This window comes from Pinus tabuliformis, chromosome 5_2 (assembly GCF_031772625.1).
Source record: "Pinus tabuliformis cultivar Carrire ecotype Pingquan chromosome 5_2, CPIR1, whole genome shotgun sequence".
Lineage (NCBI taxonomy): Eukaryota > Viridiplantae > Streptophyta > Pinopsida > Pinales > Pinaceae > Pinus > Pinus tabuliformis.
Genome location: NC_142306.1, coordinates 3,259,734 through 3,331,822, shown reverse-complemented (window position 1 = coordinate 3,331,822; position 72,089 = coordinate 3,259,734). Strand labels below are relative to the sequence as shown.

The following is a 72,089-nucleotide window of genomic DNA, read 5'->3' as shown; positions in this document are numbered from 1 at the left end:
ATTCTGCATCATCAAACATAGGCTCCCCTTTTGAATTGAACATTTCTACAAACTCCTCATTTTCTTTCTCATATGCTCTAAGTCATTCAATTGGTGTCATTATTGCTGGCCTTTGGGTTCTCTCTTGTTTACCATTGAAAGTGGATGTTTCTCTTACGTAATGGTGTTCTTCTCGGAGGAATACCTTGGAGTATTCATACACTAGCTTTTGTAGGTGGTCAGACCACCTATCCTTTAGAGAATGTCCACAACATTTACATCCATGATACCCTCTTGTTACAAGCTCTGCAAAATTATTATATACAGGAAGACAGATTAGTGATGATGAAGATCATAAAAATTTCAATGAATTAAATTAAATATATATGAAATAATATTGTTACGTATATAAAAAAACAATAAAAATGTAATTTATTAGATCAAACTCCTAAGTCTGGACAATCATGTATGATCTAAGTACATATGCCATACAATGTAAAAGTCCTCTTTGTTACGATGGGTCTTGATACTTTGTACATATGTATCCCTTCCCATAATTCCTTCAATTCATCTACCAATGGTTATAAGTAGACACCCATACACTTCACTTTCTTCTACCAGGGACTATGAGAGCCAACATAATATGTTCATTCTTCATGGCCAGCTATATGGGGGGGCGGGGGGGGGGGGGGTGTATGTTATTTATCACACCTACATGAAAAATAGAATAGTTGGTGTTTTGGAGGGAATATGGGTTGATGCCATCTATAACTATGCTCAGTAATAGAATTCATACTTCATCCTTAAATTTTTTAGGCCATCTATCATCTATATTCTTCATGGCTATTGAATCTATTGGTATTCACATAACTCCTCACTCAACTCTATGTGAAGCATGCCATCCCTTCAACATAGATAATTCTTTGCAATGAAAGAGCCTTTGAATCCTTGGTATTATAGGCACGTGCCTCAATACCTTACGAGGAGGACCATGCGATTTACCCATTTTTTTAAATTACAATATCTTCCATGCGAACATTTCAAACATATCTCTTTGTCTACAAATTCTCCTCTATATAGGATACAATCATTCATACATGCATGATATGATATGTACCCAACACCCAACATTTTCAACAATTGTTTTTCCTCTTCGCAGCTACCTAGCAAGACATTACCACTCAAAAGTGCCTTATATTTGAATAACTTGGTGGGGAATATAATTGTACAATGTAAATATTTGACATTTGTAAACTCAACGATTTGTAATGACATTGATTGTGTGACAATATTTCTCAAAATATAAGGGAATTGATTGATCATGCAGGTGAATTACCTTAATATTCCTGAGAAACATGCATTTGACATGCAAATTTTTTCGTTAAAGTTATACACAAACGTCATTGTCCCTAATTAAGTAGAATTTGACTTATCGATAAGTTAAAAGAGACGGGTGGCGAAAAATATTTCAGGCTTTCGAATAATGTTTAATTGATATGAGCATCATCCCCTCACTCATTGTTTTGGAATGCATCAAACAAAATTTCTTCCATGGGAATCATATCTCATAACTAATCATCCGTATGAACCTCTATTTGATTTCCTCCATTGCCAACTTTTGACGAAGAACTACTATTGTTGTAGTCATTCCTAATTGGTGAATCTGGACATAGTGGGAATTGAATAGGTGGTTGATTCAACAATTCTTTGTATACCCCCTCTCTAATTATTGATATTAATGTAGTCTTCTCTCTAGTCGACATTGTAGCATCACTAGAATCCTAAGTTTAAAAAATATTGAACCCCATTAGTACAATAGAAATTATATTACTAAGCACATCAATGCAATTGGTTTGTTGAAATTACATTATACCAAATAATTATTACCATTTTTTATCCAGGATTGCAACTACAAGATGCCATGTTCCAATTGGTAGGGTGGAGAAGCTACCCATTTTCATTTACCAACTTCTTGTGATACGTTGCTCATGATAAGAGCTTTTGAGACTTTTGAAATGTAGGAATAATTTGTACTTTTAAACTGAATTTTGAAATAGGATCCTGCAAATTTTGATACACTTTTAATGAAATTTACATGGATATATATATATATATATATATATATATATATATATATATATATATATATATATATTAGATAATCAAAATATTTATAAAATATAAACTTACCAAAGATGGAAAGGGAGAACTTCGTGAAGGACTTCGATCAACAATATGGAATGAGTGGGAATTTGAGGAATTGGTTATATTATTGAGTTTTTGTCCCTACATTTGAGAAAAAGCAGAAATATAATTTTGTGTTTACATCTAAAATAAATGTCAAGAACCATATAACTACAATCTGAATTTGAATATAGTTTTCAAACCATTTTTCAATGGTAAGGAGACTTTAAGAGGAAAATGTATACTTTCAATTATTGTAATTCATGTGGATGCATCCTAAAGGATAATTTGAGATTAATATGTCGTTTTATCTCAAGATAAAATTTCAGATAGTTTTTAAAAAAAAATGGTACACTTATCAGAACAAAGTGCATAGATGCGCTTAAATAATACCATCACTTGGGTGTTTAAATAATACCAACATCGACTTCTAGAATTCTGAAAAAAATATGTTATCATATCAATGCTCTTGTACAAAAACGCATTGATGCTTTAAAAAAAAACAATATCAATACGTCCTTGTTTGAGTATTTTAGAAAATAAAAATAGATTCAACAAACTTAGTGCTCTTATAATGTATACTATGAACTAATGTAATTCATGTGGATATGTCCTAAAGTCTAATTTGATATTAATATGTCATTTTTTGTGAAAATAAAATTTTAGGTAGCTTTGAAACACTATTGATGTGTTTAAAAAATACCAGCACCAGGACATTCAAATAATACTCGCATTGTTTTTCGTCATTCCGAAAAAAAATGTTATGATATTGGTGATCATGTAAAGAAATGCACCGATGCGTTTCAAAAAAAATAAAAATTTACGCACCTATTTTCAGATTTTAGAAAGTAAAAAGGAATTCAACCAACTTGGTGCTCTTATAAAAATTAGAGAATTGAAGTTTTTAAATACAAACCACACTGTTACATTAAAAAAATTAATTGTAGAGTTTTGGGATTTCGAAAAAAAATAAAATAAATATGGTATCATGTCAAGGCATTGAAAAAAAATTGCGCCTCAACAATGTCAAGGCACCTTTCTTATAAACGCGTTGGTCTTCTTGACTATTTAACGCACCAATATTCAGACAAATTGAAAAAAAACTATTATTATTATTTTTTTAGTTTTTATTAAATAAAAAACAAGTAGTAATTGATTTTTTGAAATCTGATTTCATATTCTTTTAAATAGTAAAATGTTATTCACTATTTCATATTTTACCCAAAATTTCAAGGGACTGATTTTTAAAGAGATAAATAGTAGAAGCGCTATACAATAGCATAATAGTTTGGAGCGGAATTTTTTTTCAGAATATCAACAGCTGAAAGGTATGGTGATTCACTCAAAAACTTGCATGGTAAAAATTTTAATTTTTATTGTTTATTTTACTAACAATTTTTTTACAATTTATATTAGGGTTTAATGAAAACATATATCATTTGGAAGAGAGATATATTTTTTTTTTCTTCTGAGTAAGGCTAAATCTATTAAAAAAGAGGAAAATATTTACATCGGGACCGTAGTCAGTACAAAGCTCTGAAAAGAGCCAAAATTCCCAAGAAAGCAAATGTGAAACCAGTAGCAGAACCCACGCAGGGGATCATGATGAAGCTTATTTGGAGAACCACATGAACCCAAGCAAAAAACATAGGCAGACCTTTGCCTATCTACATCAGAACTATAGTCGACATGCTCAAAATAAACCATAACAAAAAACAAAAGACAAACCCATGTCAGCGAGAACAAACTAGTCAGCAGGCGTTTCCTCCACGATCTGGCACCAACCGAACTCTGGCATAGCATCAGCAGGAGCAACTACCTGATTGAAGGGTCTGGGATCTGCTGGCACCATCTCAGCATCCTGCGTGCTGCATCCTAGGGCTTCCTGAGCTTGCAGCGGCGCCACTCCAATGCCAAAGTGAATCGCAGAGGAGGGACCAGCAACCGCTCCCGAGCCCTTCGGATGGGAATCAGAACCTTCCAGCTGAGTAGTTTCATAGAAGAACACAGAAATGTGGGCAGTTATCCAAGGCCGATGTAGACAACTATTGAATGTGAAAATGGCTGAGCTTGTCAAGGATGGAGGCCCGCGATAATGGCTGGAAGTCTGCTGTCTCCCTCGCCCACTTCGGGTTCTCGGATAACGACCAGTGAAGAGTTCACTGGTGGGGGTGGGCGAGTCCGAGGAAGATCCAGTTGGAGCGCGCCGGTGTTGCCCTTTGCGACACCCCATTCTCTGACGTAGATGAGCCATTGAAGATGGGAAAATGGGAAGGTTGCAGTGTGCTTGGAGCTCAAAACAACTAAAACGCGGATTGCCTAGACCAATCTCCCTCCCTCCCAAATTGAAAACCAGACGGAAGGCGGAATTGAGGAACAGAGGGACGCAGACAGTAAAAGGATTACTCAGACTCATACCATGAGAGCTGGTGCCCAGGACAGGGAAAACAAAATAACAAACCAACTCGAGAATCTTCAGACTCAGACCCAGAGCCCTCCCATGGAAAGAAATGTACCAGAGGAGCTGCCCTTGAAGGGCCAGCCAGAGCTTCCTTGTCGAAGGCTCAGAAACTTCCAAGAGAACCGGAATTCGAACAGAGGCAATGGGATGATCCCAAACAAACCATTCGCAAGGAATGAGCTTGAGCGCAGGGCATTGCCCCTCCTTAAACTTGCCCAACCTGTCACGAACAACCACCTTCATAACTTCTTCATTGATTAACGTCGTCATCTCTTGCAAGTAGCAGCGTGCGGAGGGAGGATCCGTTGTAGTGGGCAGAGAGAATGAGCCCAAATCACCTGATGGGGAGATGGTATACACCTGCTCGCGCGCATGCCAGGTGTAACTCCTATCGCCAGTATTTAACACCTTGTACTGGGTGGGCAGGTGTTGAGCCGCCTCGCCCCACCCTAGTCCTATCAAGCTTAAGATCATTTCAATCACCCGCATCTGGGGTGGAAGAGAGACATATTGGGAAAACGGGGAGGAGAAAAATATTTTGGAACCACATAAATATCAAGATTTGAAAGGTATGGTGATTCACTGAACACTCTTGATAGCAAAAATTTTAAATTTTATTGTTAAATATTTTTACAATTTCTCTTAGATTTTCTCACAATTAAGAAAAAAAAAAAAAAAACCCCTTGTATGATAAAAATTTACTATATATTTTTATGAACTTTTTTCTTAGTTAACTTTAATTAAAATTCAAAAAAAAAAAAAAAACAAAAAGATTCAATACTTACGTTAAAGCATTGCTTCTTCTTGCAAAATTTCACTTTAGGGTTTAACTTCCTCTACCACTTCACAATTAGGGATTTCCATTTCAGGCATTTAAGATTTAATGGATTTGTTTAGTTATAATATACAGGGAATTTGACATGTAAAGTACGGAATCACTTATTGAATTAGATCTAAACCATGTCGGCCATGTCTTTTTTTTTTTAAGAATGTATATTTGTTCCACAATGTGTCCCATGTAATATAGCACACCAATATTCCCTATGTAATATAACACATCGATATATTATAACGTAGTTGTTTATGTCCAATATATTCATCATTTCCCTGAGTCTAATATAACAAAACGATCTTTCTCTTCCAAATAGCACCGTTAAATCATTGTGGAGTCTTTAGAATTACAAATTGTACCATCATAATTTAAACTTATTTTATTTTCCCTCATGGTGTCGAATAATTGAATGTTGAGTGTGTTTAATGGGATAAACACACAAGTGTGTTTATTCAGATAAATGCACTGGTTACCAGAGCTCTTTTTGGGTGAAAATTATTTGATTTGTTTGTGAAATATATTTAATGGCTTTTGTATTGGATTGTATAGGTTGTGTATTGATAAGAATGTCTCAGAAGTTGTCAAGTAACAAAAATATTGATCGACACAATGATAACACATAAAAAATGTAGAGAAGACAAGTTCTTTGTAAATTCTTTAAAAAATTAATATTTGAACTATATGTAAATTAAACTAATATGCATTGGCTAGTGTGTGTCATGTATAGCCACAAAATGAAGAAGCTTGATAAGGTTATTCTGGATATAAGTGAAAAACAATGTTAAATCCTCATAGAAAAATTGCATAAGGATGAATGAGGTGAATATAAAAAAACTATTCAATAAGAGTTTTTTTTTCTTGGATTTTCATTAATAATATACCTAAGAATTTTAAATAACATGTTTCAAACAATGTATTGATTCATATATATTTAATTTTCTACACGGAGCAACAATGAATGAAAAGATCAATGTTGTTCTGAGAAAATAAAAATGATAGAACATGTCAATGATATTGATGAATTGGTCCTTAGCCCATCTAGTGTGGTGCTGGAGGTTGATGAAAGAGAGGGGAAATTTTACAAAACTATGAGGGATCTAGTGGAACGAATGTATAGATGTAATTTCCACTTATAAAAATCAATCCAATGTTTCTAAGAAAAAATTAAAATATAAAATATAAGAAGAATTTCTAGAGCAATGATCAATGAGGCATGTTAGAGTGGCATTAACAAAAACATACAACAACAAAAAATAATCATTCAAAAGGTAATATTCCTAATTAAAATGATTTTCTAGAATTATATATATATATATATATATATATATATATATATTACTACAAACCATTAATTTATTAATATAAAGTTTATTATATTTAGTTTTGATATATCAATATAAAATTAATTTATTACTTTTCTGAAGAAGATTATGAAAATCTCAAATTATCAATGAACTTATATGTGAAACATGCTAGTAGGAATGTCCAAAAAGGTGTACAAGGAGATGGTCAAAGAATTGGAAATAATTGTATCACAGGAGGAGCCATTGATCTGGAATTATGTAGTAATGAAACATAATACAAACATAACCATAATCATAGAGATGCAGTAGAAATAAATATTCATTTCATTAATATCAAAGAAGTGAGTGATGCTTACATGGAATGCCTCGTGGAAATGTTTTGTTGGTATTCGATTCTGTGAGTTCACTGAGTTGTAGGGGGGTGACGCAGGACAAAAAACTTAGGTTACAAGTTGTTATAGAGGTTATTCTCCATGGAATGATGCAAAGGAGGGAGCTCCACTCCCTCCTACAAGCAGGCGGTGGCCAGTAAGGGCAAAAAATCAATGGAAAATGTTAGAGAACCTTCAGAAGGAAGGAAAATAAACAGTGAAGAGGAACATGAGGGAACTAAGTCAAGGGAGCATAATGGTGCAAAGGAAAATGAGGAAGAAGACACGGAGCAAGGAACTAAAGACAAAGCACACATGGGACCATGCAAACCCAAAGCGGCGGTAACACCCAGAGTCATTTTAAATGAGCCTGCATTGCAGGCGCATGGGGACCACATGCAAACATATGCTATCATTTGTAAATTCATGGGTTTATGGCCCACTAAAACCTTACAAACATGGATTAAATACCACTAGAAACCAAAAGGCAACATTGACCTAAATTTTGGGTCTAAGGATTTCTTCACTGTGGTATTTGCAAATATTGAAGATAAGGACAAAGTGCTTGAAGGAGGGCCCTACTTTTATGCTGCAATAGGCCTCTATATGCGACTTTGGATTATGAATTTTGTTCTGGAATGCAAAACTTTTACTTCGGTCCCGGTTTGGGTAAGACTTTACTCTCTACCTCTTGATTACTGGCAAATGGAATCTCTATCCGCCATAGGAAATAAATTAGGACGGTTTGTCAAAGCTTCTGAGGTCACTAGAAGGGGAAGTATGCTTCCTTTGCTAGAATATGTGTGGAGATGGATCTCTCTAGAGCCCTCCCGGATGAGGTTATCTTGGAAGTTTTTGATGAAGAATGGGTACAAATAGTAGATTATGAACATATTCCATTTAGATGTCACAAATTCCATGAGCATGGGCACCTGTTCGGAGACTGCCCTCTCAGTAAAATAGAGAATAAAGGCAAAATTGACACAATGAAGGATTCAGAAACCTTCTTCAAAGTGGCACATAAAGGAAAAGGAGGAAAGAGAGGGCCAAAGACACATAAATCAGTAGGGCAATAAGATAGCCAGAACAAGTTTCAAGTCCTCAAAGAGGTTGAAGGTATAATAGAAACAGATCAGGGAAAGGGAGAAAGTCCAGTGGAGGAGGGGAAAGCAGAAGATAGTGAACAAACACAAGACAATAACAAACAGAAGGAAACTATGATGAGTGATGCAGAATAGGAGATGGAACATGAAATGACCCAAAGTGAGATGGAAATGGAGGACCATGACCTTCAGGAAATTCTTGAGAAAGAGAAACTAGATTTGGAAGGTTTCTTGATCAAGGAACTAGAGAAGGGCTAGACTCGTTACCTACAGAGGAGTTCAATAGAGTCCAGCAATTGTTTTTATGGAAAACCCAAACTAAATGGGTGGAGAGACAAAGGAACAAAGATAGGCAGGGCAATGAAGGAGTGAAATGATGAAAAACACAGCAGGATTAGCACCTAGAAACCCAGGAAAAAAAAGAGGCAGAAAAAAGAAAAATGAGCTGTTGATGGAATGTGGAAAGCTAATGATAGATTCAGGTAAGATGAAAGACCTATCTAGTTACTCCTTTACTAATATTTAATTATGAAGTTCACTTCTTGGAATATCAGAGGTGTAGGTAGTAAAAGAAAACAAATAATACTAAGTAATAGAATGAAACAAGCGACTCGAGATGTGATTTTCATCCAGGAAACTAAGTGTTCCATTCAAAAGATAAGAGATATCCATAGTAAATGGCTGAATAGATTTGAGTTTTTGGAATTCAAAGAAGAGAATATAGTAGGAGGTATTCTCACTCTGTGGAACCCACAAAAAATTGGCTTAATAGATGCGGAGGCATCTACGAATTATTTATCAGTAGTCATTCAACCTGTGGGAGACAAGGAAACCTACTTGGTAAAAAATTTTATGGCCCTCAAAGAATGGATGATAAACTCAGACTTCTAAACTCTCTGGAGAATCTCAGAGATAGATATGCAGGAATACCCTGGATCTTGGCGGGTTATTTCAACATGATCAAATCACATACAGAAAAAAAGAGGGGGAAATAGAGTTCTAGGCAAAGACTCTTTGGCTTTTCAAACCTTCATCAATAAGATGAATCTTGTGGACATTGCAATGAGTAATGGTATCTTTACTTGGAACAATAAAAGAGGAGGAGAGTCTCAGGTGGCCTCAAAATTAGACAGATTCATAATCTCAGAGGATCTTATGCTCAATGAAAAGGAAATGGTAGCAAGAGTTCTCCCCTTTGGAGGCTCAGATCACTGGCTGGTACAACTGGAGGTTCATGGCATTGGTACCCCCAGAAACAGACCCTTTTGATTTGAAAACATTTGGCTCTCCCACCCATATTTCATTAGCAACATAGCCAAATGGTGGTCAAAAGATTTAAACTTTCAGGGTACCAGAATGTTCCTTCTTCAGAAAAGACTAAAACACATCAAGCTCCGGCTTAAAGATTGTAACAAGAATGAATATGGAAATATCTTTGTAGAGAAAAAAATTATTGAAGGTAAAATGCAGGAACTCAACCAAGCCCTTATCACGGAGGGCTATGATAAAATCATGAGTGATCAAGCTAGCAAATATCATCATAACTGGGAGAATTTATGAAAACAAGAGGAAATATTTTGGAGATAAAAATCTAGAGTTCAGTGGCTAAAATAAGGTGAACGTAATACTAGATTTTTCCACAAATCCACCATGGCGAACAAATCTCATAACAAAATTGCTTTGATTAAGGACAAGGGAGGAAATCTTCTCAGTTCTCATGAAGAAATAAAAGCAGTTCTAGTTCAGCACTTTCGAAACATTGCACAGGAAACCTGTTATGATAGAGAACACTCCATCCGGGACTTCACTGAGCATATTCCTAGGCTGGTGTCTAGAGAGGATAATGTCAACGTTTACCGGCCAGTGACTGAAGAGGAGGTTAGTGGGGTGCTCAAAGAAATGCAGAATGGTAAGGAACCAGGCCCAGATGGTTTCAATGTTGATTTCTTCAAAGCTTGCTAGAATATTGTCAAACAGGATATTTTACATGTAGCGGAAGACTCCAAAATGAACAGAACCATTTTGAAGGCTCTAAATACCTCTTTCATAGCCCTGATACCTAAACAGGAGTTGGCTCAAACCCTTGACAGGTTCAGACCTATAACTTTGTGCAATGTGGTTTACAAGATAATATCAAAAGTTGTAGCCAATAGACTCAAACCTCTCCTTCCTTCCCTAGTTTCAGGGGAACAATTGGGATATGTGGAAGGAAGAAAAATTCGTAATAACATCATTTAAGCACATGAAGTGGTGCACTCTCTTACTAGCAAAAGAAAGGCTGGAATGATCATGCAATTGGACATAGCCAAAGCTTATGATAAGCTGAATTGGATATATATCAGGAAATTTCTTATTGCTTTCGGGTTTGATCACAGTTGGGTGAGATGGATCCTGGCTCTAGTTACTTCTTCTAGTTTTCCAATTTTGGTAAATGGTTCTCCTTCGAAGACTTTCAATCCTTCTAGAGGCCTTAGGCAGGGGGACCCACTCTCTCCCTTTCTCTTCATCCTCATGATGGAAGGACTGGGTAGGTCTATCAAGCATGCAAAAGAAGTTGGTAAAATCAAAGGTCTCCAACTCTTTGACAATGGACATGCCTTGAATCATCAACAATTTGTTGATGATACCATGCTGCAAGGAATCCCCACAGTGAAAGAAGCTCTTGCGTATAAACAAATCCTCAGTGACTTTGCCATAGCCTTCAGGTATGCAAGTTAATCTCTCCAAATCTAAGATATTTTTCTTCAATACTAACATTGCTATTCAAAGGAACATATCTAGCATTCTGGGCTTTCAAAGAGATTCTCTCCCCTCAAAATACCTGGGAGTTCCTCTAACTACTAAATCGTTACACAAGAGCATCTCAGAGCCGGTGATTAATAAATTACAAGATAAAACTAGGAAATGGACAATGAGATCATTAAACTTGGATGGTAGGTTGGTCCTCACAAAAGCTGTTCTTCAATCAATGCCAGTCTTTGTGCTTTTAGCTCTCCTAGCTCCTAAATGAGTCCTGCATCAAATCAAAAACATACAAAGAGACTTTCTTTGGAGCAAGGCGGAAGAAAGGAAGAAATGGGCCTTAGTAGCCTGGGAAAAAATCTGCAAACCCAAAAACCATGAGGGTCTTGGATTGGATGATCCTGAGACTCTAAGAAAGGTTTTATGGGCAAAATTATGGTGGCGATGGATAAAAGAACCAGAGGCACAATGGGAAATCATTTGGAAAGAAAAATATGCTAGATCATGGCAAGAGAATGACCACATAAGGATGGAGGGTAATATAAAAGGATCACACATTTGGAATAAAGCCTGGGAAAACAAATGCTTAATTCAAGATAACAACTTCTAGGAAATTAGAGAGGGAGACTTAGCTTTTTGCTGGGAGGACAGATGGCAACAAGAACCTATCCTATTAAAGGAGGACTTGGAGGACCTCAAAGCAGAGACGGATACTAAGGGGCTTACCAAGGTTAATGAATTTTGGAATCAAAACAACAGTATAGGGAAATGGAGAAACTAGAGGAAATTTGATCTCAGAAATAATAGTCCCCTGAAAGCTAAGGCTGAGAGACTAATGAAAGTGTTAGAACAAAGGAAAATTCTAGTTTCAAGGCGGCATGACTAGCTGAGATGGGGTAACAATAATGAGGGCACCTTTAATATCAAGGAAGCTAAAATCATACTCCTTGAACTAGATTCCCATGCTCCAGATAGGATTTGGAAAAACCTATGGAGGCATCAAGGTTGGATGAAAATTAAACTTTTTATGTGGCTGGTTCTGGATGGAAAAATTTTGACCTGGGATAATATTCAGAAGACGGGTGTCCTGGGGCCTTCTAGATGCCAGCTCTATGAAGTTCAAGATGAAACAATGGAGCACCTTCTCAACAGCTACATTTTCACTTCCATATTACGGGATTCTTTTGCCTCTTTCTTCCAACAATTTGACAGAGACATTGGGAGTCTTTTCAATACCCTTATCAACTGGAGAAGGAACTTTTCGGATAATGAAGTTCTGAATTTAGCTTGGGCCCTTACACCGAGCTTCATTATTTGGAATGTCTGGAAAGAAAGGAACAATAGAATCTTCAAGAATGTTAAGAAATCTTCCCATTATCTTTATGATTTGATCATAAAATATATTAAGGAGACGGTTGGCACTATAGTTTGAAATCTCCCTTCGAATCCCCCTTCTGCAACAGATTTGAGGATTCTCTATCAGCTAGAGTTGCAGGGTCTTGTTCCTCAGGGCTTAGTCAGGAAAGTTTCAATTTTGGATCCTGAGCTAGATTTCTGGCATCCTCCCCCTAAGGGTTTTCTGAAATTCAACATTGATGGTGCTTGTAAAGGTAATCCGGGCATGGATGACCATGGAGGGGTGTTAAGGGATGAAAACAGAAGTATTTTGTTTATCTTCCATTGTCATTTAGGAAGAGCCACCAACAACATGGCAGAGTCAATGGCTATGGAGCAATGTCTAGAGTTCCTGGTTCAGGAAAACCGCCAAAATGTGATCATTGAAGCTGATTCTGAGTTAATTATTAACTCGGTCAAGAGAATCAACTGGGGCACCAAACCGAAAAAAGCCTCAAGAAATTAGAGGCTGATCTAGGTCTTTCAACGGATGCACAGTCACCTCCAGAGCCTGAGAACAGTCAGTTTTGCGCATGTGTGAAGAAAGGCCAATAAAATGGCAGATTTGCTTACCAATCATGGTGTGATATGCACATATAATAGTGTAGCGATGAACTGGCAAGAACTTCCTCAGAACAGATTAAAAGTGGAGTGTCAATACCAAGCCGAGGAAGATAAGACAGTTTTTTTGAAAGGAGCCATGGAGGCGGGTACTGATGACTAACATTTTTTTGTTTAAAGGTTTGCGCATAGTCGGGTCTCTTGAGAGCTACTTGTAGTGGTAAACATGCAACTCCCAGGCTTATATGTTCATTGTAGTTTCCAATTGCAACAACAAGGATGTTTTGGTTTTGTGGATAACAGGCAGGATGGCAGTGGCTTCAATTCACATCGGATTAGGAGGGGTAGACATGGTGGGTGGTCGACAACCGGGAGGTCGCAATACCAAGTTTTTTTCTGTTTGGTTCACTTTAACGCGGCCTGAGCGGTTTTCCAGTAATTGCAGCCCTAATAAGTGGGAAGCGGTTTTCCCTTTTCGGCAACGATTCCACTCAGCGTGCTCCACGTGGAGGTGGGGTCGGGAGGAATACCACCCTCATCGCATGCTATTGTTCATGAATGTAGGTGGGTGCGATATAATTCTCAACCGTCGGATCTCGCAATGCAGATCAACGAATGAGATGGATTGTGCAAGTTGGTGGGTCCTTAAGGTAAACAGTGTGCTGCTTATCATAGCGATATTAGCCACAGCCGTTGGATCGAGCGGTGAGGTTCAACCGTTGAGATTAAATAAGCAAGTTAGGAATTGGCAGGAAATGTTTTGTCCTTTGTGAGAAGAGGCTTTTCACTCTGGCCAATGATTCACGGGTTAAGGAGTTAGGAGGATGTGAAATCTTTTAATATTGACACTGTTGTTTCTTTTTGAGTCTGCATCCAGACTCTAGTATTTTTCTTGAGAGAGTTGTAAGGTTTTGTTGTAGGGGCGGGGATTTTCCCTTGGGCCCGGTTTCAAGTTTTGATGAGTTCTTTCCTTGGTCAATGACCCTGTGAAAATTGATGTAATTTATGTACTTTATTTGATGATTAGTGAACTGAAGGTCCAACTCTTGCATTAGCAAAAAAGAAATATGCTTACATGGAGAATGGAAATAAACTATCTTAGGCAATAGTAGGTTATTTCTAAGAAGAGAGGTGGTCGCTACAAGTCTGTGAATTGTGTTAAAAAGAGGATAAAGGGCCTTTTTATTATTGAATAACAAATGGAAACCCTAAACAACCAAAACCCTAACCCTAGGAGATGGGATGCCAAGAATTTGTGGGCCTCGTTGGGGTTAGTTTGGCAGCCAGCTTCTGATGGTTGTAACTTGGTCATATGACCTACATTTGGCGCATATGATACCTCGTTAGATAGGTATCTTCGAGTACTACAATATTTATGGTAGGAGCTTTCTTATAGCTATGGGCATGCTGCAGACGTAAAAAATACATTGTTTGGGAGGTCAAATAACTTTGGAAGTTTAGGATCTAAGAAACTGCTAAAAATAATAAATTATGCTATAATCAAGGAAACAGATGAATCCGATTCGAGATTTAGGTGGAATAGATAGGTGGCCACCAATATCCACCTAAATTAGTCCCCCCCCAAGAAGTAATGGCTTGCTAATTATGTAAAAATCCTCCATGAGGTCAGGAAATATCTGTTGAACCTAGTCCCTAGTGAGCCACTTTCCCTAGTGACGGATTTTATTTGCTTTGAAAAATCAATATAGTTGGATCCTCTTCTAGTGATTGTTCTTGCTATGTGTTTCCAATATCATATTAGTTGTGGCTTTCTTAATACCACTTAGGTTGAGGTCTCTTGGTGTCAGTTCCTCAACAATGTCAGATGTGTCTAGCAATGGGGGAAATTATGGCCACAGATGGTGCACATTGAATACTAGGTGCATACAAATAAACAGTGGAGTGGTGACCTCAAAAGAATTATCCCGTATAGCCTTAGTTATTGTGTAAGGCCCATATTAGAGTAGGTGAAGCTTGCAGTGGGCCCTCGTGAGGCGCTCCTTTTACCAAATGTAACCAAACTTTTTCACCCACCTGTAGGTTGTGTGGCTCCTAATGCTGATCATCACAATGTTTGTACTTAGAATTTTCTCTATCTAATATGTCATGGAACTAATGGTGGATGTGTTGAATGTGCTTAATGAAGTTTCTAAAACTATCATATTTGAACTGGATATGATTTGAATTTTCTTGAGTAGATGCAAGTGGTATGGCAACATCAATGGGACACAGTGGCTGGAATCCTAATCCCACCTTAAAGGGAATGTGGCAAGGTATGTTGTGGAGAGCTGTCTTTTAGTTGAGTTGGACATACAAGAGGCTTTCATCACATGTGCAAGGATGCTTCGAGTTGTACATGTTCAGGATGTGCACGATAATCCTATTGACAACCTTTGTCTGAACATTAGTTTGGGAGTGGAATATCATGGAATTAGTGAGCTTTATATCTAGAAATGACTAGAGGCATGACTAGATTATACTTAGGAGCCTGTTGTTTCAATATGAGATAATAGACTATGGGTTGCCAAAGTGTACCCATAGTCGTTCAAAGAAGTGTTTGACAATGGCTTCTACTATGATGCACTTCTTGCAGATCTCTAGAATGGCCATCTTAGAGAACCTATCAAAGACAATAATAACACAGTGATTGCCATGCTTAGTAGAATAAAGGCCTAACATGTAATCCATGGAGATGGATTCAGAGGGCCAACTAGGAGTAGGCATAGGAGTAGACAGACCTTGCTTCTCGATTATATGTTTGGAAATGCCATGAGCAGTACAAGATCTGATATACTTCCCAACATCTTGTCAAAGGCTTGGCGAACAAAAATACTTCTCCAGCACTACCACTGCCTTTTCTACCCAAAAATGTCTAATGAACCAATTGTAGTGTGTCTCCCAAATCATCTTGGCACACTCACTTGAAGGAACACATAGGTGTCCCAGGTGGCATAACTATGCATATTAGAGGTGAATGTTTGGAACTTGCTTACCTTCCAGGAGCATATGGTATGTGGTGATGAATTCTAGATCATTCTTTTAATGATGTGGTCATCCCAAATTATTCTATCCAAAAGAGTCCAGAACAATGGTCAATGCCATAACTGGAAGTTAGCTGAGGAAATATGAAACATTATTAGTGTTTCAATTCGTGTACTTAATGTTCAAATGGGATTTTTTGTAGATATGTGGACCATTTATGATGGCGATCATTCTACAAATTTCCTTATGTCTATATGAACTGAAAGGATCGATGTCCTGTTTGGATGATCATTCCTTCCATAGAGTGTATTGCTTCTATTTTCCATAGGCCTACACAATGGAATACATTTTTTTTCCATAGGTGGGATACTTTTAGGCTGTATCTGAATGTCTATGATTTTGATATGCCACTAGATGGCCCCACTGGGTAGGAACTGCACCAACAACATAGTGAGAGGCATATGCACGAATTTCAAATGGTTGTTGTAGGTCTGGTAATGTGAGCACTATTGTAGAGCAGAGGTGATGCTTCAACTCGATAAAAGCATTATGTTCGGATTTGGGAAAAAATATTTAATTTTTTGCTTTTTCCTTGGTGATTTGACTCAAAGGCCAAGTGATATGTGAGAATCCCATCACAAATCTAAACTCACTAGTACAAAATGACTAATTACTTACTAAAAAAATGACAAAAATTTGCATATAAATGACCATTTTTTAGTTGGCGACTGATAGTAGCTAGTTTGCATTATTTTATAATTCGACTAATGTTTAGTCATTTTTAGCTTAGTCATTAATTGGTTGTCTCAATTTTACCATCTAGTAATATATTTAGTCATAAATTTCGTCATGAATTTAGTCATTAATTGCCACAATTAATGACCAAATATACAACAAAATATATTACTATATGATCACTCATGAACATCAATTAATGACCAAAGAAATATGACTAAAATATTGGTCATTTTATAAGATACTCTAAATTAGCTACTAATAGTCATATATATTCAAATTTTAGTTATCATTTGAAACCAATTAATGACCAAAGAAATATGACTAAATTTTGGTCATGTTATAAGACTATAAATTAGCTACTAATGGTCGTATATATTCAAAATTTAATTATCATTTGTAATCACAAATTTAATCTCTTTTTTTTTTGCTGAGCAAGAGTAGGACCTTCGTTACCATTAATAATATACAAAATTTACAAAAATCCACTCAAAAGAGTGGCGAAGGAGAAGTGCCCCCCCAAGGAACCGAGAACAGGCCAAGGCAAAAGACTCGGCACCAAAAACCAACCTTACAACATAACAAAGCTCAACAGGAAAAAGCCAAAAAAGAACCAGAGTTATGGACGGACCAGAGCCAAAGATAAAGGGGCCCCACCGGTCCTCCAATACCTGGAGAGAACCGTTCCCGAAAGAAACGAAACAACAAAGAGGGGCCCATGCAAGACCTGCCGAAAAACAAATCTAGCACCAGAATCTGCAAAGAAGAACCATCGGGCCCTAACCAATGGATCCGAACAAAATATCAATATAAAGAAGCATGTCACTTAACTGGCAATACCTCCAACCTGCTTGACCAACCTGCTCGACCTATCGCTCCCACCTAGAAAGTCAGACAATAGCGAGCGAAGGGGCCCCAAAAAACTGCTCGAATGATCCCGAGCGTTGAATAACCTCGCCCCATCGAATGGCAGAGCCGAAAATCTCATGCCCGAAGTCAATAAACTTTAGGCACCGGGGAGAGTATTTTTTGGAATAGGCCCAGCACCACGTGTCAAGCACTCTATGGCATCGCTGCCAAAAAATTAAAACCACTTTTGACATAAAAGTGGTGCGATCGCTGCGAATCTGCTCCAATCTCCTCAAAAACCTTGCCAAAGGGTTTGTCCGATCGCCTGACCCCACCAACCTACCTACTCTTTGCCCACCGTTGATACGGGCTCCTAGATCCAACGGCCAGGAGTTATATCGCTCCCCCCCACTCCACCGAATTTTAAGCCACGATGAAGGGTGGTAAGAATAACCGTCCCACGCCACGTGTTGAATGTTCAATGGAATCACAGCCATAAAAATAAAACTTCTTACCAAGAAAGCAACATGCGATCAACTGAAAACCACCAAAGCGTGGCCCTCCACTCGAATCTAGCAAGGAAAATTGAATCGGTAACTGAAGGAACAAATCTCCCACCACTTCCACTCTAACGGAGGACACATAACTTGAGAATGATCTTTAGAGGCAAAAAACATCATCTCAAAACCATCTGCAAACCAATGGCACCCAAAGGGAAAATCAAGAGGCCGAGGGATCATTGGCTGGGGACACTTCACTTCTGCAAGAAACCCTTCCACTACGTCACACCCCCTCTATCTCCTCTACCACTTAGTTATAGCACAACACCTTTAAATTATTTTGGGGAAAATCCTGCCACTTCTTCACCATCCTGTAATCTTCATTGTTCACCCCTTGGTTGGCTAGAATGTCCGCAAGCTTGCTAGCATTTTTGCGCACATGATTGAAACTAATAGAACCCAAATGTTGAACGTGATATTGAATCCTTTGATAAACCTGGATTATTCTCCAATGATTTGATACTTTCTCCGATTTGGATCTCCAGCTAATTATTTTTACAGAGTTGATGGTGATTTCAGAGTCTGCCTCTATAATGACATTAGAGCTACTAATTTGAATCAGAATCTCTAGGCACTGCTTCAGCGCCATTAATTCCGCTATGTTATTGGTTGCTTTACCTAAATGGTTGTGGAAGATCAATATGATTCTTCCCTCTTCATTCCTTAAAACTCCTCCAAACCTAGTTATTCTGGGATTACCTTTGGAGGCTTCATCAATATTGAATTTCAGGTAGTTTTTCGAAGGAGGTTGCCAGCAATCTTTCTCTGTATTCTTTGTTGTTTTATTTTTTCCAAGCACTTGCAGAATGATATTTTGCAATCCCAGCAGTCTGAATGTTCTCAGCTCCATTTGTGAGGGAGGATTCTTTGGGATATTGCACACTGTGGTGCTGACTGTTTCCCTTATCTGCTTTAGAATCAAATCATATAGCTTCTGAGGGTTGGCTTTTTCTTCCTTAAAGATTCTCTTATTTCTTTCTTTCCAAACATTCCAGATAATGAATCCTGGTGTGAAAGCCCAGGCCCGATTAAGTGCTTCATTCTCCGAAAAGCTCCTCCTCCAATTATTAAGGGTATTTGTGATGCTCCCTCTGTCCCTGTCTGATTGTTGGAAAATGTTGGAAAAGGAATTCCACAACCAGGTGGTGTAAGAGCAACAGTTGAGGATGTGCTCCATAGTCTCCTCTTGCTCTTCACAAAGCTAACATTTACAAGGCCACAAGGCACCCCTTTTTCTAATATTGTCCCACGTCAAAATTTTCTTATGGCGCACCAGCCACATAAAGAGCTTGATCTTCATCCATCCTTGGTGAGACCAGAGTTTCCTCGAAGATTTTTCTGGAACACAAGACTCCAGCCCCAGGAGAATATACTTTGCCTCTTTGAGATTAAAGGTACCTTTGTTGTTATTACCCCATCTCAATTGATCCTTCCCCTCTATGACCATGATCATCCTCTATTTTAATATGCTTCTCAGTGCATTTGATTTTGTTGTTATGAGGCTATTATTTCTACAATCAATGTTACTCCAGTTTCTCCACTTGTCTTGACTCTAAGGGATGTTCCAGAAATCTTTAACTTTGTTTAATCCTTGGGAATCTATTTCCTGTTTCAGACTTATGAAGTCCTCCTTTAACAACACCGGTTCTTGTTGCCAACTGTCCTCCCAAAAGAGTGCTTTCTCACCATCTCCAATTTCCCAGAAACTGTGTTGTTGCACTATGTTTCTATTCTCCCAAGCCCTGTTCTAGATGAGAGAGCCCCTTATATCTCCCGACATTCTGATGAGATCATTAGTGTGCCAAGAGCTGACATATTTTTCTTTCCAGACCTTTGCCCAAAGGGCTCTTGGCTCTTGCACCCATCACCACCAAAGCTTGGCTCCTAACACTTTTCTAAGAATCCCTTGATCATCAAAGCCTAGAACCCCATGGATTTTGGGTTTGCAGATTTTTTCCCAGGAAACCAGGGCCCATTTCTTCCTGGTTTCCTCCTTACCCCACAGAAAATATCTTTGAATATTTCTAATTTGTTCTAAGACTCCTTTGGGAGTTGGAAGGGTTGATAACATGAAAACTGGGATGGATTGAAGAACTTCCTTTGTCAGAACCAATCTGATAGCTAAGTTTAGGGCTCTGAAGGTCCATTTTTTAACTTTATCTTGCAACTTATTTAGCACAGGTTCCCAAATATTTTTAAGCATTGGTCTGTCTGTGAGAGGTACTCCCAAATATTTTGAGGGGAGGGAGTCCCTTTGGAAGCCAAGGATTCTTGAGATATTCCTTTGAATAGCAATGTTAGTATTGAAGAACAAAATGTTTGATTTTGTGAGATTAGCTTCCATACCTATAGCCTTTGCAAAAGCATTGAGGATTTTCTTGTAGGCAGCTACTTCCTTGACTGTGGGAATACCTTGCAACATGGTATCATCTACAAATTGTTGGTGAGTAAGTGTCTATCCATTCTCTGTTACTTGAAGACCCTTAATTTTTGCCCATGTTTTTAGCCTGCTTGATGGCCCTACCAAGTCCTTCCATCATGAGGATAAAGAGAAAGGGAGAGAGCGGGTCTCCCTGTCTAAGGCCTCTAGAGGGAAAGAAGATAACTGAGGGAGAGCCATTAACCAAGATAGAGAAGTTGGAAGTAGTTACCAAGGCCATTACCCATCTTACCCAATTGTGATCAAACCCAAAGGCTGTGAGTATCTTTTTGATATAACCCCCAATTGACCTTATCAAACGATTTCGCAATATCTAGTTGCATGATCATCCCAGCCTAATTTTTGCTTCTGAGAGAGTGAACCACCTCATGATCTTGAACAATGTTATCCAAAATTTGCCAGCCCTCCACGTAACCAGATTGTTCCTCAGACACTGGTTTAGGGAGGATGGGTTTGAGTCTGTTAGCCACTACTTTGGATATTATCTTGTAAACTACATTGCATAAAGCTATGGGTCTAAACTTATCTGCTGTTTGAGCCGAGTCCTGTTTGGGAATCAGGGAGATGAAGGAGGTATTTAGGGATTTCAGGATAGTTTTATTAACCCTAGAATCCTCCACAACATTTAAAATATCCAGTTTTACTATATCCCAACAAGCTTTGAAGAAATCCACATTAAAACCATCGGGGCCTGGTGCTTTGCCATTCTGCATATCTTTGAGTACTTCTCTAACCTCCTCTTCAGTAACTGGTCTGTTTAGGTTGATATTGTCCTCTCTAGACACTAGCTTAGGGATATATCTTGTAATTTCCTTTATTGAATCCTCCCTGTCTGGATTGTTCTCTCGTGAAATGTCTTGAAAATGCTGAACAAGCACCTTTTCAATTTCCTTATGAGTGTTTTGAGTCTCTCCCTTTTTATCCTTTATTTCCGAGATTCTGTTGAATGCCCTATTGGCCATGGTGGATCTATGAAAAAAGCTCGTATTGCGCTCTCCTTCTTTGAGCCATTGCACTCTGGATTTTTGTCTCTAGAATATTTCCTCTTGTTTACATAGTTTTTCCCATTCATGGTGTAGTACATAGTTTTTCGCATTCATGGTGCAGTTTTTCAGACTGTTCATTTATGTCATAGTTAAAGCCTTCTTGGATCAGCTCCTAGTTGAGTTCCTGAATTTTACTTTCCACTGATTTCTTATTCCCAAAAATGTTTGCAAAATCCTTCGTATTCCAGTCTTTGAGTTTACTCTTAATATGCTTTAGTCTTTTATGAAGGAGAAACATTTTTGATCCCTAGATCTGTAAGTCCTCAATCCACCATTCTTTGATGTTACTCAAGAAGTCCGGGTGGGCGAGCCAAATGTTTTCAAATCTGAAGGGTTTGTTCGTTGGAGAATCCAAGCCCATAATTTCCAATTGTATCGGCCAGTGATCCGAGCCACCAAAGGGAAGAATTCGTGTTGTAATTTCACTATTTTTAAGCATAAGCTCTTATGATACCAAGAACCTATCTAACTTGGAGGCCACTTGGGCTTCCCCTCCTCTCTTGTTGTTCCAAGTAAAAAGGCCATTCTCTGAGTCCGAGTCAACCAATTTCAAGTTCTCTATGAATGCTTGAAATGCTAATGAGTCTTTGTTTAGCACTCTGGTTCCTCCTTTATTTTCCAAAAGAGATTTATCATATTAAAATCCCCTCCCAAAATCTAGGGGATGCCATTTTTTCTGTTCCTGAGATCAGTGAGGGATTCTAGCAATCTGAGTTTATCCTCTAATATTTGAGGACCATAAACATTAGTGACTAGGAAGTTTTCAGAAACCCCTACTGGTTGAATGACTACTGACAAGTAGTTTCTGGATGCGTCTGCATCTAAAATTCTAACATTTTGAGGGTTCCATAGAGTGAGAATGCCCCCCGATGTGTTATCTGCTTTAACTTCTAAAAACTCAAATCTGTGAAGCCATTTTCTATGGATTTCTTTTATTTTCTGAATGGAGCTCTTCATTTCCTGAATGAAGATCATATCCGGCGTGTCTTGTTCCATTCTAAAACTGAGCATTCTTTGCTTTCTTTTACTACCCAGACCTCTTATATTCCAAGATGTAAACTTCATAATTAAAGATTTGTGAAGGAGTAACTAGTCAGGTCTTTCATGTTACCTGAATCGATCATCAGCTTCCCACACTCCATTAGAAGCTCCTTCTGCTTCTTTCTTCCTCGTTTCTTGCCTGCATTTGTGGTTGCTAAACCTGGATTAGCTTTCATTATTTTCACACCTCTGTGTTCCTACTCATCGTTGTTTCTTCCTTTAACTGCCCCCTTTTCCTGGATTTTCCATAGAAACAACTGCTGTATTCTATTGCATTCATCTTGAGGTAATGAATCTATCCCCGTCCTGGTTCCCTGTTGTAGAAATCCTTCCAGATCTAGGTTTTCCTTATCTAGTATTTCCTGTAGTTCATGATCCTCCAGATCTATTTCACTCTGGGCCATTTCCTAGTCCATTTCTAGCTCTACTTCATTCATCATGGTTTCTTCCTCATCATTAATATTTAGGACTGGAGTGTAGTTTTCCCCGTTCTCCTTCTCCTTAGGGTCTTTCTCCGTAGACTGGTTTTCATTTGGCATATCTTCCATCTCAACCAGAGCTTGGAATTTATTTTGATTGGCCTTTTGTCCTTCTTTATGTTGTTGCTTTGGTTCATTTTTTACTTTCTTTTCCTCTGCTTGAAACTTTCTGAAAGTTTTCAGTGTCCTTCTTTTCTTTTAGTTTACTTTTATCTTCTTCTTTACTGAGAGGGCAGTCTCTGATCAAGTATCCATGTTCGTGGCATTTACGGCATCTGAATGGAATATGCTCATAGTCCACCATTTGCACCCATTCCTCATCAAATACTTCCAAGATAACTTCATTCGGAAGAGCTCCTAAAAGGTCCATCTCCACACAAATCCTTGCATAGGAAGTATATTTACCCCTTCTGGTGGCTTCCAAGGCTTTGATAAAATGACCTAGTTTATTTCCTATAGCCACAAGTGATTCATTTTGCCAATAATCCAGGGGTAGCGAAAAAAGCCTTACCCAAACAGGAATTGAGGTAAAAGTTTCCCTCTCTGGAACAAAGTTCATCACCCAAGGCCGCATATAGAGGCCTACTGCTGCAAAAAAGTAGGGCCCTCCTTCGAATATTCTATCCTTGTCTTCGATGTTTGTAAACACCACTGTGAAGAAACCCTTTGACCCAAGGTGAAGATCGATGCTGCCCTTAGGTTTCCAGTGATATTTGATCTAGGTTTGCAAAGATTTTTCAGTGGGCCATACTCCCATGAATTTGCATATGATGGCGTAAGTTTCCATATGTTCCCTATGCTACTACAGTACCAAATTATTTAAAACTACTCTCAGAGTGATGTTCGCTCTGGGTCTACACGGTCCCTTTTGATTAACGTCCTCTTTTTTACCTCCCTGGTTTTTGTCTTCTTCTTCCTTGTCCTTTGTGTTGCTCTTTTCCTTTGACTTTTCCCCATCTGTCTCCTTCTCCTTACTTCTGCTTTCTTCTTCCCCTATACCTCTGACATTACTCAGATGGGACTTGTCTCTACTGGCCATTGCATCTTTGTAGGAGGGAGTGGAGCTCCCTCCTTTGTGGACTGCCATTAGGGTCAGAAACTGCGTGTCTTAGAGATCTGCGCGAATTTCCATCTCCCGCCTTCGCACTTCCTCAGTGCAGTATTTCAACCCCTTATTGTTATTCCTGTAATCACAAATTTATCATTTGCAATAGTGAGTTATCTTTTTTTGGTAGCTCCATATTCATTATATAAATGACTAATTTAGTAGTTTATATTCATTTAATTTACTTTCATTAATAATAACTATAAATGACAAATTTAGTCGTATATTCATTTTATTTATGTTCATCAATTAATAAATATAAAATAATAATTTAGTACTTCTACATTGATTTTATGTGTTCATTATCAATCAACATAAATTAATTAGTATGATTTTGCGATTAAATAAAAAAAAATGTCATACAATGCGCATGTTCATCCAATATGAAAACGCAAAGTTACAAATGGTAATTACAATACTTAACAATATCAAGTGCAACTATAAATAATTTCAACCACATGAATTATATTATATGAAATTTCAAGTATTACAATATAAGTTTCCAACCTAATATTGGTTGGACTACAATTTATACATGAAATGTTGTTTCATCACATCAAAAAAATATCATTGTGTTGCCAAGACATTGCAGGTGAATTCACCAACTCTGAAGACTTCACCATCAATATCTATATGTGTGTCTTATGTGGGATATTGGATCTAAAGGTCGCACTAGACCAGTTCTTTTATCTCTTTCTTTTTCCATTTGTCACTCCAATGTCATTGTTCTCCTCTTTCTTCAATTCCTGCTTCTTACCATCATTACTAAGTTCCTTTTCTCAAAACAAAACAAGTTATTATGTAGAATGTAAGACATGAAAGATGATGAATACTAGAATATAAACTAAAGTAGACTATAAAGGATTTATATGACATATACCTCAACATCAACAATGTCAAAGCCATTTTTCCCCATAATAGTAAGAAACTCAAACAAGTTTTTTTTTTAGTTGGGTGATAGTGTCCACTATGGGGCAAGATGACCTGTATAAACAAAGGAAATAAAATTCCACCATAGAAAATAATGGCTTAGTAACTTAATATTCAACCTTTAGGGAAACATTAGGCACAATCATGCCAAATAAGTTACATGTTAAAAAGCTAAAGTTGTAGATAACTTGTGAAAACAAATAATCTGAGGTGTGATGTCTAATCCTTATCATTTTATTTACAACAACATTTAATTCTAGAGAGCATGAACTTTTTCAAGTATATAAACAACATGTGCTCAAATAACAACATGAAAGTAAGCTTTTGTAATAGCCATGATTTTTTTTTAACATAAAATAGTTAAAAGGATTTCAATCAATATCGTGTAATACTAATTTCATATTCAAGCTTTGGTAGTTGTTTAAATGGACATGAGACCATCAATTTAATAGTTAAAATACAACACAATAAATAAAAAGTTCAAAATACAATCAAACAATAAAGAGGTGAAAGAATCATATCCAAGACATGCTCTGCATTGTCTCCCCTTCCTTTTTCCATTCACATTTCCTGTAACCTACCCACACTAGTGTCAAGTAATAATCAAATGATGGCATTGATATTTGTTTTTCTATCTTTTATATCTTTAAACTTTGAATTTGATCTGTTTCAGGAACATATTAATTCATATTAGAAATTTTCTTATCATTAGAGGGTATCAATCAAGTAGGACATCAGAAAAATTGACCTCAATGATGTCCTAAAACAATTTCTACAATATCAATATTTTTCTTCTTGTGATATCTTGGGTAGAAAAAGAACATATCTACAAAAGAAAAACCATGTATTAATTATGTTGAAACTTTGTATGTGGTTTATTCTTAGGAAACTTTTTAAGATGTTCCTTTGTCTTTACCAAAGCAGGTTGTAGCTTGGTTAAACTCTATATCCTTTCATTCAACATCAATTTTTGCAAGATAAATGTCACACATTATTCTTTCCTATTTCTCAACATGCTACATATGATCAATTGAAAGTCACATAAAACTAAGAGAAAACCCTTTTCTAACCAAAAGAAACAAACAAACAATGTCTCTAATAAAATTTCATGCCTCATAAATTACTTTGCCACGTGCTTAAGTTAAAGGTGAGATTCTTTGAATCATATTTAGGTAATAATTAATGGGATATTCGTATGCTTACCGTGATCTCAATTTGGTGTTAAAAGCAATATATAAATTGAGGATATTCTTAGTGAAGTTCAAGTATAATTCATAAAAATAGCTTCATTGCAAGGTAGTGGAAAGAGAAACATCTTCATAATTAGGTGAGACTAAAGAGCATTGAAACACTAAGGCACAACTTCGGAGCCGACATGTGTGGTATGCCAAATGCAAAAATAGTACAAATAATTCCTGTAATTATTATACTATAAGGTAGATTATTTATGACCTAATTGTTGTATAATGTATATATTTCATGTACACAAATCAACCTAATATAAGAATTCATAATCTATTATTTGAAAATCATTTCAGTGTTGCCACACTTTAAACAGAAACTAAGTTATGGAAATTTATTTTTCTTACTTTCCACTTCCCTAGCAAGTTTGTCATTAATATCATAACTTTTTCTTCATTTAATATGATGTGTAATTTTATGTTGAACCATGCTATCCACGTAAAGGGACATAAATTACAATATTTTAACCATAATAAACACCCTTATAGCTTTCAATGGAATTCTCTAGTAAGCCTGTAGTTAAATATCTGAAGCTAGAAGAGTGGAGTTCGGAAAATATCTCTCGAATCCTTGGAGTATTTGGTGATCTAGTCATTGGGACAAGCTTCTTTATCTAGGGTGTGACAACTATATTTTTGAACTGTATATCAGTGTTTGGGAGGAGATTCTGAAACCTGATCCCAATTCCCACTTTAAGTCACATTTTGCTAAATGTTTTATTAACTATCTAGGTAAAGTATAAAATACAATGATTATTTCACCTTGTGGTTATTTTGAGCAAGAAAATGTTTTAGGAATGCAAAACAAGACATTTATATGCAAATTTTAGTCACTTTTTTAGTAACTAATTATCATCTACCTTAGACCTTGGAAATCTCAGGTCAACCATCATAAAAATGGGAGCCTCATCAAGTGGATGACCTCTAAAATGTTGACTTGTGATTCTAGGAGTACCATTTTTGCTTCCTTTAACATCATCTATGGCAATGTATTCATGAGTAATAATGGAAACAACATAGGTAAATCAAACATGCACTATAGAGACAAAACATTGAATTTATCTAGATATATAGAACAACATTGAGAACTTGAGCCTGTAGGGTGTAGACAAAAAACTCTAGATCCCTTGGAACAGTGATAGAGCCTCCAACAACTGGTTTAACTAACAGCTGTGATGCAGAGGGAACTATTAATAGAAAATAAGAATACACAAGGTACTCCAAAATCTTACAATAACTTCATAATTTCTCTAACAACAAAGATGAATGATCTAGCTTCTCATTTTAAATACCTTAGTCATTTCATGTTTCCACTCCTTGTTGTGACATAATGGTATTGTCGATGATAAATGACTTGTTGCTTCAAAAGTAGTCAAAATAATTTTAATTGTACCATGAGCATATAAATAATTCACCATTGTTGTATTGCACATTTCTTTCAGTTGTAATATATAATTGTTGTCATGTCATCCACAAAATTCCCCGAGTAGAGACACTTTGAAGAAAGTGATGACTCAAACTTAGATGAGCTACAACTCTCATATGCATCAAGACTATCATGAAAATTTTTGGCAAGAAAAACCACCACACTCTTGGCTGCTACACTAAGCAATCCTTTATCATCATGATGTCAATTGGGTAATACCAAAATTGTCACAAGATTCACATAGAATAATTACATTGCAAACTCAACCTTATTCATATTATTTAATTCTAGAAGATCATATGACTTCCTTTTAACATTTTGGGCTTGAGATACCAACCTCTGATGCATCTGCATGTCTCCTAAGCCGACCAAGATGCATTCTTGAAATCCCTTTTATACCATGGTCACTTCTACTATGGCAACGTAGTCTTCTTCGTATATTAGAAAGATATTTATGTTCGATGGACTAATGAGAATAAGGTCCATTCCTCATAGACACTGGGTTCATTTACTGAACAACTGAAACTATGTTAGTGTCACTGCTAGCTTATGTACCTACTGTATTTGGTGCCAAATTTCTAGCTGCAGCTGCTTGTTCAACCTCTTTCTTTGCATCTGTGTTTGAATCACTAACAAGAGATTTTTGTAAAACTATTTCTTTGTACACCCTCCCTAAATCCTTCAGTATCTGCATCCATAGAACCAATTTTAGGCATCATTTCTATTGTGATTTTCAGTAGATGTGTTGAAAAGGATAAAAACAATCTAAACTTGAATGACATCTCAAAATTCTCATGTGTTTTGCTACCTCAATATTTTCTGATTTTTTCCAACCAACAAATCCATGAATTCAATTCCATATTTCATGTGTTCTCACAGAGTAGGACAAACGACCCTTATGAGAGGAGATGAGTGCTACGGTGAAAGATGATCAAATGCAACAACAATATGTTGGCCACTAACAAATCATAATGGTAAGAGGGGTAAACCAAATAGTTGCAACACAACCTCTATACCCTTTTTCTTAGCAAAACCCCCCATATGTATATGTGTTATGTAAATTATTCTCTAAGAGACGTGTACCATTCCTTATACAATTTGGAAAAATGATTCTATGTTTGAAGACAAATTTTTAGCAGAAATATCAACCCCCCCAGCTCAGATGTTTTCCTTGATTTTTCATGTCCATCCACTGAACTAACTATTTTATGTTCTAAATCAGTCTCCATGGGAGCAAGGAGAGAAGAGCTGACATATTCTTGCAGCAGGGAAGACACTTCATCACCAGATCCAAGTTTTGCAATATTATTTAAGATGTCAATCAATACATCCATGCGAAGGCCCCTCAAAGAAGCAGAATGTCACATAAGGTCATCCAAGGCAGATGATAAGAACCCAGGAGTGTCACCTACCAAAGCCAGTAAGTAGGTTTTTGATGTAAAAATTTTCACAAAACATCTTAGAGAACCATGATCATTAATAGCTTCAAGACCAATTTTATTAAAGCACAAAGCATACAAACATTTTGGTATACAAGGTAATGCATCTATAGAAGGGAGGAGACCAACCATGATGGCATCCAAAAAGCATTAAGTAGACCAATAGCATCTAGAACAAAATAGCAAGTTGGATCTTTGTTAATAAGATCACTCATGACTATAGTTGCAAGTGAAAATACCCCACCACCAAAGTCATTTTATCTTCTAAATATAGTACACAAGAAAAAATGGCAAAGAATTCTCTTCAGAAACATATAGGTAAAAAAACTGTCGGGGTAACATACATCACTCATACCCCCTTTCTTTCTAGACATAAATTCCAAGGATCCATGAGTTTGAAAACCCAAGACATCATCAACCTTAAATATTTTGTCCAAAAATGAGTAATAAGCAGCAAATCCATGGTGTGGACTTCCTGATTTTGTGAAAATAAATCTCATTGGATCGCCTTCATATATGAAAGTTGGTTGCACTCAAATAAAAACATTTCCAAATTGCTTTTGATATATAAGTAGGTTCTCCCCATCATAATTAAGGTTCCCTAGAGGTTTTCCCCAATTTTCTTCCAAAGCCTTAGCATAAGGTGTGAGCTATTGGTACTCTCTCACATTAATTTCGTATGCAATATTAATATTTGTGTTGTTGAACTTAACTTATTTTCCATGAATTATGTCTTCAATCAGTGCTTCAGAAGTATCAAGAAAACCTTCTACATTATATCCATTTGTCTTTAGTTCATGTAATACACTGGAAATTGAAGAGAATACATTGAGGTAGGTTGCAGTGCCAACATTTGCTTTGTCAGGTGGGAAGCTAAATAAATATACAACTATTTTCTTGTCCTCCTACAAACATGAAAATAATAATATATTTCATCAGTGAATTTTTTCATTATACCTAACTTCAATTATCTCAATTAGGTTGTAACATGCAAAAAAATTGAAATGACATTTTGACGTGATCACCTTTGTTATTTTATTTATATGAGCCCACTTGATATCCCTTCTACAAAGTTATTCAAAACACTTATTACATGCATGGGAGTTGCCTACATATCAATATAAGGAAGTTAGAAACAAATTTTTATGTTCACTTCACCTACAATGGCTCAAGAGAAAAATTGATCGTACATAAGTGTATGGTACCATGACCCCTATTTTTGTATTCTGACATCGATGTAATGATAATTTGAGTTTCACAACAAGGTTAACAATTTTAGACAGATTATATTGTTAACATATTATCTAATTGATGAACTTTCTGAAACAATGTTAAGAAAAACAATGAAACCTACCCATTCTTGCATCAACCTGAGAAAACAATCACTCCAAACCACCATCAAGCTCAAGAAGAGAAACCTGCCATGCAACCTGAATTGGATGCAATCCCAAAGTGTTGATAATCCATTCCTCTGTAGTCTGGAACACTAGTGGCAAGGCCACAATGTAGGGAACATCAATCTTGGACAAAGATTTGTATAGCATGAGGATGATCCTGTCTAACATGCCCACCCATAAGTGTAAACATAGTCAAGGAAATAAAAAAATATACAATAGATTTCTTTGTTATTGGATCATACAAGAAACGCTCTACAGGGGTGAAAAGGATTAATGCACCTAACCTCTAGCTTCCAATTCCATCACAACAGCCACATAGTGACTATCGTCACCAATAATAATATGGCTTCATTGCAAGGCGATAGCAATGACTGGTGCATTTAGGTTTTTGAGTTTCTAATTCGCATGTTTTCTAGTAACATACCAATTATAATACTCTTTAACATCATCATACATGTAAGGAGCCAAAGGGTACCATGTTTTTATGTCCAAATAAATGACTAGATCAACAAACTCCAATTGTGTTTTATTGAGAGAAGGCACATACAACCCAACAATCATCTTAAAGAAGTTTTCAATATTCTCTAGGGATCCACCTAACCAAAACTGAAAACTCATGATATAGGCTCTAGCATCTTGAGCCTTGTTGCTTGGAAAATACTTGAGGAATTTGGGTAGGGTCCTAACAAGCTTAATCATGCTTTAATCAACACCTGATGACTTATTATTTCTTTTAAACATTTGAAAGAAAGGACTTTCGAATTGGCCCAAATGATACATACTAAGCATGGTTACCATTTCCAATCCTCAAAGATAGAAAATGGCCTTGACTAATTGTGATCACACTTCAGCTACTCACACCTTTGCAAAGACAGATATCTATGGAGATCTTAACCAAAAGGACAGTACATTGAAATTCAATAATGATTCTCAAGGTAGCCATCCTACTAGTGATTAAGAGGCTACATCCTCTCATACTATGGACACTAAGAATGTATGTGATATTTGAGGCAAAGTCTTTCCTCATTGTAAGGGTGAAATGTCTTCTAGGTCCATTGATTCATTCAAGTGCTCTAGTAGAAAATAACATGACAATTGAAAAGATTTGCAAGTATATGATTTCAAATCCAATTATTTACTTGGTAGTTATTATTGTCTCGGAGGATATTATAATGGGTACAATCAAAGAGATGAGGAAGCACCTAAAAATGGTCTCCAAAAGGCACACCATGAAGGGTAAGAACTTCATCAATAATCCAACCATTTCCATTATCAAGCTTTAACTTTTGGTGGATACTTGTGATCTCTACACCAAACCCGAAAACATTTCTATTGAACTTGTACCAGATCTATCTTTGGTATATTATTCTTTGTAAATTCCCCATGTTGTGGTTCTGTAGTTCAGACAATGAGATTTCTCCATTATATGTTCGTCTAAGTGACCCCCGTCATATCCATGAGTGACTCAACCTGTCATTAGGAATTGTAAAAACAATATCAGTAGGTATGTATTTATGATCAACGAGTAATATTGAAGTAGTAAGAGTCACTTTCCGTGGGCTGTTGAGTTTCATTGATTATTAGATCAATGATGTAGCATGATCTTACCAAAACAAACCATCAACAAAACAATTTGAACTTTTTCTGAAACATCCTAAATATCATAATGATAACTTCACAGGGTAATGCCTCATGAATTTAGATACTCATGCTAAATGGTAATGCTTGTGAATGGACCTTACTCATGCTCGCTTCCTCAATGCCCAAAAAAATATCCAAAACCTTAATTTTGTAGATCCCCTGAATCTATCAGTGCTTCATCCTCTACTATTTTCATCTTCTACTCCAAACTCAGTGACCTATTCCTCCAGAGTTCCATGATTGTCCTATCTTACATATAAATTGTAGTTTCGTAGGAATCAAACAAGAAAGATATTTTAATCTTTGTTCAAAATACAAAACTATCTTGTCTCAAATTCATGCACATCCACTCTTTATTTTCAATTTTCTTTATTGGAATTCATGCAAATTAATCCTATTTCAATGATCCAATATTACTTATTCCATTTTCACAAGTGATAAAGGAAAATGTATGGTTGCTACGATGAGAAAATAACTCAATGTGTACCTTCATGGAACATTGTAGGAAACAAAGGACTGAAAATGGAACTTGAGTCTTCCTTTGTCATCTGTGTACTTTGCACCATGGCTAGCATCAAGGCCTCTACCTCTGTAAAGGAAGATGACCAAATATGGACTACCCATTGATGCTAAGGAAGGAGGTAAATCCACTATTTCCTCTATATCTTCCCACAGGAAGGAAAATTTGGTTTTATGTCCAAAGAGATTTGCATAGAAACCTAACATCCTTGCAGATAAGAATAAGTGACCCTATAAAACATAAATTCACTTGAGACCCATGTTCTGGTCTGTTATTTGCAACAACTCATGCAAATGTATCTAGGTGAGGCATAGATACTTGAAGAGGCATTTTACCTTCTAAGTAGCAAGAAAAAACATTAATCAGAAACTCCTCACGTGGAAGTGAGAATGGCTTCTGGAATGTTGAATTCATCTAAGGTGAGCACTCGTAAATTTGAATAGAATTGTTTATCATTCTCCTGATGTCCAGAGAAATAGGGTAATACATTGAACTATATGTATGCAAAGGAAAAGAAAATTATCTACTTGAGATTTAATAATGAAAGGTGAATACCTTTTTTCCAACTTCCTTTTCCATATTTGTTATGTACTGAGTAACCACATCAAGACCCTTTGTATTTGTCAGAAATATCCTAAGGTGCAGCATCGATTGGAAATCTTGTGCCAGTCTTCCCTGAAGTGGGATCCATAAATCAGCCAACTCATGTGAAGTAAATTTCATAAAATTTATCTTAGCATACCCTAAAAATGTAGCCTTAGCAAAAGGCCCTTCAAAGTCAAAGACTTCTACATCCATCATAGAAGGAGGCTCTTGTGTCGCATCATATTCAAATATTTCTGCATAATTATTTGGAGAATGAAAGTCAGAATGGAAATCATGAACAAAAGCATGGAGAAGCATATAATCTCAAGAACAAAATATCTGGATAGTTTTATGACATTTTACCATGCCATTGAGGATCTAGTGTCTATAGTTTGATTGAACTTGTTTGGGGTTTCCCATTACAAGTAAATACCACATATGGATCTAAATAACCAGTAGCATCTACAACAAAGAAATTATTTCCTTCAATTAGGGTGACTTTCAGTAGCCATCCATCTCCCTGTTCTTTAATTCCATGATCACTAGTTGTAATCAAGCCATGAATAAGTTTGAGAAACCAAAATGTTTTTTAACAATTGCCAATCTTACTTTTATCTAAATAAGATCTCTAGGAACTGAAATGGATCAGAGCACGAATGACATATTGTCTTACCCTTTTGGAACCGTGCATGCATGAAATGTGAAATCATCTTGAAAATATGCTCCACTTGGAGAAAAAAGTAACCCACATGTAATAACTTCTCCCAAAGAATTAGGTAAATCTAGCCCACCAAATTCCAATCCCTGCATCACACTAGGATTGGCCAGGAAGATGTGGAAAAGGAGATATGCCAAAGAAAATAATCTAAATACCAAGTTAAAAAACCCAATGTAACTAACAATAAGCTTCCATTCTGATTGGGAATCCATTTGAAAATCTAATCTTTGATGTTCTTTCTCAAAGGATAAAGATGAAACATCCAGTGGTGTAACATACTAAGAAAGAAACTTGGAAAACTATTGGTAGCTGTCCTTTAGTCCTTGTCTCACCCCACCTTCAATCATGCTTTTCATCATTGTACTTTGAATAAAATTCATTCTCCAGGAAATAGAAAGATGGGAGGATTCCTCTTTGGTTGGTACTTCTGGCCCTGGTGTGATGCAGAAAAGAAATTCACACCTAAATGAACTTCCATATGGAACATCTGGTGTACTTATACTTGCTAATACTGCAAAAACCTTCCCATCTTCTATGAGATAAGTTTGTTCTTCTGTAGCTTTGACGACCTTCACCAGTTTAGTTGCAGCTTTGGTGTATGTGACCACTCTTTTCATGGGTTCCCCCCTGCTTTTCTCCAAGGTCCTTCAACAAGGTTATTTGTCCCCTCTAGTTGCGCTAACTCATGCTTGAAATCACTGTTGGGCCCAAAGAGAATGGAATTTAGATTTCTAGGACTAGTAGCATAGGTTTGGTCTAAAAGAATTCCTCCTCACTAGGGGCTAGGAATTTCCTGTTCGCCTGAATCTGTGCTATCAAAGCCTTCTTCAAAAACCCATATGACTATTCTTCCTCTGAATTATCTTCACAATCATGGTAATTTTCTGACAATTCTGACTCATCCCTTTCAATCTGGTTGGTAGTTTCAGTAGTTTTGTTGGTAGTTTCTGTAATTTTGTTGGTATTTTCTGTATTTTTGTTTGTGAACATTGCAAAGAATCTTCATGCGAGGGATGGGGTATTCATTTTATCTTCTTGTACAGATGATGCTTCTTCTGATGCTCAAGATCCAAAGGAGGACAGTGAACTGTTGGAAATTCTTGTTGGTGTTTCCATTAGTTTTATTGATTCCCTTGTGCTAAGGCTTTATGCATTAACATATTTGGTCAACCCAGAATCTTGATTGAAAAATATGTTGTAATTCTCTCTACCATATAGAGATACGGTGAGAATAATATCTCCTGAATTGCAAACATCACTGGGTGTTAGCTTTTGAGTCCTAGTAACGAAGTATCTAACTAGGTAATTGAATGCATTCTTGAGTCTGACCCCTCACAATCAACTCTATTCTAAACTGGAATGAAAAGAGACAAATTAGGGTGAAGAGAAGAATGGATTCAAAAAAACCATTTTAAGTTCAAGAGTCACATCAAATCATGGGTGAATGATAGCCTTAGTCAAATTGCTGCAAGTGAAAATTATCTTAGTTTTTTACTTAAAGAGGTATAGAATGCATGGACATGAAAACCTAGAAAATTTTCTCTCCCTAATTCAATAGCCTATAAATTTGAAGAATGATACAAGACATGATGAAACTAATCCAAGTTCAATGACTAATAATGAAAACTCTTCAAATTTAGAAGCTAGTTTTTAAGCGAAACAAACAATAAAAGAGTGGATACAAAGACGTCAAATAGTAAAGTTAACTCGTAAATTATTTTTGCCTTGACTCCTGAAGAAGATAGCAACATGTATCAAGCCCAAGTTCTTAGTGAAGGTACCATTTATGATAGCGTTCATTCATTTTCTCATGTTCTTGGGGAGAGATACAGTATGAAATCAAATACATTAGATAATTATTTTACTAAATCTAAAGGTAGAACAATTGGACATCAAGGTGGAGATTTAGAGTTATATTCACGTAAAGATATTGGTTTATCTCTGCAAGAGATTTCCTTGGGTGGTGAAAGGGACGAGGAATTGATTGTTGAAGTTGGATTGGAAAGGGTACCTCAAGGATCAATCTGGATGTTAAAACATATGCTAAGGTTCAAAATTCAAGATAATAGGTATAGATTCCCCGAAGAGCTGAATTGTCTAAGAATTATGGTTGTTCTTTTTCTGAGGACATGGTTAATGTAGTAATAGATACATTTTCAGGACCACCTCAATAAGAAAAAGAGTGCAAACTCAGTGTGTTAGGTCCCTATACTACTAGTGTAACCCCTTATTGTTATTAGTAAAACCCCGTTATTATATTTTCGTTCCCATGTAGTCCTCATATTGTTATTATTGTTCACCATAGAAGCCCATCATTTTTATTATTGTGCCCTTACATTATTATTGTTATGTCAACTATAATTATATTATGACCCCTTAGACTCCTATATATAGAAAGGAGGTCTTGTCATTTGTATCATCCAAGAATTGTTCATTTGTGTAATGTAAAGGAGGTTGCCCCCTCAAAGAGGATTATTTCTAAGGCGTTCATCTATCTTTTCTATCTTTTTGTGAGCTGGTTTCATAACATTTGGTATGAGAGCTTTGGATTCTAGGGTTTCGCTGCTCCAAATGCTCATCTTGGAATTTTCACTATAACTTTTGTTATGTGACATTTCAAAAGCTAACAAAAAAAACCATTTGAGAAAACATCTTTCTGAACATCAGGTCCAAATTTCAGGTCTTGTCTCGCTATAGTTTTAGATATATGATTTGAGGAAGTTATGGTTTTTGTAGACTTTTGAATTACATCTTAAATAGGTGACCTTGGGAAAATTGTCATAACTTTCTCTCTGAGCATCCGATTGAAATTTAGTAAGAAGTTACAGAAAGAGGACAAAATTTAGTTTTCTATATATATGTTTCAGATCCAAAGGTTAGAAGAGTGACACATGGCACTTCATACAAGTTTGCTCTTTTGAAAAGGTATATAATTAGGTAATATTGGGAGATTGTGTATAACTCTTTCTTGGAGAATCCAATTTTGATTAGCTTGGTGGCATTGGAAAGTGGATGCAGTGGGCTACAGAAGGTCGCCATTTCATAATTGGAAGATCCAAAATTACAGAGTTACAGTCATTTCAAGATAGAGCTCCTAAGATCAAGAAAAGCCAATATGAGGAAGTTTGATGGCAAGGATCCGGTAAATTGGATACTATAGATGAAGTGATATTTTGATCTACATGAGGTGCAACTATTACAAAAGGTATGTATTGCATCTTCATATTTAGAACCAGGTCAATTTTTACGGTATAAAGGGCTTTTTCTCGTAAACCACTTGTTACGTGGTCAATTGTCATGGAGGAAATGATAGCACATTATGAGGATACAAAGAGAAACACCTTCTTTAGCAAATTGATAAATCTAAAAAAAAATTGTTCAATGGTAGAGCACATTGAGGACTTCCAAAAATTGAATATAATGGAAAAGGATATTTCAGAGAAACAGAGGATTGATGTCTCCATAGGGACATTAAAGGATAATATTCAACATGAGGTTCATCTTTGGGAACCTGATTCACTTGAGAAGGCATTTAGGTTGGCCAGAAAGGTGGAAAGAAAAATTATTGGCAACAAGGAATTCTACCTCTCACAACTATAAATATGGAAGTTTTATTTCTCATAGCCTTCCACAACCTACAAGGATGACACCACAACAATTGGAAGAAAAAAGAGAAAAAGGACTTTTTTAAAATTGTAATAACAAATGCATTAAAGGTCATAAGTGTGCTGAGAAGAAATTATTTTACATTGATTGTGAAGAGGAGGAAGAAAATGATCAAGAAACATTAAAAGAAGAGGATATACACCAGGAACCAACCCTAGAGAAAGAAGTAATGAATCCGACTGTATCTTGTAAATCATTGGCAAGAATTAACACTCCTCAGTCTCTCGAAATAAAAGGACATATCAAGAAGATAAAGGTTCAAGAAGTGAAAAGCACATAAAGAAAGAAGAAATGAATCTGACCATATCTTGTGTTGCATTGGCCGAAATTACCACTCCTCAAACTATCAAGATAGAAGGACAGATCAAGAAGAAAAATGTTCAAGAAGTGAAATATCACATCGAGCATCAACAACAAGTTATCCAAATTTTAAACAATAATGCCACTTTGGTGCAGAATTGAATGAAACAATAGGCAAATCAACATCGCAGTTAAAGAAGTTTTCATGTAGGAGATTGAGTATTTTTATTTCTACATCTCAAGCAAGCTATTTATGAGAAGGAAATGTTGGCAATACTACATGCACTTAAGAAATGATGACCTTACTTAATGGGAAGACACTTCAACGTAAAAATGGATCATGATAGTCTTAAATACTTTTTAGAATCAATATTATCTTTTGAAGAACAAAAAAAATGGGTCACAAATATGTTAGGTTATGAATTTGAAATCATCTACAAAAAAGGGAAGAAAAATGTTCTTACATATGCACTCTCGAGAAAGGATGAGGATGTGGAAGCATTGTTTTGTGCTATTTCTCTTATCCAACCAGATTGGATAAATGAAGCAAGGGATGAATGGAAAAAGGATGAAGACGTGTGGCCACTCATTCAAAAGTTGCAGAAGATCCCAATTCAAACAATATTTCCAAAACTTGACGAGGAAGGAAAAATCATATTAGAACCTGGAGCAGTCACAAAAACAAGAACCTGATAGCTACGAAATCGATCAATTTCAGAATATCTCATCAAGTGGAAGAACTTACCTGTTGAATATTCCACATGGGAGGAGAAGAATTTTGTACAGAAGCATCAAGAACTACTCAAGCGTTGAGGACAACACTTTTTGAAGGAGAGGGGCATGTTAGGTCCCTCTACTACTAGTGTAACCCCTTATTGTTATTAATACAACCCCCTTATTATATTATTGTGCCCATGTAGTCCCCATATTGTTATTATTGTGCCCTTACATTATTATTGTTATGTCAGCTATGATTATATTATGACCCCTTAGACTCCTATATATAGAAAGGAGGTCTTGTCATTTGTATCATCCAAGAATTGTTCATTTGTGTAATGTAAAGGAGGTTTCCCCCTCGAAGAGGCTTATTTCTAAGGCGTTCATCTATGCTTTCTATCTTTTTGTGAGTTGGTTTCATAACACAATGATGAATATTTTGTTACAATTGGAATGCGTGGTTCTGTATATGCTTCATATATTCTTGAAATGTAAAATGAGTATACAAGAAAAACCAAAAGTGAGTTGTGTGACTCCAAAAAGAAAGTGAAATTAATTCCAAAATTAAGCATGTATCATTCAATGTCAGTCCAAACAGTTTGGGGATAGTTACAGAGATTTGTACAACATTAGAAGGGTGGAAGATTAATGATACAAATACTTTGCACCTTTTTCTAGAATTTGACAAGGCCGAAAAAGATCATGTTTCTCAAGGTATTACTTGGTTTGTGTTTACCTTTCACTGCTTAAAATGTTGTTAGACCATTGTAACTTCCAATTATTTATTTTTAGTCATGTTGTTTTGCAATGACAACAAAAATTATACCAATTTGTAGCCTCATAATCCAAACCAAAAATCAGTTTGACAGATCACAAGAATAAGTATTCATGAAAAATACAAACCATGTCTGGCTTGTACATAGAGTTACATGCACCATAAAGTGACTTTGCAGTAGTACCAGCCACAACAAAGTCCTTTGGCAGCTCCCTGTGAACTAAACACAGTTAGCAAGATCTAGAAAAGGTATCCAAATCCAACATTCACTATTTTCTGAGTCAAGAGCATATATCTCTCAATAACACAAAGTAAGCTCCTACGTGTTTCCAAGAGATCCAAAAGTTACTTCATTTAACCCCCTGAATTTAATAAAAATAAATGAAAATGCTGAATCAAAGTCAACAATTCACAGATAAGGAAATAATTTCTTAAGAAGCATATCCAGGTTCCATTTGTAATTATCATGAAAGAAATTTACTTGGGGAATTGTACCTTTTCAAAGAAGAGTAAATTATATTCAAAGAAGCACCTATTTGGTCATGAGACTCATGAACTGTCTCAAACAAGGAAAGAAATTGTTTAAAAAGGTTTCATCATTTCTAGGATATATTCTACTGGAATCACTAATTTCTTTACAACTGGGAATGATATTTGTAATGGAGTAAAACATACGACCAATCACAGTGAATTCCGCTACACTGCCATAAGAATTCAATAGGAATCAATAGACATTCCCATGATAGCCCCCCTCCTACTCAATAAATAGTTTTGCATGCTCCATTAGACAACCCCTAGCTATAGATGTTACAATTAGAAGCACATTTGCAGTCATCAAGAAGGATCTTGATGAAATTTTCCCATGCAGATCAATATTTCAGCATAGAATGTTAGGGGAACCACTGGTGATGATAGATAGACCAATGTTAGAAGTTAGAACCCTCATGGCCAATCTGCTGCTTGCATACATATTTGCTCTTCCTTCAAGAGGTAAAAGGTCTTGGCTTCAAGTTTCCCTTGCTGATATATGATTGGAATGGTGAATATGTTGCTACTACTTGTGAGGAAGTCCGTGCATGTGTGTGTGTGTGTGTGTGTGTTTGAGTGTGGGTGGTGCTATTTGTATAATTGGCTCTAGACTAGTTCCTTATATTCTAGATAAGGAGAAAGATCCCATGTCTTGGTATTGCAACCATCATACTAGCTGGCATGGTGCAAGGTTTTGTTAAGAGCATGCCCCAAATGATCCCATTGGTATAAAACACCTTTAGCAATGGATGGCCCAATCTTTACCTAATGTTGAGAGGATCTTTGGAGGGACACCTTCAACATGTTTGAGTGGGAAGGGGACCATGTGGGAAGGAGTGAAATGACTCTCCACTCAGACGAACAACAAAATTGGAATGATTGCAAATGGATGCTCAGTGTGTCTAACTGAGTGTGGGGAAAAGAAGAATCATGCTTCCACAAGGTGGCACACTAGGTCAAAAATACAAATTCCTCTCCACTTGGACAAACAACAAACTTGGAATGATTGCAAATGTATGCTTGGTGTGTTTGACATAGTGTGTAGAAAGAAGAACCATGCTGCAACAAGGTGGTACACTTGGTCAAATAGACAAGGTGGAAATCATAGGATCCAGGCTAGGCTTGATCTATTTGTGGCATTAAACTTTAAATCTAACTTAAGAACATGCAATCCAACACTACTCATAATGCAATGACACAAATTAATAAAACCATAATGAGTAAGTGATGAAAATTAGGATCATTTTTCACCTCCAACAAGGAACACCTCAAACCATCAATACGTCTAGTGACATAACTATTGTCTTATTAGCCAACATTCCAAATGCAACTTCCACAAAGAGGAAATTTTAAATAAAACAAGAATTCAGAATATAAGAATCATGTAAAAACCATAGACTAGAGTGAAAATTCAATATTATTTTGTTTGTTTTTATCCTAGTTGCAGATGACATTTTCATATTGAATTTGCAATCGGTTATAGAAAGCTAAATGAGAGTGACACTAGTATGATAATTATAGAAAATTTCTAGTTATGATAATTATAACAATTTTCTTGGTGAAAATAATATGAAAGATGCAAATGACTAGACAAATGTTAAGCTATCAATGAATAGGAATGCAGAAAGTTTGGTGAGTAATATAAGCAACAGTGAGTCTGACAATTTTCAACATGGTCACATTAGGAATCTTGAGCATGGTTACCAAGTATCTGATGCCTTAGAAGGTAGGATTACTATTTTGGATCCTCAAAGACATAAAATGGGCTCGACTAACTGTGATAACACTTCAGCTAGTGACACATTTTCAAAGAGAGATATCTCTGGAGCTCTTCACCAAAAAGAAGATACATTGAAATTCAACAATGACTCTCAAGGTAGGCATCCTACTGGTGATGAAGAGGCTACGTCCTCTCATACTATGGGCACTAAGAATTTATGTGATATGTCAGGAAACGTTTCTCCCAATTGTAAGGCTGAATTATCTTACAGGTCCCTTGATTCATTCAAGTTCTCTAGTAGAAAAGAAAATGATAATTGGAAAGACTTGCAGACAGAGGCTTTCAAATCCAATTATTTACTTGGTAATGATTATTTCCTTAAAGGATATTGGAATTGTCTGAAAAATGATATAAGACATGATGAAAATACTCCAATTTCAATGACTAATACTGCAAACTCTTCCAATTTAGAAGTTAGTGTTTAAGCCAAACAACCATTAAAAGAGTGGATACAGAGACATCAACCAGTAAATTGAACTTAGAAATGTTTTTTTCCCTGAATCCTGGAGAAGATAGAAACATACATAAAGCTCAAGTTCTTAATGAATATTATGTTGATGATAGTGTTCATTCATTTGCTAATGTTCTTTGGGAGAGATGGAGTTTCAAATCCAATAAATTAGATAGTTATTTTATTGAAACTAAAGGTAGAACAATTGGTCATCAAGGTGGATATTTAGGGACATATTCAGGGAAAGATGTTGTTTACCTCTGTAAGAGATCTCATTGGGTGGTCAAAGGGATGAGGAACTAATTGTCAAATTTGGATCAGAAATGGCAACTCAAGAGTCAAAATGGTTGTTAAAGCACATGCCAAGGTTGGAAATTCAGGATCAGAGATATAGTTTCCCTGAAGACCCTGAATTGTTTAAGAATTATGGGTGTGTTTTTTCTGAGAAGGAAATGGTTAATTCAATAGTAGAAGAATTATCAGGACCACCTCAACAAGAAAAAGAGTGCAGACTCAGTGATGAATATTTTGTTACAATTGGAATGGGGGATTCGGTACAAGCTTCAAATATTCTTGAAATGTCAAATGAGTATACAAGAAAAAAAGAAAGTGAGTTGTGTGACTCCAAAAAATAAAGTGAAATTACGAGATCCCTCTTTGTCCTATGTTTATTTCATTAATGTATTTTTATCTCTTGTGGCATAGATGATGGTGGTATAATTTTCTCATTGGGTTCCGCAAAGGAAGTTCCAGGGATATCATTGGCATACTCTACAGTAATAGGCTTATCAACAACTTCCCCCCATAATAATTTTTCCACCACCATAGGAGCAACGTACCTAGAGGATTTCAGTCTAGACCTTGCAAACAGCTTCACCTTGGCCTCAAATTGTTCCAGTGCATAGGTATCCCCACTCTCCCATACTGATTTTTGCACCACGATTTGTAGAGTGCCGCTGGTTTTCTTGGGACTCTATCATATATGTTGTTAATTAGTAGTGAATTTCACAATATTGGTACCTTTTTTCAACTCATTGGCATCTTTATAGCATTGGACCCTTGATAATTTGGAGGTGCTCCTCCAACACAACTGTACCATTGTTGATTCTAGGAAAAGTAGAGGAAAGTTTCTAGAAACTACATGCCCTACTCCAAAAGGGAAAAAAATCAGAAAGAGAGAATTCCTTGCCATTAAAAAATAGTTTGGTAGGATAGCCATCACCAACTACAACTTCTATACTAGGTGTAAGCTTCTTTGTGAAAGAAATCACTGACTTCTTCTTACTAGGAATCCTTGGATCATAAGGTGTACTCCCATTTGTTTATCCATTCAAGTAACTCAATCCCTCTTTTCCTTGCCTGAATAGGGTGTTGTTCAACCTAGGCACTTTAGTTCCATGAAAAGAGTAAACATCTTGGTAGCTAGCAAAGGCTTTATCCATCTCAACAATAACAAACTAGTCTGTGAACTTAGAGCCCCCAGTTGAAAAAAGTAATTATTGCACTGCATCCCTTTGAATAGTCATAACAGACATGCCAGTTAATGATCACACCACAGTAATCACCACCGGGTAGTGGTTGTTGTATAGGAAAATGTTACATCGTAGCCCATGCAATTTATTTTGCAGTCTGGTTTTCGAAATGAACAAGTAGAGTCAAAGAGGAAGGATCATATCTGGTTCCTTTAGACTACAAGATGGATTTATTGAAGATGGACAACCACAAGCATAGATTTCACATGTGATGATAGACTCGAAAAATGTAAACTTTGAAACGGGAACTATAAACTCAAAATGTGAACTCTAGCGAAAAAACCCTAAAAAAACATGAAAACGGTGCTAAAAACGAAAAGTGTTGATGTTGGAAAAACACTCTTTTTTTTCTAGGGTATATTTCAACATGTTTTAAAAATGATGCTGGAATAACACTTTTTTTTCTAGGGTAAATTTTCAAAATTTTGAAATAATGACATAAAAGATTTTTTGATGACTCTGAAAAACATCAAAATTTCAAAAGAATAATGAAAACATAAAATTAAAAGTAATAACAAAAACGAAAACAATGAAAAAAACAAAAAAAAAGAGTTAAGAAATAATAACAAAACATATCTATATATATATATATATATATATATATATATATATATATATATATATATATATATATAATAAAGGAAGAAAAAATCAATCATAGAAATGTTTAAAAAAAAATCAAAATTAACCTATAAAAGATAAGAATTAAGAAATTAAAAAAATTTAAAAAAATTTAAAGAAATAAATAATAAGAAAAACATATTTTCAAAAAAAAATGTAAAAAACTAAATTTATCTCGTAAACCATAAAAAAATTGGAAAAAAAAAAACCTATAAAATTAAGTAAAAATAGAAAATAATTAAAAAACATTAACAAAAAAAAAAATTAAAAATGGACTGGATTAAAAAAATTAGAAAAAAAAGACCCGAATTTTTTTTAAAAATACTAAAATTAAGATTAAAAGCATTTAAAAAAACCTAAAAAAACAAAAATATACTGAAATTAAAAGAAAAGAAAAACCAAAAAAAAAATTGAAATTTGAAAAAATATATATGTTTTCTCGTTAAAAAAAAAAAAGCATTTAAAATTTTAAGTCACGGGCAGCCATAGGCCGATTCTGGGAATTGGTCTGCCTCTGATTAGGGTTGCGCCCCCACGAGCAGCTGACGGGTAGCATAAATATATTTCTTTCTAAATAAAAAATATAGATTTAAAAAAAACATGTTATTTTCTTTTAAATCAAAAATATATTTGTTTTCTTTTAAATTTTAAATGTTTTTTTTAATCATATATATATATATATATATATATATATATATATATATATCTTAAATGTTTTTTTTTTTTTTTTTTAAATTTGAAAATATATATGAATTTTTAAATTTTAATTGTGTTTTTTTTTTTTTGTTCATTTTTAATTTGAGGTTTTTTTTGTTTTTTTTAGTTTTAAATGTTCCTAATCTTAATTTTAGTAGCTTTTTAATTTTTTTTGGTAATTTTCTATTTTTTTAATTATTTTTTTTTCTAGTTTTCTGTTAATGATTTTTTAAAATTTTCTATTTTTACTTAATTTTATAGTTTTTTTATTTTTTTTTTCCAAAATTTTTTATGGATTACGAGATTATTTTTTTTTAACATTTTTTAATGTTATTTTTGTCTTCTATATATATATATATATATATATATATATATATATATATAGATATATATATATATATTTATATTTTCTTTTTTAAGTAATCAACGTTAAAAAAAAAGAAAAATAAGACAACTAGAAAATTTGTTAAGTAATCATGATTTCAAAAAAAATTGGACAAAAAAAATTAGTGTCAAAAATGTAACATTTAAAAAAATATCCACACTTAATACATTAAAAAATTGAAACTATAAAAAATAAGCCCTCTAAAGAGAAGGTCGATGTTGCATCAACACATTTCAAAATTAGCATGAAAATCACTAACATTTAAAAACATATATTTATATTTCATACATAAGAAAATTTGAAGTGTCAAAAATATGCTTCGAAAAAAAAGAAGTGTATTCTCCACCACCACTTTTCAAAATCGGTTGACTTTTTTTCTACCTCAATGAAATGGGTAATTGTATGAGTTCTCGTTTCAAAGTTTACATTGTTCTCGTAATAATAAGTAGAGAATGAAACACAACAACAAGGTTTACCAATCGTAGTGGAGATGTTGTTGACTATTTGCCAGCTAGCAATGGTAGATAAAGTCCTTTGCATCCCACTAGGATCTGGAAATTCAGTTGGGTCTACTCTCCTTGGATGCCCACATTGATAATCAAGCTTAAGTATACCATTTGTCTTCCAATTCAAAGGAGGAAATAAAGTGGTTCACTTAAAATTTGGAGGGATTTTTCAAACCTAAAGTTTGAAAGAAGATTCATACTTACTTGGATCGATGATGGGTGGAAGAATAGTGTCATTTCTACAACAATATTTTATCTTTTTGAAAACTGGGTTATTATCCATGCATTCATTAAGGTCCAAAATTGTTCGTACCTTCTCACAAACTCCTCACAATGAGAAATCCATGTCTTGGTAGAATGCGCCTGCAACTCCATTGATGTAGTCACTCTGACATTGTTCTAGTGTCTATACACCCTTCATGGGTTGAATAAATTCTTCCCTCTGTTATTCATAGGAAAATTTCCAGAAGTCGAAATGGCCAATAGGATTCTCATTAGAAATTTTTATGTGTGCCCAATATTTTCTTTCAAAGGCATGTGCAACATTGTAACTAATGGTGAGATCTCCTTCCTATCGAGGCATAAATTTTGTTTCATTGAAAACAATTACAAACTTAGGATCCTTTTTGTAGCAAACCTCCACAAATCTCTTTGTAAGAGAAGGCTTGGGGTATGTGTATCCTTCATTAGCGAGGCTAATTTTGTTAGGCAGAAGAATGCTCTTTTCTCCAACTCCAAATTCACGGCCTTTCATCACAAGTTGGACAAAAACGATCCACTATTTAAATAACAGACATAAAACCCTTGGAAAATGTACTTCATTTGATTTCAAGTTGTCCAAACATAGCTCAACATAGATGCTACTAGAATCAGACTTTCAAAGCCGTTGAGTGTTTTTAGTATATTAATTGATGCTTGTATAATTAATATAATTTCAACATACTTATAAAAAGAGGTATACAAATGACATGGAGGAATTACTTAAATGTTGAAAAATAATCTTAAACCTTATTTTCTGAAGTCATGTAAAAGAAACCTTAGTTTGTGAATCAGAAAATTTCTCCGAGTCAAACCTTTAAAAATAGTATGGCTTAGTTTGTGAATTAGAAAATTTCTCCAAGTCAAACCTTTAAAAATAGTATGGCTAGCATTCAATCTAAAATAAACATTTTCAGAGGCCATTGGATCTAATGTTTTGTGATCTATAAATTCAAAATTTGTTGAACATTTGGAGGATAGAGATTTAAGAAATGGGTAAGTCTAAAAACCTGGATGATGATGAATATGATTGTTGTAATGAGGAGTAAGATACACACATCATAGACATTTCTGGGTAATTATAAAGGCATTGTAATTGGATGGTAAGCACTTTTTTTCCTTTTCACACTAGGCATTGTATCTTCCCTTCTTGGCAACTCCATTTCCATTTTCTGTTTGAGGATGCACATTGACCGTGCCTTAATAGTGCTATGAGAAGGACTGGTTTGGGTCTTCTTGATATGCTCACATCACCTCTCTTGTTCAGTTACCCCAAACAAATCTCATCACTTCATCATCATTTCCTAATTCGAACTATCTATTTGACATTGTAACATGGAGGAGGATACAACCTTGTGACTTTCCAATATGTTCACACACAACCATATCCTTTGAAAGCTCTAAAATAAATTCCATGTATTTAATACTCTCTCCAATATCACGTGTAAGTGAATGAACAATCAAATCAATAGCATGATGCACCTCAGCTATTTTCACCTTATTATGATTGGTGTCCTTTATCAGGCTACAAATTAATGCTAGCATTTTGTTCCTAATCAATGGCTTATTACATCCTAGAAGGCAAACTAAAATACGAATGTAACCTTCTGATCCTATCCATTTTTTATGCTTTTCTTTCTCCTCACTTAACTGTAGTAATTCATTAAGAGCATACAACACAGCCTTTTCCTCATCACAATCCACATTAGGTTCCAATGAAGCTATTATGACCATTGTATTTCTATCCTTCCACTCTTCTATATACCTTCGGAGTAAAATATTTAGTATGAGCTCTTTATTGATTAGCACCTTATTATTTATGGGACAAGTAGTGTGCCCATCTCCAAACCATATTTCAATATAACTTCTATCAAATGTTTGACAAGAAGAAATCTCAACAAGATCTTCCATTACCTCTCGAGAAATTGGAGAGTAAAAGGATTGTAAGGGAGGGACTGAATGACTTCCCAAAAATAGCATTTTCTCGTAATATATCTTATCCCTCTCTTTGGAAGAAGCCTCCACATCTACACAACAAAGAAATGCAATGACTTCTTCCATTTTCAAAGCCTCTACTTCGTTTTTATTCTCAATATGGTATCTCCCATATCCCTTTTAAACTCTTCATATTTGTGTTTCAAATTTGATGTATAAGTGGAGACTCCCACTACTTTGGCAATCTGAAAAAGTAATTTATTTTCATAAACACTATCAGCATCCCTTTCTTTGATCCCATATTAAATTTTATCAGCTATCCAATGCACCATATAGAGAGAGTTAATTGAATAGAATTAAAGGAATTTTAATGACGCGCAAAAGACCAAGCAGTCTAAGGGACCTAGAGCTCCAAACAAAAAAAATAACATTTTTAAGTTTCTATCTATTACAACCCTCTTGCCATGAATCTTGATCAAGTATTTCATAGTTTTGTGAAACCATGCTTCCTTAAATAGCTTGTGCAAACTATCCACTTTCGGATTTCTTTCAAACTGATTATTGAATGCAAAGAAATATTTTTTAAGGTAGCTAAAAACGTTAAATAAATCAAAAAATATGTGAAGAATGAAAATAGTCACCAAAAAGGAAGTTAAGTTATTTGATGGAGGAAAAAAATTAAAATTACTTGAAAATTTAAAAACTATAAAGATTTTGGTAGGTAGTGATGATCCAAAGAGGGTTTTTACCAGACATGGAAATATAAGAGAATTTAGCAGGTGGGTGTGTGTAATCATTTTTTAGATTTCGTCAAACAATCTCGAAATATATGATTAATAATTAATGGGTTAGAGGAATAAATGAAGAAAAAACCTTGGAAGCATGATAAGAACAAAGATGGGCCAATAAGGGTGCATTTTCTTCTAAGGTACCAAGGAGACTCTAATGTCAACATGTATGATAAAACAAATGAAGAATGGGAACCATGATGCTTTTTCTTCTTGGCCACTGAACACATATGCATAGAGAAAGAGGCAAGGGAGGGATGGAAGATATGTTGTAGCATGCAATCAACACTCAAAGCAATAAGTTGGGTAGATTTGAATCCCATGTAATGCATTATGATGTCTATAGATGATGTTATTTCTTACGTTGAGAATAAAAGCTGCATCCATGCCCAACAACGAAAAATAATGAATTAGGTAATCTCATTTTTAAATTTCAAGGATTATCATAAGGTTTAAGAGGAATTGAATGTTCTATGGCAACATTTGTAGGAACTGAAGGTTGTGTGGCAAAAATGGAAGAAATTGAAGATTGTTTTATCCTACAAAAGCATATAAGCGGTTAAAGAATTAAGTTTCTAGGTTGGGCATATTGCAGCAGGTTGGTGTTTCACTCTCTATCTAGGGATGCACACAAGAAAATCCATGAGACACTTATAAATAGGACTGAATAAGAGCATTTTCTTATGTGTTATAAAAAATTTTCTTCAATTGGCCTCTAACATTCCATAAATATAAAATCCAACATTTTTCAGAGTACCTCGACTATTCATGGTAGATAAAAGGGTCATCTATTACCAAAATATACAATTTGTATGTTGTGGTATCAATAAATTAGCGCTATATGAGTGAAACGCTCTCCAAATAGTCTTCTCCTGTCTCTTCCCGCTTCGTGTCCTCCTAGTCATGCTTCCAAAATCGTAGGTAGTGCCAACATGAAAAATCAAGCCAAGGGCTCAACGATCAAAAGCTTCAAAATTTTAGACTCGTGGATATAAAACAGGTCATGGCTTTCACTGTTTTTGTGGATTTGGTTCTGTTAAGGCTCCTCCTATGAATTTTCTCTCTATTTTTTTGTTGACAGAATGTTCGCTGCTTGTTTTTCACTAATCTTCCTTGGCCATACCCTCTATTTTGTTGTTAACCTAATGTTATCTACTTGGTTTTCCTGTCAATCATCCTTGCCCATACCCTGCAAATCCTTCTTCGCCATACCCTCTTAAATCTTAAATTTAGTTAGTGGGAAAATGAAATTCCAAATGAAAAGCCCCAAACAATTTACCATAATATAAAAAAATTATTATTCAAATATAATAAATATTTTAATTTTTTAAAAAGTTATCCAATAAACATTTATCTAAAAGAAAGGTGGTTGAATTTGCAAGCTATTTTGTTTTTTTATCTTTTCATGTTTGCACCTTATGAAATATTTGATTCCTCCATCTTCTTGCTTTGTAGATCCAGAGTTAAGATGGATCTAGATCGGTTTAATTATTAATTATAGTTATAGTTATCATTTTTGTTTATTTATTTTTTATGTAGTCAAAATGTTAAAGATGACATCACAACATCTATACCATGGGAGAGGAATTGAATAGTTATGGAGAAAGCCTATAGGGCCATGGAAAAATTACAAACGAAGAAATGGGTGTGGAGTTTATGAGTAGGGCTAGGCATATTTTTTACGAAGAGTGAACGGGCTCTGGACAATGACAGGATCTCATATCCTTGTCAAAATGCAAAATAAGATTAAATGATGACCATGAGATTTTTATTTGCATGATGTATATTTTTTAAGTATAAATATCATTATTGTGATAACCCTTTGAAGGCACACAAAGACTCATCAAATATATTTTTCTAGATGAGATGTTGGTTTCGTATTATCAGTCCCACATGAAGGAGGAGGAATTGGTTGATTATGCATTGGAGAAGGGTTTTTTCACAAAATTCGAGCTAGTGCAAGGATTTTATCCATTTGCATTTAGAAGTTAGATCGAAAGGTCACCACACCTCGGATTTTAGGCCTACATGGTCTTTATAAAGAAAAGTTAATAATTTGGCACGAAAGTCATTTATTGATTCAGAGGCCCTAACCCCTGCTCCAATTGTGCACTGTTCAGGTCCTCTAATTTTAGCCAGCCTAGAGCCCGAGGCAATTTGTGAGGGGATGAAAAACTCTTCTTGGGTTTGTATAGCTTTAACTCTGGTTTCCCTTTCATCCTAGAGATTAGAGAAAGACATGGAATGTATTATGACTTTCTTAGGGTTTTCATAAGTTTTAGAAGTTACAACCTTCTCTCGTTTTTTTTTTTGATTGTCCATCTCAAGTTCCATTGGCCTTTCCCTCCTTGGATGATTTGGTGAAGAAGAGACCTGCCCCAACGGTGAAGGAAGGTCAAACTGATGTTTAGAATATCTATATCCATTTGCAGTGTCAAAATTTCAAGACAAAAGGGTATTTAGAATTTTAACACTGTAAATGGATTCAAAGACCCCTTTGTCTCTAAATTTGAACACTGCAGATGGATTTAGACACCCCTGTAGTGAATTGAAATACTTTCGTATCAAAATTACAATTTTTCATTTCCAGAGTTACACAATTAAAAATTACTAACATAAATGATTAATTCATATACTTGTTGTACTTGTTATTTGGTCATATTTTTATTCTTGGACTATAGTAATCATTTACGTTAATTATTATTAATTTTTTCATTTATTATCTAGTCATATATTTTATTCCTCGAATAATTAGTCATTTTAGTTAGTCACTTTTAGAGTGGTCACTTATTATCTAGTCATAGATTTTGTCCCTAAACTAAATTAGTTATTAAAGTCAGAATTTTTTAGTTCAGTCACTTAAAATTGCTAAATTTTAGTAGTAATTCACTTGAAATAATTGTCGTGACTAACATTTTTAGTCACCTAGTCACTAATTTCATCATTTTCTACTAGTGAATATAAATTAGAAAGACCTATAAATTTTTGGAGCTTTGTTAAAGTAATTGGGGTCGTCCAGTCCTGAATATCTTGTATCATGGTTGGGTTCACATAAACACCCTGTTCATAAATGATGTACCCCAAATATTGAACATGAGTCATATCAAAAGTGCATTCCTCCAAATTGGCACACAATTTGTGTTGTGGCAAGGTTTGGAGGACCTGTAGAATAGGGTGTATGTGCTCTCACCAACTCTAGATGAAGATATGGCTTTTATCTAGGTAAGCTACCGTGAATAAGTCAGTGAAGGGCCGTAAGGTGTCATCCATCATCCGCATGAAGGTTACAGGGGCATTCATCAACCCGAAAGGCATGACCAACCATTCAAAAAGGTCCTCCTTGGATTTGGAGGAAGTCTCCCACACATCGGATGGTTCGGTTGGTACCTGGTGATAACTGGACTTCAAGTCAATCTTGCTAAAATATTTCCCACCCTTGAGTTGTTCCAAAAGGCCATCAATCAATGGGATTGTATACATATTCTTGAGAGTGATCTTATTGACTGCTCCATAGTCAATACAATGCATTAATTTTTTTTTATTCTTTTGTACCAAGATGATTGGATTCCCACAGGTGATGAGCTTAGCTTGAGGCACCCTTTCTACAATAGCTCTTGGATTTTCCTCTTGATTTCATCATTCTCTAGAATAAAACATTAATAGATTGGTCCAATAGATAGTGGTGTGCCTGAGGTTAGATCGATACAGTGATTGACCTGACAGTGTAGGGGTACTCCTCTGGGTGAGGTGAAGATGTGATGTAGGAGCATCTAGACATAGCCATCAATGTGATGGTGTGTTCAAATCTTGTGGCTAATGAGGATTTGGAGGAAAAGTTTGTTACTTAATTTTTATTAATTGCAAATTATGTAAGAAGTTATTTGTTGCAAATGTTGAGAAGAAAAGGGAATAAGTGGCAAGTTGATCCTCCCTGCGTGGAGATCAAGCCAAGTAGTTTAGATTATTCAATTAGGATAGGATTTGATTTCTAAATATATGGTAAATTCCTTCATTTTCTGAAGGAGATTGTTAGAGAGGACATAAATGTATTCCCCTTTCTTTTCTGGAGGGATGATTCGAGAGAGGACGAGAGGGTGTAGAGAGCAAGAGTGAGGGAAATGTAATGTAAATTAGGCCATCAAGAGCCCATGGAAAACTATGTTTTCTCTGCATATCCTTTTAATTACAGAAACAATTGTGTACTTAGTTATCTGTGTTGAAATTCACAGGTTTTTGTTCACCCATAATTAATTAAGATTGTAATAGCGAAAGCCTTTGTTAAATAGTTTTATTTTTAGTTTCTTGTTTATAAAGTGGGCATTTCACCTGATTACAGTTCTTAAAGAAGAATCATATGGATGGTTTTGGAACATCCAGATTCCTAGAAGAAACTTCATAAATGAAATTGTAGACTAAGCCGAGAACCCTGGGATTGACAAGAATCCAGAGAAGTCTAGCAAAGGCATGAGGTTTTAGTGAAGCATTGTGTTTTCTCAAAGGTAGGTGCTTTTTGTCTCGGTGCTATGATTTTTTTTAGGACATTGTGTTATTCATGGTGGATGGGCTCTATACATAAATGGGGTTATCAGTTGAAGCATTGCACATTACCTCCAAATATCCCATTTCACATTGAGCCTAAACCTTTCATCGCAGATTACCGTTTAGTCCGAGTCTTTATCGCATATCAGTAAGGGGATGAGATTGCGATGAGCCGAAATTGTGATCTGAGATTGTGATTAGCTGAAACTGCGATGACCCAATGATTTGTGATGCGATATGGAGATATGATGCGATATGGAAATGCGATGCGATGTGCGATGCGATATGGAAATGTGATGAAATGTGCGATGTGATATGGATTTGCAATGTGATAAGTAATCACATAGTTAGTGTTGATTATCGTATTGATGAAGAATTGTGAAAGGCACATGCGAATGAGCATCGGACCTTGTAAAGTGGTCATATCAAGAGGTGAAGGGCAGAGGTGTTAGCTGAAAGCACTAAGTCCAAAAGGTGTGTAAGGTTTAATTTTAGATTTAGTTTCTAGAGTGGGTTTTAAGTAAAATTCAGAAAGAAGTCTGATTGCAACAAAAAAACGGAATAAAGACTAGAGTTTGGAGAGGTTTCCCAAGCGTATGTTTTTAGAGATAAGGCAATTGTTTATGGAGATTTATGATTACAAAGGTATGAAAGTTTATAGCAGTTGAATGAATGGAAAAGTTTGGCACAAGACTACAACAGTAAGACTGTAGGAAGAACTTTTGGAAGTTCTTAGAGATTGTAGTAGAACCTCGTTCAGGCTGAGGCTTGGAATAGACAGGGATAGAGAAGTCCCTAAGAGAAGTGAGTGTAGCAACCAGAGAGAGTGCAAGATTTCTTAGTGCAAGTTCTAAGGAAAAGAGGACATGAAACCAGGAAGAGGAGAAGCTTGGTGAGAAAATCAACTCAGAAGGAAGTTGATTGGTTGCAGGTGTAGAAGCTCACACAGAAGAGAAGATGGCTATCAAAAGTCATATGGAAGGTTCAAAATAAGGCTACAAGATGAAGGAAAAGGGTGCTAAAACAACCCACAGGAAACAGACGAGTCAAGTGGAGCTTGACAAGGAGATGGTTGAGATAAGAGAAGAACTTGATGTGTTAAAAATGTTGTTCGAGCAAAAACAAAGACTAGGTTGGGTATTAAAGAAGAAGCCAGTAAAGTGGCATAAGTTACAAAAAATGATACAGTAGAGGCAAGTAAAGTGGCTGGTGGAAAAACTGAGAGAAGCATATTCAGAAATGCAAGTTTCCATTTGTGAACTAGAACAGGGTGAAATTTTGGGTGAAGAGGATAATGGGGGATCAATTGAAGATCTCATGGACTACTGGAATAGTTCAGAACATTTTGAAGATATTTTGGAAAGGGAAGTAGATGAGGCTATGAAGCCTTGTGTTTTCAAAACCTCATGGTTCGTGTGTGTTTTCAGGATGTGCAAAAGATGATGGACAGTCTGGTGAAACTGTCACAAAGATGAATAAAGCTCTTGAGGCGAAGGATGATGGAGAATGGCTTTTAGAGGAGGAAGGTGTTGAATTATTGCATCATAAAGAACTCATATATGAATTTCTGTTCGGTGTAAGACAGCTAGTTGAAGTTGTTATGGACGAGAAGCATAATGAAAATTCCATAGTGGTATTCCAAGGAGGTAAACAAATGAATTTGTTTAATGAAATTGATGAAAGAATTTTGCAATGTGATGGTACAAAAAATAGGGTAACTCAGGAGGATTGCCAAAAAAAGAATGAAGCTCAGAATGAAGGTTGTGATGAAATGCTCGAACGATTTCACATGGAAATAGACTTATTTGAAAGATTGCTCAAGGAACCTGAAGGAGACATGAAGCTTTCAGAACCTGATAAAGAAGAGATCACGCTTACCATGCATGATAAGGATGAAAAGTCTCTAACATTTATAGAGCTAAGTAAATGTTTTGATTCTTCAATTAATAATGTGGTTGTAGGTACAAAAGACAACATTAATAAATATGATGTTGAAATGAGAGAAATTAAGCAGAGATTCTTTGATGATGAGATGAAATATCAGCAGCAGCAAGAAAGTTATGTCCTTAGAGACATGAAGGAAATAGAAGTATTAATCCAACAGGATGAAGATGGAAGAAACCAGCAATTTAAAATAGATTATTAACAACATGAGAGTAAATTTGAGGAAGGCATAAGATTGTGGGAGTATAGCAATTTGCAGTAGAATGAAGAGTGAGATATTAGTCTGGTATTAATGAGAGTAGAATTAAATATATTAATGGAGTGGCTACAAAGAAAGACAAATGAATACTGAAGATACAGATGGAGAATGAAGAAATGGGTCAAGTGGAAGTTATTGCAATAGAACTGGAATGGCAAGTTGATACACGAGTTCAGAGAACTTGAACAAATTGATATTGATTTGTTAGAGAAGGAGAGACTCAAAGGAATGGAGTCACAACAAAGAGGATCTGCTAAAATCCAAGAGGTCTATGATGGGAGATTGGTTCTTGAAGCATCAAAAGAGGGCGAAAGGTCTTGTATTTTACAAACTGATAACTATTGTGTGCTTGCAGGTCATGTAAACTTGGGGGAAAATAGGCAGTTATTGGAAACTATCATGTCAATAGGTGAAAAGATGACTGGTTGTGGTCATGTAGGTAGTTTAGATAAGAGATATGGAAGACATTCTTATGAAATTATCATGGAATCGGGAAGGAAAATGACTATCTATAGTCATATGAAGAATAGAGAGAAAAGTTACAGTCAAGTGAAGGAATATGTTTAGTCAGATGACATCCAAAGGATAAGTCAAAAGGAGGATGGAAAAGGAATTATTGAGATCAATGAAATGTTTGGAGAAGAGGAGATCCATTCATATGAATATGGGACAAAGAGTTTTCTCATGAAAACTGATGAAGCTAAAACAAAACTAATGAAGAATCTTATGGTGTATTCAGGAAGTGAAAGTCAACTGGAAGAATTGATGATGAAATTATTTGAGGAGACCTTGGTGTCTCATAGTTTTGAACTTAATATTTTGTGTGTAAATGTAGGATACACTAAAGAAGCCAACTACTTAATGTTGTCATAGGGAAAAAAAAGAGCAAAGATATGGTTTCTCAGAAGACAAAAGAAGGAAATTCACATAATATTATGATGCAGGGGAAAGGGCAGCTGGTAAACACGGTTGTAGTAAATTATCTAGATATTGGACAACTATTGAGGACTGAAGCCACAGGAGAGAAACTATTGAAGGTTGCTATAGAAGACTTTGTAGATGGTAAACAGTTACTGAAGGGTGTTAACCTTGAAGACAACAAGAGTAAAGAAGGACTAGTGAAAGTTGTTGTAGACAATGAAGTTAGTAAGTATTATGCAGAGCTTTTGGGAGAAATTCCAGGTGAGATGGCATATTTGTGGCATGATTTAAATCTTTTGTAGAATAAGCTAGAAAACGAAATAATGAGTTTTCAGACTGTAAAACCAGAACTGAATGAGAATGAAGAAGTTGTCATGGATGACAAATATGGAAAATAAGTTGTCGAAAATGTTGGCATACAGAAAAAACAGGGTAAAGCATTTGTGCTTAATGAATTGATTGATTCTGGTGAAGATTTATATGCAGGAACAAGGAAATGTGAAGTGGATTTGAAACAAGGAATTGATTCTGAAGATTAGATCGAAGTAACGAGGGATGAGATCAGAATGTCTCATAAATATGGAATGATGTTGAATTTGCAGTATGGAGCTGTTGAACTAGAGATGGGTTCAAGGGATGATAGTAACATGAATACTATTGTACAACATGGAGTTATTGACGAAGAGGAAGCTGGAAGTGGCATTTCAGAAGTAGAAAAATATGATGCCATAATAATTAAGGTTACATAAATTAGGTTACTAGAAGAAGAGGTATCCCAAGTACCTAAGCAAACACGAAGAATTCGTATTTTTCAAGAAATTTGTAGAATTACAGGTATACCGAGAATTGAAGTAAGAAGTGATGAAGCCATGAATGAGGAACCATAAGAAGGAACCAGAATTATTGCAGGGCATAAGTGGAGAAGGAATTTGTACATCTTAGAAATGTATATGGGAAAATATTGGCACATGGATTATGATGTTCTTATGTAAGAACACATTCAATTATAGGAGAATAGTATTCATCATCTGAGAAGTGAATTGGAAAAAGAAATTGATGAGTCATGTAGACTCATACAACATCATTTCAATAGAATATATAGAGGAGAAAAGAAGAAAGGAAAATTGGCTTAAAAGAATGTCATAGGTGAATGTAATGGTAAACTACAAAATAAGGTGTGGAAGCTTGGTAAGCTTAAACCAACAATGAATTGTGATGATAAGCGAAGAGCAATAAGCTACATGAAAAAGACAGGAAATACTTTGACATATTTGATCAAGTGGGTGAAGCATCTTGGAAGGGAAGCATCGAGTATTTACATGGATGAATATTGTCGAGCTGAAAGTTACAGGTTTTACAGTGGCAAAATTAATGAATCGAAGTTTAAGACTTTTCATCCTTGGGAGTCTGTTGCAGGAGCATGTAGACCTAGCTAGCAATGTGATGGTGTGTTCACATGTTGTGGCTAACGAGGATTTGGAGGAAAACTTTGTTAATTAATTTTTAGTAATTGCAAATTATGTAAGTATTTATTTGTTGCAAATTCTGAGCAGAAAAGGGAAAAAGTGGCAAGTTGATCCTCCCTGCATGGAGATCAAGCCAAGTAGTTTAGATTATTCAGCTAGGATAGGATTTGAATTCTAAATATATGGTAAATTCCTTCATTTTTGGAAGGATATTGTTAGAGAGGACATAAATGTATTTCCCTTTCTTTTCTGGAGGGATGATTCGAGAGAGAACGAGAGGTAGCAGAGAGCAAGAGTGAGGGAAATGTAATGTGAATCAGGCCATCAAGGGCTGATGGAAAAGTCTATTTTATTTACATATTCTTTTAATTACAGAAACGATTGTGTACTTAGTTATCTGTGTTGAAATTCATGGGTTTTTGTTCACCCAGAATTAGTTAAGATTGTAATAGCGAAAGCCTGTGTTAAATAGTTATGTTTTTAGTTTCTTTTTTATACAGTGGGAATTTCACCTAACTACTGTTCTTAAAGAAGACATGGATGGATGATTTTGGAACAGTCAGATTCTTGGAAGAAAATTCGTAAATGAAATTATAGACTGGGCGCAAAACCCTAAGATTGACAAGAATCTAGAGAAGTCCAACGAAAGCGTGAGGTTTTAGTGAAGCACTGTGTTTTCTCAAAGGAAGGGGCTCTTCCTCTCGGCGTTGTGATTTTTCATAGGACATTTTGTTATTCATGGTGGATGGGCTCTATACATAAATGGGGTTATTAGTTGAATCACTGTGCATTACCTCCAAAGATCCCATTTCAAATTGACACTAAACCTTTCATCGTAGATCACCATTTAGTCTGAGTCTTTATCACATATTAGCAAGGGGAGTGAGATTGCGATGAGCCGAAATTGCGATCCGAGATTACGATCAACCAAAATTGCGATGTCCCATTTATTTGCGATATTGCAATGACTCGGTGATTTTCAATGTGATATGGAAATGCGATGTGATATGCAATGCGATATGGAAATGTGATGCGATGTATGATGCGATATGGATTTGCGATGCGATAAGAAATCACATAGTTAGTGTTGATTATCATATTGATGAAGGATTGTGAAAGGCACCTACGAAGGACCATCAGACCTTGTAAAGCGGTCATATGAAGAGGTGAAGGGTAGAGGTGTTAGCTGAAAGAACTAAGTCTGAAAGGTCTGTAAGGTTTACTTTTAAATTTAGTCACTAGAGTGGGTTTTAAGTAACAGCCGGAAAGAAGTCTGATTGCAACAAAAAAATAGAATAAAGACTAGAGTTGGGAGACGTTTCCCAAGCGTATGTTCTTAGAGATAAGGCAATTTTGGGTGTTGGTGGCCATATGGTTGCGTCAAGATTTCCTTCTACTCCTCCACAATATTTTCCATATGTTTCTACCATATGGAGGAGCCATGCCTAGAGGTTGTGGGTGTGACAACAATATTCCTCCTGCTTTGACAGTGAATCGTAAGGAAGACAAATTTCATATTATGGGAAATGATCATATTGCATTAATTGTAAGAGGTCAAAGAAAACATGGTAGGCAGCGCTACCTCTTGTATCTTGTACAATTTCTAGCCCGGAGTAATAATAATATAACAAAGTAAAGATTCATATATAGCATGAAACTTCCTTAGGTATGCCTAACATTACAAACTCCGAGGGGGGAACATCACACAATACCTCATCTACAAAGGGCATGATGGTATAAGGCATGCAACATTGTTGGCTAACATAGAAATCTCACACTTGGTGGGGCCACTTGATGGGGTATGGCTATGGGTGCAACTTCATTGGAGGGTTCAATCTCTTAATGATATTGACTACAAATAGGTTCATCTAGCTCCCGCTATTACTGATGAACTACACAGGTGAACACTTTACCAAAATTTTCTAGTTGAAGAGGCTCTCCCCATCCTTTGGATCCTCAGGTTCCTCCTTTTGAAGCTTGGTTGTGGCTACCATCATAGTGAGTTCAGTGTCAACAATCTGCTTTGCCTTGTCGGTTTCATTGTTAGGTTCTGGCTTAGAATTAGATCATGCATCCATATTTGAGTATTTTTTCTTGGCTAGTAGTTCATTCTTCACATGAAATTCATTTGTTTTATGTGTGGGATTTTTATGGAACTCACATCACTTGTCAGTTTCTTTCTTTGTCATCCCATTATTCTTGGCTTGCAGCTTTAAGGAGTTGTCTTGGGGGGTCACTGCTTGACTCTACCATTTCCTCTATGTCTTGGGGGAGCCTTTTCTCTTCTTCGTGTTCACAAGTCCAAAGTCTCGCTTCTTCTATGTGATTTTTTATTCAATCTTGGTAGCATATTAGTATGCTACACCAAGCGAGGAGGTGTACAAGAACTCCATTTCCTCCTAAATTTATTTGTGCAAAGAACTGTGGTACTTTAGCACCAGATGTTGATTATATTATTTGATACCTAACTTTGTTGTAGAGTAGGAAAATATTTATCATTTCATGCACATCTTGATGCCTTTGTTGTCACATCATAGTCCATCATATGTACTTGTCCTCATAACTCCCGATAGGGTAATATTTTTCCTCGATGGCATCTTGGAAAGAATTCCAAGTGGACACAACTGAAAATAGTGAGGTTTCTGTCTAGTGCCTCTATTCACAGTAGGTTTCCCACTAGTACTTGACATGGGGGTGACTTTGAGGAGTGAAAAAGTAATATTTTCCCTATTGGAAAAATCATGAACTGGAAGATATTGTTCTAATAGATTTAACCATATATCCATGGTGTTTTCATCTATATGGCCTTAAAATATGTGAATTTCAAAATTTACTTGTACCTTGAAGGGAGTGGTGCCTCAAAAATGGCTGTTGGATGAAGATGTGTCACTCGTGGGAATTTACTAAAGGATATGGACAAATTTTTCCATCATGATGTTCCTTTTTCACTCAAGGGCTTCTTCAGGCAATATTTTGAAAGGATCTCCATTTGTCTTGTCGTTTTTTCTTCTATCATGGGAGGCCATTTCGGTTCATGAGGATGATGCTTTAAAGGTTCAACCAATTTTATCCCTAACTCCTTATACCTAGGCCTTGTTGGGAACTTGAAAAGAAAAATAGAGAAAGAGGAGACTACTTTGGCATCACTAATCCAGATTTATGCATGAATGAAACAAAATATAGATATAAACATAAACACCGAGATGCGGTAGAAATAAATATTCATTTCATTAATATCAAACAATTGAAATATTCTTACATACATAATGGAAATAAACTAGCTCGGGTGGTTGTAGCTTATCTATAAGAAGACATGTGGTGGCTACAAGCCTCTAAACAATGTTACAAGGAGGCTCAAATACCCTTTTATTATTGAACAACAAAGGAAAACCCTAAGAAACCAAAACACCAACCCTAGGTGATGGAATACCAAGCGTTTGTGGGCCCGGTTGGTGTTATTTGGGTAGCCCACTTCTTGGGACCATGACTTGGACATAAGATATTTTTTTGGTGGTTATGATACCTCATTAGAAAGGTCTCTTAGGGTATTACAAGCTTTGTGGAAAACTTGGTGCGAACCTCCAAAACACCTTTTAGGGAGTCAAAATAGCTCTAGAAGGTTAAGACCCAAAAAAGTACTAAAAATAGTATTGTGCTATAATAAAGGAAACTGATGAAACCAACAGGTCTAGGTGGTATAGGTGGGTGGCCACCAATATCCACCCAGATCAACATATCAAATAAAAAAGTGCTTCAAATGTATGTAATAATGATTCACTTTGCACATATATAAAAAAATGACATTAAATTTTAATTTTCAATTATTTTCTTGCAAAAAAAAAGGAAAAAAATGAAATGGGAAAAGAAGAACTGAATGGAACTCATTCAGCACATAAAACAAGGTGGTAAGGATGAAAAGGGTTGATTTCAAAGTTTGTGAGTAATTGCTAATATTTTCGTGTAACGACTCAAGCGTTCATTTTTTATATTTGAAGTTGTTTTTACAACAACCATCCTTGAACTTCTTCAATAGGTGCTAACTTACAAAGAAGATCCATTGACATTGGGTTAAATAAGGGTTGTGACTATATGTTGGCATATCAAAAATTAGTTGTGGAATTTGTAAGTGTCTATGTTGTTTTACTTCTTTGAGTTTAAATTAATAGAACAAAAACTCCTTTATATTAAATCTATGATTTATAATGGGGTTCAAAACATGGAGGAATCAAAGTACGAAATTACATGAGTAGAAGAATTGTTGCAATAAGGCATGAGACTTGGCTTTTATACCATGTGTGCAATATGTGAGTCACTTGTTTCTATTGTACATTTCTATTATATTTACGTTAATGTATATTATATATTTCAGTTTTCATTATTCTCACCAATGTATATGCACTCATTGCACTTTATGTTTATATTTCCAGAAGGTACAAGATCAAGAAGATGAAATCAATTGATGCAATCAAAAAAAAATTCCTCCAAATAACTGAAGTCATGGAAATAAATCGAGCACTAACAGTAGTTCCAACAAAGAATTATGATCTATTTTGATATCAATGCAACCTATTGTATTTTTTGAAATAGTTGTCTGTGAAAATCAAACATTTTGTTTATTGTAATGGACATAGTGTCCCAATTGAAATAGGGGATAACAATCACAATCCCATTTTGTATGAAACAGAGCCTCTTATTGATATATAATTAAATACATTTTAATTTATTCTATTGTGTTATCCAATGTCACCATGAAATGTTACACCACTCACAAATATATCAATGATTAATTATTATAATGAAGAGATGTGAAATATAATAATATAAAAAATTAATCAAAACATCATATACAAATGCACTAATCAAATTTTAATTTACATGAATAATTTTATAAGATATATGTCGATTTTTTTATGAATAATGGATTTAAAAAATTACAATAATTGCACTTTCACAGGTCAATGTGTTCAAAAAAGAGAAAATCTTACAAAAAATTGATGCATCCATAACATAAAAATGCATCGGTGTGTTATGTTATATAAAACCACCATGACGAAATATTTTTTCATAATTGGTTCCTTTTTGGAAAACAAAAACATCAGAACATTTATTGCTTGAAGCATTGGTATTGTTTTCAATAAATTACGTAATGCATTATAATTCTTAAATGCATGATTGCTTTCAATGAACTAATACCTTAGTCCTACAATATATTCTTTCTAGCCCATATACATTATGAAATCTAATAGCAGCATACCTTTTATGTAAATATTGCACCAAGGCATTTATACAAATGATATATATTAGTGTTGCAAGTTGAAACAAAATGACCGACACAAGAAATTTTTTTGCATGCCTCAGTGTCATTCCTTACAAGAACGCCACAGGGACTTTTTTATCTATTAGCACCGGTATGGTATATATTATGAACTAGTGTTATTTCCATTCAATTCCTTGGTTCTTTTAGTTATGTATGTAGCCTGGTGTGTTTATATATGTAGCACAAAGGTGAAACTTGTTACATGAACGTCACTACAAAAAAACATCTGCTAAAACCTCTTGTTGCCGAAATGTTTTCAGTTGAGATGAAGTTTTGTTATAATCTCCACTAAAACATCCACTATCACAAACAAATGTTGTAGAAGATGTTTTTTAGAAGGTTTTTTCTATTGTACTGTTTTCTTCTCAATGATGTATGAAAATAACCCACTTAATATTGTGGATGGCAAATGATCTCAATAATGGAAATGACTTCTAAACATTATAGGTCTGCAGCTATTGATAGAAACAAAAACTGCCAAAATTCTGATCGATGTTGCAATGATAGTTAAAAAGTGAAATAAAGAGTAATAACCCCAAAACATCCAATGGAAACCAGATATGTAAAGAATGATCTTATTATAACACTTGTGAAGGGAACACATATATGTTACAAAAATCTCTCTCTATGGGATGGGTTCTTGGCTAACCTCAAATTCCATCAACTGAGGGAAAATTTTAAGGATGAAAATTTATCTTAAAGATTAGAAACATTGGAGAATCTTACTAATCCATAATATATGAACTATAAAATGTTTAGTGATATTTTAGTAAAAATATTTAAACTTCTAATGATTTTAGATAGTATATATAGTATCTATTTTTAAGGTAAAATATTTTTTTCTTATAGAGTTTGGGTGAATCATTTTTAGGAAAAAATGAGAATTGGGGATTTTTTTTTGGAAAAAGGATGGAAAATTAGCCCATCTACGAATATTAGCACCTAAAATTTTCCCTTCTTTAGCTTCTGTAGAGTCTCTCTCTTATATAATGCATAAACCTAGTAAAAATATTGTGTACGACCATGAAAATAATCACAGTTACAACAGTGAGTGCAACAATGAAAATAATCAAAAGTGAATAATGAATGGAAAACCCTTCTATTTATAACAAAAGATTGAGTTATCCTTGAATAATGAGCAATAATAAAATATTATTGATCTGATTCTTGGAATAACCACTTGGAATATTTTATTAGATTTGTTTAGGAGGGAAAAAGTATTTAAACTTTTATTTGGAAATAATAAATAAACAAATGATTTATTTATCATCTCAATGAATTAGTTAAGGAATAATAAACAAATAAGGATTTATTTAATTATTGCTAAGGGATTAAGTCAAATTTAATAAATAATAATAATTAATTAATTATTAATTAATTATTCTTAGAGAAAAATAAGATGAATAATGATTTATCTGTTTATTTTTCATGATTGGTTCAAATTTAACAAGGAATATTAATAAAACATAATGGTTTAATTAATTATTCTAAATCAAATAAATAGTGATTTATTTAATTATTCTTCATGGGTTTGACTATAAATTACTTTAAAAAGGTGGTTTATTAAGTAATTTATCACAGTGAAAGCAATTTTACTATGGTAAAATTGGCTTTACATGGTGCACTTCGATGCATCTAGTAAATTAGGCTAGATGATCAAATTTTTGGTGATAAGTAATTGCCCCCCAACATATGTGTGTTAGGAGAAAAACGTATGACTGAAGTGCATTGTAAAGAAACAATCATTAGACAACACAAGGGCATCAGAGAGAGAGAGAGAGAGAGAGAGAGAGAGAGAGAGAGAGAGAGACTAATGAAGTTGAATTGAAAGAGGATGGGGACAGAGTGGATGAGACTAATGAAAGTCTCCTTTTATGTTGTGATACCAAACCTCAATGAGGTGAGGGAGGCATACCCATAACCGCCAAGATAACTTAGTCGAAACAATAATGGTTTGCAAAAAATATAAAATTGAGCAATGAAGTACATGTTGAATGGTACATGACATGTTGCCATAATAGAGCAAGAAAATAATAAAATGTGTCCCATATACATAATTCACCTGGTAAAAACATGAGCCAGGACTAAATAAAACAATATTTGAGTACATGAGAGACAATGCCCCTTCCCTGAAAAAATGGGTGGGAGAGAGGGTAGAACATCTGGAGAATCCCCGGTGAATAAGGAAGGGCTCTGCAAAATTGAATGGATCATTTGGAGGAGACATGCATGTTGTGAACACTTCGATCAGTAGGAACTAAACCCATCAAATCTGTGGAACTGCATCTGAGGCTATGGTGTAGTAGGTATTCATTTGGGCATGTGGGGGACTACCTGAAGGGCCACCTCCTCATGATGTATGAAACATCTCACGCACACCCGAGAATCACTGGTACAATTTGCTGCATCACCAGACCATAAAGTGTATGGATCACAAACATGAAACGACCAAGTCAAAGGGAAATAATGAGACCCTATGCTTGACCCAAGGCACGGAATAAGAATGGAAACTAGAACCGAGATACACCGCCCTCTAGGCTGTTCTTCTGGAATAAATGAGTTGATGTCAACAGAATAGGGCCCACGATAGATGACACAACGAGGATCCTAAACTAAAGCACGAGGGGAAAAAGTAATGCAAATTATGGATTGACACCAGGGAAAATGGAGAAATGGGACTGAGTGACAAATAGACTACTACCCTTGTCAGAGCATAAATTGCATGGTTGACTTGGCATCAACTGACTCAACGTCGGAGGGGATGGGGACAGTATGACTAGAGGCCAAATTGGGCAACAGGGCGTGAATGATATGAAAATATGGATGGAATACTGTGACATGATATGATGGGTCATGAAATAAACTCCACGACTGCAAGGGTGACTCATCAAGGATGATTGAGACGAGGGTGACTCGATGACACTATCATACAGACGAGGCCTAGTGGGGACCATGAAAACATGAGTAGAAGATGGTTACTCATGGTGAAAATCGACATATGGCATAAAAAGTAATAAGAGGAGGTGGACCTTAAAGTATAAGTGTCGCTTTATGACAAAATTCGATTTTTGAAGATGACGTTGTGACCTTGGAAAAACGGTTTCCTAGTGAAGTGTCAAATCATAAAAAGCTAAGGAAGATACATCTTAGAGCTCGGTGAGAGATTTCCAATGGTACTGATGGTTCCTCAAACTGAGCTATGGTCTGGTCACAATGGGTGACAGAAAATCTATGGGTTTTTACTATAAAAGGACTTTTTCTCTCCAATTTGAGAGGGGCAGAAGGCTGTAAATCTTGTGGAGATCATAGCAGACAAATCGACCATAAGAATTGTGATATGAGACTTTCAGGAAAGTGGCCTTACTTATCTAAATATGGCCTTAATTATTGTTGAAACGATGGTTCCTGGTGAAAAAGTAAGGGACAAGGAAAATGAGAATGAAGTACTAGAGGAGGTCTAGAATCATTCCCATCCACGAATTCAAACATGGGGACTTTGTGGACATAGAGTATAATATTTGAAGAGATTATATCAAACATCTATGATATGCGATATGCGTATGGCTCACCGGAGAGGCCGGTAGGATAGACTATCCAAGGAATGGGAGGCTAATCGACCATACATAGATTCGGTGGGATCTAGGCCGAGACTGAATTGAGAATATGGCGAGGGGAAAACCATCATGCCCCCAAGCATGGGATGCTAGTCTGGTATGCAAAGGTGGAAATTATTCCCCCTAGCAAGAGGATTTTGTGGAGCATCATTGTGTTCCAAGTGCTCGAAAAAGGGATTCAAGCATCTTCGCCCAACTTGGCACAAGATCCTTTATAGGATGATATAGGGGTCTATGTGCCCCCCAGTATGTTGTGGACGTATCGAATGTATTTAGACCTACGGGCTCCAAACACTTATATGATAGAAAATATGATTATGTATTTTGTATGACAATGATGGTTCGCCATTTGTGTGGTTATCTTCTGTGGTATACATGTGATAAATGCCAATCTAGAATGTTGTTTGCAATGGTATCTACATAGTGATTTTGGGATCTAGGCACATGAATGAAAGTGATGGTCTCAAATTCACGCATAAATAACTTCAGTCGTAGATATTTTCTAAATAGGACTTGGTTATCCACATTATACACACCATTCAATTGCATGGCAAGTAGCAATGAATCTAAACGAATATGAAGATGAAGCATGCGATGAGCAAGGGCATCGACTAAAAAACCTATCACTACATCATATTCGGCTTGATTATTGGTGGCAGATCCAATGCACACACAGATTGAAAGGACTAACGTATGAAAGGGGGTAAAAATGTCCCAGGTTACCGACGTTAGATTTCGAGAGAAGCAACTTGCACCGTCGGCATGACCGATATACAGTGTGGATGATGGATCCACCTGAAAGGTGTAAAAGACAATGGATGAGATGATGAAATCTACCTAACCACATGGAAGAAATAAAGACACGCAAATTAAAGGGATGTGTTGTTAGCAACATTTCTGGAGGTAGAGCACATTGGGAGAATTAGGAAGGATATGGCCTTCGAAATCCTCTTGAAGGAATGCCCACTTACTTAAGTGTAAGGTTAGTTAGGGGTAGACGTAGCTACCATGGTGTCCTCCTTAGGATGGGAGGAATACTGGCTACATCATGCAACGGCATTACCTAGTGCATCAACCTGAGGAATAAGGGTCACATACACATCACCTTGAATGACAGACCATGGGTTGGTAGACGGAAGGTCTACAGATGTTGAGACCTCATATTTTGCCAAAATAGGTTTGATAGAAATGCGCGCAACAACCTCATGAATATTTTTCGGCGATGAACTCAATCATAACGACAGGTAAAGAATGGGGCTTGTGGTGTTCGTCATCTCGACATCCGGGGAAGGGATCACAATAGAAGGGCCAGAGTTCCCCTGTTCTGGTTAACGGCTGGTACTAGAATCCACTAGTAGAGGAGTAAATGATCCACTACGAGTGATCTTGTATTCAAGAATTGCCCTAAGGAAATCGCAAAATTCATCGAGATGAGGGAATCAATGGGAATAATGACCATGATGGTCACACATGGCACAAGGGTGGTTTGTGCAGAACGTTTTAAGTTTCTTTGGTGGACTTGGCAGGTTAACATGGACTTCCAGGATATTTGACTTAGGGAATGCTTCATGAACAAAAGGTTTGAGATGAGGAATCTCAAGATAATTGTTGGTGGCATGCCTAACAACTTCACAAAAAGTGCATGGATGTGACAAATTTGGGGCTTTGGGTGGTGGAGAAGCTTGGTAGCCTTGTCCTGAGGTTCGTTCCTCTTGGCTTTCCCCCCTCTCTGGATGATGTCGAAAGAGGAGTGGGTTCCCGTTGAAGTTTCAGTGGAACTGGAGCAGTGACAGGGGTCATATGGACCGATTGAACCAGGGTCAAAGCATGATATGGTCGTATTTGACCAGACATAATTCTTGCTAGGGGATCAATGTATCATATTAGGATTCCAAAAGTCACATTAGGAAGGACCATTAAAGCCATGAAAGGGACAAAAAATACTCTTGGAGGGGGGGAAAAGAATGGTATCGGGCCTATAGGGTAATGTCCCTTTGGAATAACTCTTGGATGGTTAAGACCTGGAGGAATGATTCCTGGTGGGAACATAGGAGAGGAACCCACCAATAGAGGAGGTTCAGGGTGGGTGGTCTAGATGACTCAGCTGAGATGGTAACAACAGAATGTTGAGGAGCTAGTTGTTGATCAGAGGTATTAACCTCATCAAAATCCATAATGAGGATCTGGTAGTCACCTGGACTAGAAGGTTGGGGGAGATGCACTACTTTATCTAGCTGAGGTTGAGCAGCAATAAATCCTTGTTGAGGGAAAAGATTTGTGAGCACTGTTAGTTAAGATGGTTCAGGATTCTTAGGCAATTGATGACCTATAGACGCTGCTTGAGCTTCCCACATTTGGCGCATCTGTGGTAAGAGGGGACACTCATGTGTATAATGGCCATGTACACCACAACATGTGCAAGGCTTGTTCATACGAATAACCTTGTTTTGCCTGGGCTGGCTTCCATGTTGCTGGTTTTTGGTGTTAGGCTGGTTCCCCTGGGGTTCACTAGGTTGGTTACCTTGATTACCTTTGTTACCCTTGTTACTGTTCCCCTTATTCCTTTTCTTTGAATTTTTGGGATCGGTATCACTTTGCTATGAAAACACCTGGCCCTTAGGGGGCAATGCTTGTTGGGGTTGGGGATGCATGGGATAATGCGGCACTAATGCTTGAGGGGATGGAGTGTCAGGCTTTGCATAAGAAGGAGAAACTATTTGGTAGACTGGTTGGGGTCCTAGAAACATGTTTCTAGGAGGAGGGGCATAAATGTTGGAGGAAATGGTGCCCCCCTGCGGGTAGCCATAACTCTGATGAGGGTATGGCAAAGAGTGTGAAAGGGATCCAACAATACTGTCGGCAGCATGAGATGCCCCCGGTGCATTAGCACTTCGAGGATGCACGAGGTCTGGAATGATGGTATAGACATAACCAGATTTGTAGGTTTCAACCTCATACAGAAATTACCTGGATATGAATTCTAAAACATATAAAATAAACAATGTGAGAGCATAACACATAAAACACATATACACAGATATTTTCCCCTGGATCCCAAAACCGGGACTACCAGCTTGATTTTCCATTTTGTTCCTTTCAATGTTACAATACATATTTATACATGCCGAAGCATCCAATACCATGGACCGAAAACCATCGCGTCCAAAAAAGATGTGTGAAAATCATGCACAAAACCATAGGTGGGTCCGCCCAACCTAACATAGGGTCCAAAACCAAAATTTTTTGGGGCACTGTCCTGGACCCCATAAAGTGGGTTACGACTTCCCCTCAAACCCCTTATTAACTACGTGTAAAGAATATAACACAACCCAACATTCTCCCACTTGTTGTTTTCTTTCCATAGGGGGCCACAAGAGAGCTTAGTCATTTTTCCAGCCCTGAAACACCCATTGTTTCTCTACACCAGGAGAACTTCTCAGAGCTCACAGATTTATTCAATGCATCTGCAGTACTCTTCAAAGTGTCCACCTTTACTAGCAACACCTTTTTGTCTTCTATCATATCCCTCACAAAGTGATACTGAACATCAATGTGCTTTGTCTTTGAATGATATGCGGGGTTCTTTGCCAAGAAAATTGTACTTTGGCTGTCATAGTTTATCCTTATAGCTTCTTGTACTAACCCCATACTTGAACACAATCTCTGCAACCAAACTACTTCCTTGCTTTCATGAGTGGCTGCCATGTATTCTGCCTCTGTAGTTGAAAGTGCCACTACATATTGTTTCTTACTCATCCAACTGACTGCACCTCCAAATAGGTTAAACACATACCCACTTGTAGATCTTCTCTGATCCATATCTCTAGCCCAGTCTGCATCAAAAAAGCCATGAATATCCAACACTCTGTCCAATCCTGGTCTTCCTTGGTAGCACAAACCATAATCACTAGTGCCACACAAATACCTGAAAACCCACTTCACTATTGTTCAGTGCTCCTTCCCTAGTTTTTACATAAACCTACTCGATACTCCCCCTGCATGTGCAATGTCTGGTCTAGTACAGACCATTACATACATCAGGCTACCGACTGCACTTGCATATGGAACATGGGACATGTCCTCTTCCTCTTCTTATGTCTTGGGACACTGTTCAGTAGATAACCTCACACCTACAGGAATAGGAACCTTCACCGGTTTACTATCCTGCATATTAAACCTCTGCAATATTGTCTCAACATACTTCCTTTGGTTTAACCAGAGCTTCCTCTTTTCCCGATCTCTTTTAATTTCTATGCCCAAAATATAGTTTGCAGCACCAAGATCTTTCATGTTGAATTTGGAGGACAATTGGGTCTTCAAATCCTGGATAATTTCTTTGTCATTTCCAACCAGTAACATATCATCCACATACAAGACCAGATAAATAACACAGTCAACAATTAATTTAAAATAAACACAGTGATCTGCTTTGCTTCTGGTGAAGCCAAGTCCCCATATAAATGTATCAAATTTCTGATACCACATCCTTGGTGACTGTTTTAACCCATATAGAGACTTCTTTAACTTACATACCAGTTCTTTCCCTTCACCACAAAGCCTTCATGTTGCTTCATGTAGATCTCCTCTTCCAGATCCCCTTGAAGAAATGTTGTCTTAACATCCATCTATTCTACCTCAAAATCAAAAGCAGCAGTAATATATAAAAGTAATCTAATGGAAGTTACCTTGGCAAAAGGAGAAAAAATATCACCAAAATCAATTCCCAACACCTGGTAATAACCTTTTTCTACCAACAGAGCTTTTTATTTCTCCACTTTTCCTTTAGCATTTGTCTTGTTTTTGAACACCCATTTGCTGCCAATGGTTTTCCTCCCTGTTGGCAACTCCACTAGATCCCAAGCCTCTTTTTTGTGTAAAGATGCCATTTCATAAACCATGGCCGCTTTCTAGAGTTTTACATCCTCTGAATCTACTGCTTCCTTCACAGTTCTATGATCATCGTTAATAATAGATAAAGCAAAATTTGAATAGAAAGTAGATGGACTATACCTTTCAGGCTGCCTT

At 35.9% G+C, this 72,089-nt stretch overlaps 2 pseudogenes; both read right to left on the bottom strand.

Moving 5' to 3' along the window:
- Positions 1–29,462: 29,462 nt before the first annotated feature.
- On the bottom strand, positions 29,463–31,400 carry LOC149157214 (magnesium-chelatase subunit ChlH, chloroplastic pseudogene; annotated as a pseudogene).
- A 900-nt stretch (positions 31,401–32,300) lies between these two features.
- Positions 32,301–50,214, bottom strand: LOC149157213 (C2 and GRAM domain-containing protein At1g03370-like; annotated as a pseudogene).
- Positions 50,215–72,089: the final 21,875 nt, after the last annotated feature.